Genomic DNA, 69,860 nt, shown 5'->3' on the forward strand with positions numbered 1-69,860 from the left:
ACTTTGGGGGTCACTTCTAACTTGAAAAACTGGTGTAAAAGTGCTAAATGGAATGTCCTTTCCTCTAGCACCTCCTGCTTTCTAAAATTACCACTAGGGGAGATTGTCCTCGGTGTTTTGTTACTAGCGGGGGACGTGCCAGCCTGGCCACCTGAGGGACTTGGCTCTTGGTTATCGGCCTGGTCTCTGCTCTGAGCACAGCTGGCTAACAGCAAGTCTTGCACATTTCCGCTGCTGGGGTCAGGTCAACTTGCGTAAAATTTCCACAGATCTATTGTGTTTTCCCGAAACTGGGAAAGGACACCCAGCCTCTCTGAGAGATTTCATTTTGTAACCCCCTGTTGTCCACAGGGATGCTTCTGTTCTCCTTTTGCAAGCCTGCTAAAAGACATGGCCACTTTCATGTGGCATTAAGGCCTGTTCATGTCTTTATATATTAATGCTTTGGATACCACCCAGGCACACAGGGCTGTGACCAGGAGCCACGGATTTGCAATAACCTCATCAGGGTTACGTCATGCTCTGTGCCCTCCCATGTGGATGGCTTTGGACAAGGTTTTTCAATACCTTGAGTCTCTGTTTCCTCCTCTCTAGAATGCCAGTCTTATTTGCCCCCTACAGTTGTTGTGGGGATTATACTTAGATGTGATCCCTATGGCAGTTAGCCCAGAGCCTGGCACATTACTAGTGTTATTTGTTACTCTTTGTTAATTATGTTCCATCTGATGAAAGCAAGTGGCATAGGATCAGTTCTGTGAGCCTTGAATAAGTCACTGGGACACCCAGAAACTCATTTTCCATATCTGTAAAGTGAGTATTAAAATGCTTTGCCTAGCCCTGGCCAGTGTGGCTCAGTTGGTTGGAGTATTGTCTGGTACACCAAAAGGTGGCAGGTTCGATTCCCAGTCAGGGTATATACCCAGGTTGCAGGTCCAATCCCGGATTAGGGTGTGTGTGGGAGGCTCCCCATTGATGTTTCTCTCTTACATCAAGGTTTCTCTCTCTCCCTTCCTCTGCCCTCCCTTCCACTCTCTCTAAAACCAATGGGAAAAAATATCCTCACTCCTCAGGTGAGGATTAAAAAAACAAAACTTTGTCTATTTAACAAGTTTGTTGTAAGGACTGTATGAAGTATTGGATATATAATTTTGAAAAGTAGGTACCACTTCCTGAGTACTTATGAAACCCCGAATATTGCTAAGGGTGTGAAATCCCTCACAGAGAGTGGTTACTAGTGGCTTGGTTTCCCCCCTTGTTTTGGGGGAAGGGCTTATCTTCCTAATGCTCGAATGCAGGGCCACACTGACCCTCCTCATTTCTCCACTTAGACTGGAGGCAGGGAGGCCATGGACTTGGTTGTCCTTTCAGCCTCATCTTTCCAATAGCCCTTAGGTTGACTCATCCTGTCTGTTGAATGAATGAAGAGAACAAACCAGTGACTGACCTGGAGGAGCAAACGCAGGCTGTCGCGTTTCCTGTCCCCAGGAGATGCAGAGGCCACGGTAAAACCTAAGGGGTGCGGGCCCAAAGTGCGGCCTCGGAGCCTCCTTATGACTCACCCAGGGGCTGGGGTGGACCTGACCCCAGACCCAGTGAATTCGTCCAGCAACCTGACATTTTAAACAGGTAACCCCTCCTGAGCCCGGTCTGGAGGCCTCAGAGGGGAGGAATCTCATTGGGGGGGGGGGGGGAGCAATCAAGGTGGCTTCCCGGAGGAGGCGGCCTCGGGACTGACTAACAGAGGCGGCGGGGTGTGTGGGAACTGGCAGGAGCTCGTCCACTTCCGTAGCCCCGGCGCCCAGCAACCGCAGGTCGGAGCAGGCGCTCGGCGCGGCGGTGCTCCCGGAAAATCGCCGCCGGCCGGCGGGCGCGCGAGTCCTCCCGCGGACCTCCCTGCGGCGCCCCCACCCCGCCAGGGCTCCGCGCCGCCGCCGCCGTCCCGCCTTCTCCGCCAGCGCGCAGGCGCGGGGAAGGCGCGCGCGCGTGACGCAACTTTATGCGACACGGTCCGGGAGGCGTCGCGCACTGATCGCGTCGCCATGGAGCCCCGGGCGGGTGAGGGTCCGCGGGAGAGAGCGGCGGGGGCTGCGGAGGAACCACTGGGGGCGGGGGCGCAGGGGCCACAAGGGCTAGGGCGGGGGGACCACCGGGGAGAAGGGCGCGGGGCGCGGCGGGGGCCACCCGAAAGACTGGCGGGGGGATGCGGGGGGTGTGGCGGGGGCCGGGTCGAACCCGCGGCACGGTACCAAGAGGATGGGTCAGAGAAAGGAGGGCCACCCGCTGGGCTCCGGTCCCGCCGTCACCGCTGCTCCGGTGAGAGCTGCCCTCCCATAGCATTTCCACTTTACAGCTCGGGAAACTGAGGCGCTCAGCTGCCGGTAGCGGCAGGACTGGGCCCCGATTTAACCGAAACGCTGGGGCACTTAATCACTGTCCTCTTAGCAAATGCTTTGTGAGGCCTCGGGCGTACCAGGCACTGGGGAGGCTCGGTGCAGAGCCCCTGGGCTTTGGAGATTGGTTGCAGGATTGCCTGGCAAGGATCACACTAGATGTAACTCGCGTGGTGCGTGCGCCAGGGCGTGTCACTCCTGCCCTTAGTGCACGTGCAGCGTGAAAACTGCACGGGGAACGGTTGCTGATAATAGAGTAGATGAGAAAGACCTGGGGGGATGCTGCCGAGTGCCAGGACTGAGCTCAGAGCTACAGGTAGAAGGGATAGTGAAACCCAAGGTGACCTGACCCGCAGCTACAGGACAGGGTTCAGGCATTTCACACATTAATATATGTCGCTTTCTATTATCCTAATCATTTCCCAGGTTTTCATAACTTCCCAAGGGCAAGGATGTGCCCTTTTATTCTCTCCCTCCCCTCCCAATTAGCCCATTGCTTTCTAAGTGGGAGTCACTCCAGTGTTTGTGATTGACTCCCCAGAGCAGGGGCCCCAATTTTTGCATTTTTTGTCCCACACGGTGTTGGGGATATTGTAGGACCTCTGGGTTATTAGTGAAAGTGATAATGGAATAGCCTTATGATAGTTGTGTCAATGTAATTGCTTCTGTTTGGAGAAAAAAACCCAAAAAACAGAAACAAGCAAACAGTGAGGGTGCTCTGAGGTTTATGGTTTTGTTTTTTTTATTTTATTTTAAATTTATTTTAGAGAGAGGAGGGGAGCAAGAGAAACATCGATTTGTTGTTCCACTTATTTACTCACTCATTGGTTGATTCTTGTATGTGCCCTGATAGGGGATCGAACTCACAACTTTGTCATATCAGGATGATGCTCTAAGCAACTGAGCTACCCTGCCAGAGCCCCTGGGCTCTTAAAGGAAGGACACCTGTCTAAAATTGAGCACTCAGAGAGTGCTTTCTGGGGGAGGTGGCAGCTCAGCTAGTCCGTAAGGGAGAGGAGGGGGTGGACCTGGGAGGAAGGAGGGGAGAGGAGAGGAAGTACTAAGGCCTGAAAGAGAGGTGGGCAGGTGTGTGTGGCCTGGCACCAACAGTGAGTGGTTGAGACACTTTTAATTAGAAGCGAGGGGTGACTGGTGATGAGGCTGGAGTCGCCCGCAGGGTTTTCCAGCTCATTCCACACCCTAAAACATCCACAGAACGGTGGAGCCAAATGGAGGGGAGACTTCCTGGAGGTGGCGCCAAAGCTGGGCCTTTAAGAGAGGATTTTCCGGAGGGACAGGGAGCTGAGCAGGCTTTCCAGCAGACACCAGGAGGTACAGAGCCCTCAGCAGGAAAGAACAGCTGAGTACTAGAAGCTGCCTAAGTGGCCCTGTGCAGGCTGACAGCAGTGTAATCTTGGCCTGCATCTTTAGAAATGTGTATTCCCTGAGCATATCTGAGTCTGCATTTTTTATTTCTAGGCTTAGAGGCACCAGCAATGTTTAGAGTGGGCTCCAGGAAGCTCTGGGGTCTGACTGGAAAGTGCCTTGTATGCACGCTGCTCCATAAATGAACAAACAGGCATGGGGCCGCACAAGTCTCCCTTGTGGACCTCCCTCCTGGCCCACTCCCACCAGGCCTGAGAGCATAAGCAGTGGAAACCTTTAGCTGTGGCCCTTTAGAGGGTTAGCAGATTGGTGCAAAATGGACGGAGGGATGTAAAAGCATACATCACTATCAAAAGGTTGGACATCACCTACTTATTACCCGTCAGTAGGGGTCTGCTCGAGTGAATTTTCACCTGTTGATATAGTGGAGTACTGTGCAACTGCAGAAAATATGAGGGTGCTTTTTATATGCCTTCTGGGCTAATCTGCACGATATTAAGTAAAAACAACAAAGTGTAGAGCAGTGTGTGTAGCCGTAGGGATAGTGCACTGTGAGGAAAAGACAATGAGGGTGAGAACAGAAATATCTCATGTGTGAAGCCGGAGATACCTGGGGAAGAATTCACTAGAAGAAACGGGTACACTGATTGCCTTGGGGAAAGACCTGGTACCTGGCGGACAGTGAGGAGAGAGGCTTTTCATTTTAGAACTTTTTGAATGTTTTTAAAACTCATTTACCAAAAAATGTAAGCTGTTAGAATGTAATTTATTCAAATGATTCAATTTAGAAATGTTTATGGTGAGAGCCCAGCTGCCATCCCCACCCCACTGCCCAGCCAGGTGACTCCCAGCTTTCTTTAGCTGTGGGGCTGCTCCCTTGTGTCACTTTTGAGCAGCCTCCACTCATTTAAGGGAGACTGAGGACCTGAGAGGTTAAACCTGCCTCTCCTTCCTGCCCAAGTGATGAGAGGTGCCCAGTCACACACACTGTGTGTGGGACTTCAGGTTCACAGTCTGAGTGTATTTAGTTATGGTGAGCAACATCTACGTTCTCTGCAAAGAAGAGGTCAGCTTTTTGCTGCCAGTGTCAGAGATGCACATCCCCTAAGCACGATGCTCGTATATCCCTGCGGGGACTTCTGGGTGGCATAGGGTAGATAGATAGCACTTCTCTTCGGTGGAAGTCACATTTGGGCACTGAATCTACTTCTAGGTTGGTAGTAAAAGTATACCAGTGAATTACCACATAAGAAATTTATTGCTTCATAATTCACCGTATAATAAATTGTTATGAAAACAAACCAAGTAGTAGGTATCAGTGATTTGAAACAAACTTCTGTACAAGGTTGTCTTTTTGAACAAACTAAAAAATTCAGTGAACATTTTAAAATGTGTCTATAAAAGTGCTGATTTCATTTTCTCTACTTAACTGGAAACTGCTTTTTATATTTCCTCACTCCAATAGGAGCACATAGTTAATGCACATTTTGTTAGGACTGCCCCAATCTAAGTATGTTTGTTGCCTAAAACTGCATTTCCAAAGTTGGATGTGAAAGAAAAGATTCCCACACTAACAAAGGGATTATAGTTGATAATCCCAAATAATAGCTGAGTTACAAGTCACTTAGGGTTAAGGCAAGCTTCCTAGATTTATAGCAAGAGTAACCTAATCATGGCTATTTCCAGACTAAACAGACAGTGTTAAATGGCAGTGCTTGACTAAGCAGAACTTGCATCCCTGGAAACGCTGGGTTACATGGTTTGGGTTGCATTTTGTTCTACTGCTACAGGTTAGTAGAATTGGGTTAAACCTTGGGATTATATTGAGTTTACTCTATTTTTGGACTTTAGCGATTTGTCCTGAGTGTAGAACTCACCACTAACCCTGATTTTATGATGTAGAGATCAGAAGCCGTAGGTCCTGGTCTGGCCTGTAGAGAGTGGAGGTTGCAGCTGGAGCAGGCATGTGATAGGACCTGGGATGCATGCACTGTGTAATTCCTTTCCTCTGTTTAATCAGACACCCTTGTTGCAATAGGTGTTTCTAAACAGGACATTCGTGAGCAGATCTGGGACTACATGGAATCACAAAATTTAGCTGACTTTCCCCGACCTGTTCATCACAGGATTCCCAACTTCAAGGTACTGAAGCATCCGGGGGCATTCAAAAGGGAAACAGGATAATCCTAAATGGGTAGCATTAGTAATACAGTTACCATCCTGTTTCACGGTGGATTCAAATTCGGTGAGAGTGGTGGTGTGAAATCCAAGCCACCAGGCTGGGGTGTTTGTGTATTTCAAGACATCCCTTGTTACTTAACCTTCACTCTCAGAGCCTCTTGCTTTTCTGGGCAGGGTGGGTTGGTTGGCTGTCTTGTCAATTGGTAGCACTCAGTCTACTGTTTACCATTTGGGGCAGAGTGAAATGTTTATCCTGGCCAAAAGCATGTTACTGTGGTGCCTTTTCACAAAATTGGCTCCCTGAGGACAGTAAGGGTGATGCGCTCTGAGATGGGAGCCCCACCCACTGCTAGCACCTTTGGAAAGAGGAAGGCTTCAGCAGTCCCTGATGACGCTGGGCCTCAGTTTCCCAGCTGTTCAGAATAGAAGACAGTCAACCATATCTCTCTATGATAGTATTAATAGAAAAAAGTTTGCTTGAAAGAGGCAACATACACAGCCATAATCTTTGGCATAAATGTTTTCCAAGAGAAAAAAAAGCATTTTGAAAATACACTGCTATGTCAGGCCCGAAGGACACGGTCCATTTGTTTGCCATCACCCCTTGTTTGGGCTGGACTTTCTCTCCCCAGCCTGGCTTCCAAAAAGCAAGCCCTGGCCCTTCTCTGGTCCTTAACTGAGTCCTGAAAAAACTGTTCTTTTGGATGGTTTTTGTTGCTACTTCGTTTTGGTTTAGTGCTCATTACTCCAGGGAGAGAAATAACACATGAAGTACAGGGAACAGATGGAAGGTGCGCAGGGTCAGTAATAATCTTTCAAAAGGAAATCAACTGGGAGAGGGATGGGCTAGGGTTAGTGCTCTGACCTTGATCCCTGTGCTCTGTCTTGATTTAGGTGGTGGTTGCACAGGTGTGTTCATTTTGTGACAATTCATTAAGCTTACACATGATTTGTACACTTTTGGGAGTGTATGTTTCATTTCAGTAATAAATTGGGGCTAGGCCAGCTTTCTCAGCCCCTTTCTGCCCTGACTGCTTTCTTCGATGTTTCTTTGGGTGACTCTTAATCTAGTTTCACAATTAGTGCTTCCGCCCGTCTGGGTGGAATGCTGGAGCAGATGCTCAGGCTGCAGTTGTCCTCTCAGTAACTTGCAATTGCCTTTAAAAATAGGGTGCTTCTCGTGCCGCCGAGCATTTCCCACGCTTGCAGGCGTTCAAAATGGCCAGGACCATTAAAGTCAACCCTGATGTTCCCCAGAAAAGTGCTCGCTTCTTCGTCCTGGACGTAAGTGCAGTTTTGTCTATTCACCTAACCAGGGCTCTTATCTGGCTTGCCAAAACATCAGCAACCTTGAAGTTTTTGCCAGAGCGCAGGAAGTTAAAGTGGACCCTGATAAACCGCTGGAAGGCGTTCGGCTGCTGGCACTGCAGGTAATCCCATTTCTCTGCACCAGAGCCATGGCCACTGACTGGGAGGCGATCTCCAGGTGGCTGGTAAATGCGTGCAGTCCAGTATTTAGCAGGCAGGTTCTTCTGACTCCCTCCCATGCAGAACATGCCCTGGGGTTATTTTTCCAGGAACGGTCCAGAAGTCTTTCACTGGCTCAGCAGCCATTCGGTCAGAGTCCGGAACGTTTATGAATTTAAAGATAAAGGACGAGCGAAATGATGACACTGAGGCATTCTTATTCCTGATGTGCTTCATCAGAAGGGAAAGATGACAATATGTTTATTTCCTTCTACATTTGTAATATTACAGTTCTTTGAACCATGGTAACCCATGAGTAAGGAATCTGATAAATGAGTCCCCAAAATATGTAAATTAGAACAGTGCTTGTTAGCTATATAGGCCCCCTTTCAAGAAAAAAAATTTCTCCAGGGTTGCTTTAAATTTATTATAATTCAATAAGCATAAACCTAAAATTTGGTATAAATTGTAATGCTCATAGCTCTTATGCAACGATAAAATGAAAATAAGCCTATAAATTAGGTGCAAACAAAACTATAAAATAACATTCAAATAACCACTGATTTTATGAATGGGGTGGTAGTGTTTTGCTGAAACAAATTGCTGCTGATAGTGGGAACACGGTGCTAAGTGCTGCGGTGCAGAGTCTCTGGAATTGTGCCTTATGTCGCAGGCCTCGTGTGGTGACTCAGCCCTCCCTCCGCTCCTGAGAAGCCGTGGTTGTGCAGGGCACCTTTCATCTGGTGGTGAAATGAATACCAGGAAGTAATTTTACAGGGAATGAGGAGGCTGTAGGGGTCCTGCTCTGGTTCTTTCAACTGTCTGGTGTAGGAAATCATTCTGTCTTCTCTTTGCAGTTCAGCCCCGAGAGGGGTCTCTGGTTCAGGCTCTTGGGAAGCATTCTTTCCTCCCAGCCTTATTTCCCATCAGTAAGCCATCCTGATGAACTAGAGGTGGCAGCAGCAGCAGTGAAGGACCCACAGTGGGCGCGTATGTGTGAGGCCCACTTCTGTGTACACATTTCCCTATATTCGTTTAATCCTCCTGACAACCCTATAGGAGCGATCTCTATTCCCGCATGGCACTGAAGAAACCACACATGGTCTTGGTTAAGTCACATATCAGAAATAGATATATGACTCACCAGGATTCCAACTCACCCAGTAACCAGAGCCAGCTCTTTGTGTGTGTGTGAGAGGAGTGCAACCAGGTGACAGGGTGGAACAGCCGAGTCTTCACTGTCATTTATTTAGGGGAAATAAATAGCAAAGCTGCATTTCCAGCTCCTCTGGGCACAGGACCGTAGTGGTAAAAAACATACAGTGACACCTGTGGCCCCTATACTCTACAGCCACAGGCTCATCAGTGGTTTTGGGAAACTTTAGTGGGTTAAGAATCACTTAGGAAGCAGGTAAAACTGCAGGTTCCCCAGTCCCACCTGAGTACAGGCAAGGACGGTGCTGTACACAGCCATAGACTGCACCTGGGGACGCACAGCTCCCCAGGCTCAACCCCAGGCCTCGAATTGGTTTCTGGATTCTGTTTTTAATAAACACCTGATGGTGTTTGAGGAGCATTGGCCTTGGCTTCATTTCTCCACCCTCACTGCACGTTGTACCCTCCAGGGAACTTAGGAGATGATCTGTTGCCGATGTCAGGTTCTGAGTCCAGAGGCTCTGAGTGGGTCTGGACCTCTGGAAATCTTAAAGTTCCGCAGGTAATACTAACGTACAACTAGGGTTGAGATCCACTGAACTGTAGGTGAGTAGCTTCCAGAAAAAGGAGTAACTGGAATCAGTCTGCAGTATACCAGAGTCCTCTGGAGACTGTGGGTGAGATGGACTCAACACTATTTCACACTCAAAAGGAAAACAGTATGTGGTCATTACTTGTGTTGAAATGGTTTTCTCTTGTGGTTGAAAAACCTTCACTTAAGTAAGCCAAACTGATTTTACAGGTCTTTTATTGGTCTCAGGCTGTTATCTCCTGCACAAAAACTAAAATATACAATTTTTTACACAAAAGATTTTATAAATTTTATGATTGCCTTATGACCCACCCCTTCGTGATCTACAGAAATGTCCTTGGGCAGGGGGTTCTCCCGACTGACCAGGTGGGCTTGTTAAGCACATCGCTGTTCCCGCCCCCAGAGTTTCTGATCATTTCTAACAAGTCCCCAGGGGTTTCTGCAGCTGCTGCCCAGTCCCCACTTTGAGAAGCCCTGTGTCCTCTGATACTCACAATCTGAGAACTAAATGAAAGTAAAGAGCCGTTGGCACACACCAATGTAAAATATTGATTATATCAAGTGCTGACCTCTTAGACTGTGATTTATTGAACAGCAGACTAGATAGATATAAATGCTTGATGGAATAACATCATTAATGTAGCTCTAGCGAACAGTTTCAAATTAAAACAGTAACTGTATAGTACTTATGCTGAGAACAGGGGACACAGGAAAGCTGTGGTAGGATGTTTTGTAAGAACAGGCCTGTGTTTGGATTTGTCTTGTCACTTTTTACCTGTAACAATTTTCATTAGCAATAAAGTAGAATTAGCCATTTAATGAATGCCCTGCTTTTTATCCTTAGGCGGGGTGAAGTAGTGACTCTAAGTAAAATTAACCCCTATGCATTATTTACTTGTTTGCAAACAAGTAATTTCCTTGGCATACACCAAAAAATTGCAGATAATAGTAACTTGTTTCCACTCCTGAAATGTTAAAAACGTAGACAAGAAAGTTCCTATTTCGTTTTGTAATTTATTGATTGTCTTTCTTTTAAAAGAGCAAGAAAACATTGTTGGTTCCAACACCACGATTGAGAACAGGGTTATTTAATAGGATCACACCACCCCCGGGGGCAACTAAAGACATCCTGAGAAAATGCGCCACCTCTCAGGTAAGTGGGGGAAGCAAGTCACTCACCAAGGAAAGAACTGTTCTCAGCTGCAACTTGATGAGTTAGAATAGCATAAAATACACCACAAAGTATTTTTAACAAAGTCAGATGAACAGAGATGTTTAAGTATTCAGCAATCCTGTCATTAAGGGAGCCAAGTAGAAAAACTATGAATACATGGATTCCATTTTTGTAACTTGGTTTCTATTTTGCACCAACCTGGCAAATTATAAATTCTGTTTAAAAAAAGAAAAAAACAAGTTACAGTACCTGGTACTCTGGCACCCTCTCATGTTAATCTGTGATGTTCAGCATCCTGTAGAGTTTTATCAAATGCCACCAGAGCAATTGGGGACACATGGTAGAATTTCCAAAATATGTTCAGTTGAAGCCCTGGCAGGCTGGCTCAGTTGGCTGGAGCATTGTCCCGTACTCCAAAAGGTTTTGGGTTCGATCCCCAGTCAGGGTGCTTATGGGTGGCAACCAGTCCATACTTCTCTCTCACATTGATATTGCCCTCTCTCCCTCTCCTTCTCTTTATCTCTCCCTCTCCCCCTCTCTCTAAATCAATAAACATATCTTCGGGTGAAGATTAAAAAAATATATATGTATGTTCAATTGGAAATTCCCTCACCAGTTCTAAATTAGAGATCCAGAGTCATGAACCTCAAAGAGATTGTCATTTACTTTATGGCATAGGGAAAATGGTAAAGGGAGAGAAACACTTAAGGCCATGTCCACGTGCAGATGCAGATTTTAGTGTGATCATTATTTCAGTTGCCAAAGCTTAGTGGCAGAAATGCTGCCACAGTGCCTAAATTCTCTGGGAGACTCTAATAGTGTCTCATTTCTTGGAAATAAGGCTCTGAATTTGTCCTTCACCACCTCAGCCCCCTGCCACTGCCACGCCCAACCACCCGTGTCTGTCACCATTGTCACTGTATTTACTCTGACATAGGAGTGTTCGGGTAACCACACTGTGGGCAGACAGAAAAGTATGTTAATCACATGATTTGAACATGGCTTTGGAGAATCAGGAGATTTCTGGTTGCTCATGCTCTGCCTGGCTAAACTTAGGAGGTGAGGCTGACTGAACGAGGGAAGAGGAATTGTGACAGACAGACAGAGTTACACCACAGAAAATCCCACACAGCTGTCTGCTCACCAAGGCTGCCAGACACTGAGCCCATAGAAACAGAGTTGGGGACAAGGGGTGTGGATGGCCACTGTGAGGTTAAGAAAAGACAGGCTTTCCTGCAGTGGGACCACCATGGGCTATTGACTGGTTTGACTGTCGGAAGTCCCCCAAACTAATCACATGTATCGATCCTGTAAGTGGCTCGTCATACTTGTAGACAGGGCCAGGGCCTACTACCCTACCCAGTGATTCACTTCTGCCAGCACTGCTTCTGCCAGCACTGCTCCGTACATGGTCCCAGTTTGGTTTCCTATATTTACCTGTAGCCCTTGTTATCAGAATCCTGACTGTATCAGCTTTCCTATTCGTTTAACACAGGCCCCGTTAGTTAGTACACATGGCTGTACTTTCTGTGCATTTTGGCTGAACCAGTAATATTTCAGAAGTGAGAACGCTGTATGTGAAGGTAACAGCCTCCACATTTCATATTGAATTAATGTGGCACACACGTGTGTACATGTCAAATGCTTTACCTCCGGGTGTCTTTGCACTGTAACACCAGTCTGACAAGTCCTGGGGTGGGTTCCCTGTCTTAAAGGTGAAGAAACTGAAGATCAGAGAGCCTCCTCCCTCGAGGTCACAGGGCAAAGAGGGATCTGGGCCCAGTTCCGCGGGCCTCCTGAGCCTGGGTTTTAATCACTTCTCCTCTATGTCATAGCAAAAACTGATTTGCTAAATATTATGAAATTAATATTCTATCCATGTGTGCTGTCAGTTCCTCCTGGCTTCTTTCCTAGGGAAGAAACTGTGGGAAATTATCCTAAAATAGTTTTCCTGAGATGCTGAGTGTTTGTTGTAGGCCTGCGTGTCTGTCTGCCTCTTGCAGGATGCTGATTCAGACTCCAGCTCGCCTATGAGTTAGGAGGTGGGGCAAGTACTCGCTGCCAGTGAAGCTTTCAGCTCCCTGTCTGTCTGCAGGGCGTGAGGAACTACAGCGTTCCCGTGGGCTTGGACTCCAGGGTCCTGGTGGACTTAGTCATGGTGGGCTCCGTTGCCGTTTCTGAAAAAGGTAAGATTAAAAACAGACACTCATGATGCAACCACTTACCCTGCAGCTTGCTGTTCCAACAGCTCCCTGTTCATCTTTTAGATGCTGATGGTAAGTAACGTCAGCTTTCTGGACACATGCCTGGCTTCCCAAACCAGTACATCTACCATTCATTTTGAAGAGTTAACTCTGTCCCTCCCACTCCTGGCCCCACTCACCACTTTTACAGTATTTCCCCTCTTAACAGGAAAAATAAAGTTGAGATCATCTCTCCTTGAGTGGTGAAAGATTTTCCCTCTGTTCTTAAGTTAGCTGGAACTGGAGCTGAATTTATTTGCAGTGTGTCAGTAAATAGTTGGTTTTGGAGAGCCTCCAGTAAATGGAAAAACATTAAGTACTAAACATTGTTTTTGTTATGAAGCAGCAACCTCCTGGACAAGACGGGGTGCCCTGCACCTGCCTGCGAAGCCTGTGCTTTGCCGTGCAGGCAGGTGAGCAGCTTGGGGTCTATGCTCTGCCAGATCACCCTCAGACTTGGGCCCCTGTGGTTCCCGAGGTACCTCTTCCCTCTCTGCATTGCTCTACCCCAGGCCCAGCCTGATGCTGTTTGAAAACAATCTGCTTATTCTTTGGTGGGATCAGTGGTTCCAGGTGGGATTAGCCCATATCAGACCTGCACTTACATAGTGTGATTTGGGGCCCCCACTAGGAAAGTGTTCTCTGTCCTTGCAGCCTTCTATTTGTTTATTTTTTAAAAAATTTATCTTTATTGTTTAAAGTATTACAGATGTCCCATTTTTCTTCCCCATTGATCCCCTCCACCCCACATCCACCTCCCGCCCTGCCCCAGACCTTCACCACACTATTATTGTCTGTGTCCATGGGTTATGCACATATGCATATAAGTCCTTTGATTAATCTCTTCCCACTCACTCCCCCACCCCCACTTTCCTCTGAGATTCCTCAGTCTGTTCCATGCTTCTGTGTCTCTGGACCTATTTTGTTCATCAGTTTAATTTATTCATTAGATTCTACATATGAGTGAGATCATGTAAAACGGAATCAGGAAGAATCAGAAAACCTGAATAGACCAATTACGACTGATGAAATCGAAGCAGTAATAAAAAAAACACCTCCCAGCAAACAAAAGCCCTGATCCAGACAGCTTTACAGGGGAGCTTTGTCAAGCATTCTGCTTCTTATTACAGCAGTCCCTTTAACATTTCTTGCAATGCTGGTTTGGTGGTGATAAACTCCTTTAGTCTTTTTTTGTCTGGGAAACTCTTTATTTTGAATGATAGCCTTGCTGGATATAGTAGTCTTGGTTTCAGATCCTTGCCTTTCATTACCTTGAATACTTCATGCCATTCCCTTCTGGCCTGTAGAGTTTCTGATGAGAAATCAACTGACAGTCTTATGGGAGCTCCTTTGTAGGTAACAAATTGCTTTTCTCTTGCTGCCTTTAAGATTCTCTCTTTGTCTTGAATTTTTGGCATTTTAGTTATGATGTGTCTGGACGTGGGCCTCTTTGGTTTCTTCTTGCTTGGGACTCTCTTTGGCTCTTGAACTTGTGTGATTTTTTTTCCTTCACCAGGTTAGGGAAGTTTCCTGCCATTATTTCTTCAAACAGGTTCTCTATCCCTTGGTCACTTTCTTCACTTTTACGATGCTAATGTTATGTTTCATGTCCCACAGCTCCCTTAAACTGTCCTACTGTTTTTTTAATTGTTTTTCCTTTTTGGATTTCTGATTGAGTGCTTTTTTCTACTGTCTTCTAATTTGCTGAATTATTCCTCAGCTTCCACTAATCTGCTATTTATCCTTCTAATGTATTCTTTATTTATGCTATTCCCAGCCTTCTAAAAGACAAAGAGAGATACTGTTATAAGATGCTCATCCCCAAAGCTCTCTCTTTGAAAATTAACTGGCCTAAGTCAAGTTCTTTGTTCAGGAGAGGTTCCCAGTAAATAGTTGGGGAGAGATGCTCTAAGTCAATCATTGAGCTTGGTGTTTTTAAATGCTCCTCTTTAATATCTTCACCTTAAATTTCCTGTCTTTTCCCAGTTCTCTGAGCTAGTATGTGAGATGTTGTAGTTCTTTATTCTTTGCTTTCCCTGTGCACAGCTACAGATACTTTAGCTGTGTCATCAGGGTGGGTGCATATGAGCACACCTTTCCTGCATGCCTACCATGGGTCAGGATCCAGGCCCACAGGGTGATCTCTGCCCTGGGCCTGAATAGCTGAACTGCAGTACCATGTGCTCAGTGTCAGAAGTGGAAATTAGGACAGACGTGAATGGGGTCAGAGGAGGGACCTGTGAGCCTCGAGCAGGGCATCATCTCAGAAATGACATCAGGGCTAGCTCCTACATGCCATTTGTTTATAAGGCAGGTGGGACAGGAGAGGGAGAGTATATGCCATATGGGTAGCACTAGCATGAGATGTTGTCTTGTCACATGGCCTATGTCATCCTTTGGTGATTCCTATCCATGGGAGAGGAATTACCAAACCTGAGGGAGGATTTTAAATCCTGATGGATGTTTCCAGATTACCCACCAGAAAGGTTGCCCACCTCACATCCCCAGCACCATATGCCTTGCCTCTCTCCCCACTCCTGTGTCAATAACTAGAATCATCCAACTTTCATTTTTTACCTAGCCGATGATATTTCATGTGCCTCTTGATTTGCATTTGTTACGAGTGAAGTTGAAAATTTCTCATGAGTGCTGTTTATCTGCCCATCTTTCTGTGGACTGTTCACATCCTTTGCTGTTTTTCTGCTGAACTGTCTTTCTCTTATTTCTTTGCATGCAGGGTTGAAGGCTTTTAATTGTAAAAGAAACATGATTAGATCTGAATCTGAGAAAGACACACGAACAGCTATGCTTACTCTCTCTGTGGTGATGCTGATGTTAAATAGGAGTCAGAACTTCTGCACTGTCATGGGCTGCTACCCAGAGCAACATTATCGGCTCGTTTTGGGAGCCAGAGGCATTTTAATGTTTACTGTCTTGCTGCCTTCTTTCCTCCTGCTTGGCTTCAGATACTGATCTCTTTGTGGTGCTGCCATTTGTGAATCTGCAAAAACAGCACTAGTGCTGCTTAAACCACCCTCCCTCAGGAGCTGTAGGGTTAAGCTGGGCAGCTCTTCAGTGCATTTTACAAGATAAGGCTATGCTGTCCTAAATCACATATCCCTGATTTAAGAGTTTCTGTTTTCCCTGCAGGGGAAAGAGATAGAAAAGATTTTGCCTTTAGTAGGAAGTTGTTCTTAGTCTTTAAAAAACAACTCTTTTGTTATTTTTAAATGTAGTCTTGCTAACATAAATCTCACATAAATGCAAGCTCAGGTTCCTTTTGTGGCATGTCTGAAAGGTTCAATTCTCAGTTCGTTGTGTGTTAACCACTGTAATATCCAGTGTTATTCCTCCTTGAGTCCTGTAAGTCCATTTTCAGTGGGCTGCCTATGGGGTTACTATGTTAGTTTCCATGGAAGGGCCAGGGATATTGGGTCCAAGTTTCTCCTTTCACTGTGACATAATGAAATTTGCTCCTGAATGATTTCCCAGACCCTAAAGAGATATTGATTCTCTGCATTGTCTCCTAGGCTGGAGAATTGGGAAGGGAGAAGGTTATGCTGATCTTGAATATGCCATGATGGTGTCAATGGGAGCAGTCAGCCAGGGGACGCCAGTGGTCACCATCGTCCACGACTGCCAGGTGCTTCCTATGGCCAAGCAGAGCCACTGCCGTGCTCCTCTGAGAGAGTGAGGGGGAGGGAAAGAGTGAGAGAGGGAAGGGTGGGAGAAAGAGAGATAGTCCGAGACAGACTAACTGCTGTGTCACGAGTGGTGTTGATCAGCTGGGGCTGGACCTGTTCAGTGATGCGGCAGCTGGGCTTCATCCCAGTGTGTCTGGGGGAGTTTCGTCCCTCCACTGTGCAGTACAGTGCTCACAACTGCAACTATATTCCCTATCAGCTCCTTTACCCACTTCTGTTTGACCAGGTCATTGACATACCTGAAGCGCTCCTGGAGGATCACGACCTCACAGTGGACTATATTCTCACTCCAACGAGAGTCATCGCCACGGGGTGCGAGCGCCCAAAGCCAACTGGAATCACGTGGTCTAAGGTGGGTCACCATGTGGCATCGAGGGCAGCCGCAGCATCCTGTGGCCAGCGCTGGGCCATATCTTAGAGGCATCTCCTCTTTCACTGTGTTCTCTATCTGGCATGGCAGCTGCCCCAGGCCTGGGGTGGCTGTACGTTAGAGTTACTGTGAGCTTTTGACTAATTCAGCTCCTGATCACTGTCTCTAGGCATGGGCCTAAGAATCTACTTTGCAAACCTGTGGGATTCTGATAAGCAGCCAGGTTCAAGGTCTCCCTCTACAAGACATCTGGCTATAAACCTCAGAAATGACCTGATCCACTAGGAGGGCTAATGACTTGAGTTTATTTGCCAACTGGTTTATAGCATAATACTTGAGATACTGTACTTGGAAAGCTAAATGGGCACTTCAAAGCCTGGGTGGCATCTGTGGAAGAAGACATGTTTTCTGGCTTTATACTCCTTTGAGCATGCTTACTCTAGAATTTTTTCACCTTGGGCATTTGGAGGAACCTCAAAGCCTTTTCATCAGTGAATATGCTTTAGTCTCATGCCAGAGAACTAATCATTTTGGTGAGTTGTATTTCACATTAGAAACACTTCTGGTGTTTCTGTTTATCTTTGCCAGCAGCTGCTCAGACCTGCCCTAGCCTTTTAGAATGAGAGAGATTTTAAAGAACGCCCATCCTAGTCTCCTTATCTCTGGGCAAGTAAAGCAAGAGCCAGAAAGAAAGTAACTTATCCAAAATCATAAAGCCAGTGTGTGGTTGAGGTAAGATTAGAACCAAACTCTCTTCTTTTTGGGTTGGCAGCCAATGCCTTGAGAGTCCAATTTCTGATTTTTATTGGACTTACCATATATTTATAGGGGACAGGTTTTTAATGTAATCATTAAAGAGAGTATATACTTATAAGTGACTGATATCTGTATGCTTCAGTGAAGCGTGATTATAGCATATAAAAGAAAATCAAATTTGCTTTATACTATTTTTTTAGTTACAGAAGGGTGGAAATATTTTTTTATGTTTGATTAACAAGCAACATCTTTCATTGCACATGGCAAGTTGACAAAATGTAACAAATGTTCCTAATTGCCAGCCAGGAAAAACAGTAGCACTGTCATGGACCTGTCCCGAGTGTGACGTCCAGCCTTTGGTTGGCACACAGAGGCCTTTCTGTCAGCTGCGGGGCCACAGTGGACCAGAGCATGTGCCAGTGTGGTGGAGCTATAGGCTTCCAGCCAGTGTATAGTGTGTGGTTAAAACATTAAATTATTCTTCAGCTGGTTATAGTAGGTGCGTGTGCCAGGCCCATGATGTGTGCAGAAGGATGGATTTTTGCCTCATGTGGCATGTTTCAGAGTGAATTTCTGCTGCCTAAGTGTAGAGCTTTGCCCTGTGGGTCAGGTTTCCTGAGAGAACTTAGTTCCTGAGGGGGCCCTCTGGTTCCACCAGGGAAAAACACACGGGAGTTACAGCATTTGAGGGTGGTCACCCAGCCGAGACAGCGCTGGAGTGGGACTCACCAGGTGAGGCCTGCTGGCTCCTTCCGCTGCTGCTTGGAGTGGAATAACATTTAGTTCCTCCATGTAGGTATAGTCCAGCTTTTTCTCTGATTGCAAATGCAGTCTTTAATTTGCTCATCCTTTCTAAATACCAGAGCTAGTAACTTAAGAACCTAATTATGGCCAGTGTAAATTGGTTTTAAATATTCTGAAAGAACACAAGAACCTAAACGATTTAGGAAGATAGAGCAGGGACTTGGGAAGGAGTCAGGTTGGTTGGACCTAGATAAACTTTGGGATTTTTTTCTAGAGCACTGGTCTGTGAGTTTAATCACTTTGCGATGAATCAGTTCAAAAGAATTACAGAGGGACAGTGTGAATAGTTCCTTTCAATTAGAAAAGAGTAGTCCCATCTTGTGGATATCCCATAGCATAGACATGATTTTGTTTTCTTTGTATCTGAACAGTGGGCAACATTAGAAGGAACAAGGCTGTCTGTGCGCCATCCTTCCATGGCACCTGAGAGTCTGTGTGCCATTCTAGAGGCCAGAGAGGATGAGTGCCCCCTGCAGGGGCTTTTGACATGGCCACGCCAGGGAGCAAGGGCAGTGTCTGGTCGGAGAGGGCTCTGACCCTCAGAAAGGCTTTGCCGAGGTGGAGAGTATTGTGCACTTAGAACTAGGTGCTAAATTAACTCTGCAAGAAGGCACTTGACTCTCCTGAGGCATTTGTGCCTCTGTAAATCTTACTCTAATTCACTGATTTTTTAACCTTGGGCCTGTGCACTTCTTGTGGTTTGGAAGTCCATGGACAGACATTGGGAATTGCACACAGAATTGTGGAAGAGTCCCAGGGAGGGAACCCCAACTTCTCTCAAAGGTCCCTGACACCCTGCCAAGGATAAGAACCATCGCTCTAAGGTACATATGATTCTGAATATAACTAGAACATTGATACTAGTCAAACTGTTTATTTTTGCCCTGGCCTGGTAGCTCAGTCGGTTAGAGTGCCATCCCAATACGCCAAGGTTGCAGGTTCGATTCCCAGTCAGGACACACAAAAGTTAACCAATGAATGCTTAAATAAATGGAACAACAAATCAGTGTTCCTCTCCCCACCCCCTCTCTCTCTACACTAAAATCAATAAATAAAATTGAAAAGAAAAACTTTTTTTTTTGGTAGAAAAATTGCACTTATCTCCTTGTGGGCTGATCTGTCTCTGACATGCCCACATTTGGGGGAAGCCGAGCCTGGACCATTGCTGGCCTCTTTGACTAATCACTTATATGCTTCACACCCAAAAGAAAGGCAGAAGCACCATTAAAGAATGAGGGTCATCAAAAGGACTCAAGAGTGTTTTTCTGCCCTTTTCTGCCTCATGATTCCTCTGAGAATATGGGACTAGTTCTGCCCCAGGCTCAGCCTGATCGGACCAGTAGCCCCAGTGTCACTGCCCCACCCGACGGGGCCAGCGGTCTCCACACTGCAGCCAAATAGAGGCAGTTCCAGTCTGTTCAGGTGGGCTCCACGGTTGAGCCTCACTTACTGGGACACCTACTGCTTCCTTTGTTGCAGGTTATAGGAAATATCTGTTGACTGATTAGGTCAAAAAGCCAAAGATGCCCTATGTATAGAAGTCCTATCCATCGAGACTTAATGTTTGCGTGTGTGTGTGTGTTATTTGTTATTTTAGACTCGTTGCTAGAGCTGTTTTGAAAGGTGGTGTTTTATTTCAGATTTGCCTTGTTTCCACATTTTCAGTGACACATTTCTCTGGAAATGCTCTTTCAGTGGAGGCTTAGAGAAGAGGAGGGAGAGATCCCTGTGGCCTATTAAAGACCTCATTCTGCCCAACAGCTGAGATCAGGGGGAGGGGACAGGTATGCAGGCCACAAAAACCATTATCCTGGGGAGCCGGCAGGGGAGGTGCCATTTGTGACTCTGTAACCCTCACACTAATTACCTTAGCTACTTCCCTCTGTGTAGGAGGCCTTCAGTTCTCTGCTTTCTGGGCTTCTAGAACAGAGAAAGCCTCCCGTTCTTGCCAGCTGCCATGGCATGCCTTAAGCCAGGGAATCAAAGCTACTAATTTAGACAATGGGGGACCCACATCACAGAGGGCCAGGTGGGCTCATTCGCATCTAGTCCACTGGTGCGCATGGCTTACCATGCACAGACAGAGATGTCTGTCCAGAGCATGCGTGGCAGAGGCGCCTGTGGGATTTTCATTTCTCCTCCCTCATGACCAAGTCCTGGTTCTTTTTGGACACCCTGAGAATAGCTGGAACTGCTTTACTTTTTCAGATCAGCTGTGAGATGATGGCGAGAATCCCAATACTCAGAAGCCTTCGCTCCCGAGAGAAGCAGGCTGGGAAAGATGTTACCCTTCAGGATGAGCACCAGCACCTAGAAACCTGTGGCCAGCACACAGCTCCACCAAGCACTGTAAGAAGACCCTGGGACCCACCCCAGCCGGAGTCAGGTTCCGTGCAGGGGGAGGATGTGCCTTCTAACACTGTTTACATCGGGAACCTCCCCCAGGATACCCGAGTGAGTGAGCTGAAGAGAGCCCTCAGAGAACGGGGTGCAGCCCCACTGCGGCTCACCTGGCAGGGGCCACAACACAGGGCCTTCCTCCATTACCAGGACCCAGCCTCGGCCCAGCAGGCCATCTCCTGCTTGCAGGGCTTACACCTGGGGACCAACACTTTGAGGGTGGCGCTGGCCAGGCAGCAGAGGGCCAGTGACCTGGAGAGCTGCACCCGGACCATTACGCAACCATCTGACCTGTGACAACATGGACCTTCAGAGGCCTGGATAGTAGGATGCGGATAGTAGGAGGCAGCTGAGCTGTTGCTACATGAGCTGCTTTGACAAAGTTCATCCTTTCTAGGAAGTCACAGCCTTTAGTTCCTGCCTGGTGATCTGATGAGTAGGGGAAATTAACCAGTAGCACACTTCCTGTGTTTAGGAGGCTGAAAACTCCATGGATTCACCTCTGGTTTATCATGCTCCCTTAGCGCACTGGATATTATAGCCATGCTGGTTTCTCTGGAGAGACAGCAGTTGAGAGGGTTTAGGGGACCAAATGAGCAATAAACAGGTGGGAGTAAATGGTGTCAGTGATTTAGGAGAGTCTGCATCTGGTTTTGAGGGGAGTGGGATGTTAAGAGAGGACAGACAGAGGATCCTGCCAGGAGAGGTCCTGCAGGGACCAAATGCAGGAGCACAGTGGGGCAAACCAGAAAACACGCTCACGCCCCAGGACCCTTGGCCTGGCACTACTGGGCGGGAGTGGGGCAGGGGAGGGGGGGCTGTATTCAAATCACAGAAGCCAAGTAACAGCCTCCTGGGTACAAACCACTTGTCTCACCTCAGTCCTGGTGTCAGAAATGGTGAGTTGATGTGACAGGGACCCTTGGTGGAGTGGTCTCGCCTCCGCCCTCTCCTTACCTTTCCAGCCCCTCTCACCTCTGGGCTTCACTCTCCACTCCTGGCCAGCTGCCCCTGCCCACGGCAGGAAGCGCTGTCTCTAGGAGGGGCTGGCTCTGGAAAGTGAGTCATGCAGGCCTGTGTCACGGAGCCCTGCAAATGCTCACACACTCACATTTGCCCAGTGCCTTGTTTTCCGAGTTTTTTCCTCTCGTTCCTTGTTCCTAAAAAACAAGCTGGATTTTGGCTGAACTATGCTTTCTAAACAGAGCGCTTTTTCAATTGATCCTGGGCACAACGTCAAAATAAGCATTTAAGTGGAGATTTTTTTTTTTCAAATGTACGTGCATTGGAAATTTCATTTTTTCACCTGAGGGTCTCACTGAGTGTATTTTAAGTACATCATTATGCCTCAAGAGGCCGGGCCTCTCACGCACTTTCAGGAAAATGTTCTCAAGGTACTCCGTCTCCCTGGGAAAAAGCATTTTCTTACTGGTTTTACAATGAAAATACTGTGGAGACTTTGGAAAGAAAAACCTATCCTGTTGACCTTAAACAAACAGACATTCCTCTAGCAAAATGGCTTTATTCAGGAACAACAAAGAACCGCAATTCAGGACACGCGGCCTAACGCAAACCACACACGCAGCCCGAGGAACGGCGGAGAGGACTTGGGAGGAGCCGATGTAAACGAAGAGTCCATTGGAGGGGACGCAAGGCTGAAAGTGCGGTGGCTTTTCATTGGCTGGGCCCTGGCAGCCTCCCATTGGCTGAGCTGTAACGGCGGAAGGAATCTCTTCCTCGCCTGCAGCAGTCGCTCGAACCCCGCCCGGGAGATGCGGGGTCCCGTCGGGGTCGGCGGGGCGCGTGGAGCGCGCGCGTGAGCGGCTCCTCCGGCCTAGGCCTCCGCTCAGCGAGGTTTCCGTCTACTGCCTTCCGCGCTCCTTAGATTTGCTCGTTCGGTTCAGACTCCGTTTCTAAGTTGTTAGGAATAAAATGAAGGCGGAGAGCTCTGTCCAGTGCGCCGGGGCCTTCCCGCCTTGGGGCCGCCGGGCTGCCCCTCTCCCGGCCGGGGCTGCCCACCCGCGCGGGCGCGGCCGGTTGGGTCTGGTCGCTGGGCGTTCGGTGCGGCGTCGGAGGAGCGGCCGGGCCATCTGAACTCCTCACTCGGTTTTCTTTGTTTTAGTTTTCTGTGTTTTCCAGAATACCCCCGGCGTTTGGCGTGCTCTCGGTTAGTTTTTGTCGATGCTGTTACTGTTAATTTGCCATTGGAACAGCACTCCAGGAGAGCAGGAGATGTGTCTCCCGTCTTTTTCCCTCCCCGCTGTACCCCAGCTGCGAGAACAACTCCTGGCAAATACGGAGCAACTCCATCCAGACCCAGAGAGAGAAACCAGAGCCTGATCACAGCACTGGAAGGCCCGGTCCCGTCCTGCTTGACTGCTGAGTGACACACATCAATAGTGAGCCCCCTTTTTTTTAAATTTGTTTTTATTGATTTCAGAGAGTGGAAGGGAGGGAGAGAGAGAGAAACATCAATGATGAGTCGTTGATCAGCTGCCTCCTGCATGTCCCCTACTGGGGATCGAGCCCACAACCCAGGCATGTGCCCTGACCGGGAATCGAACCTTCATTTCCTGAATCATGGGTCCATGCTCAACCGCTGAGCCATGCCAGCTGGGCAACACTGATCCCTCTTGGTTAATTCAGGTCGCTTGGGTTTTCTGTCACTCACAGCCAGAATAATCCCAGTTTATTGATATACAGATAATCTGAATGAGTTTATCATTTTTATAGTTGTGGAAAATTAGTAAGGGAAACTAAAGACCACGTGCCTGAAATATAAGCCCAAATGTAACAGCCCATACCCGCCTTTCATTCCTCCGTCCTGCCCCAGGCTGGCCTTGGATGGTCTTTCTCAGAGCTGCCAGGAAGAGCACTCACATTACAGGACAAGTGCTCAGTGACTCAGCTTTTTGTTCCCAAGACTCTTGAGTACTTGTCAAGATCATAATTGTATAATTTACATGATGGTAATGAGGTAAAATAATGGAAAATGACCCCTTGACAAGGTGCTGAGAAATATAGACATCTTTTAAGTGGAGCTGTCTTGATTTGTGGGTCCCATCCTGTATTTTTCTAAATGGTGGTGTGCTTTGCCAGTGGATTTTACTCGTGCCAAATCTGCAGCTGCACAGTTTCCAGAAACTCACAATGAGTGCTGGACTCTGGGAGCCCAGAAGCGCAGGCTCCACTGTGGTCTCTGCTCACAGTTCCTGCGCTGTGGGCAAGTCATGTGGTTTGTCCAGGTTGTAGCTTTTCATCTTTGGAGCAAACGGGTCAGAGTCATTGGTTTCTAAGGCCTGTCCAGTTCTGACATTCTGTTTCTTTTGTGCTTCACTGGTCATCATCACTTAGATTTTTTTCTGTTTAAATAAGTAAACATAGCCATTGTGGAAATTTTGGAATATCAGAAGGGTCAAGGGCTATCACCCATCACCCTACCATTTAAGCTGCCTTGATTGACATCGCCTTTTATTTATTTTCAGTCTTCTGTGCAGTTTTAGAACAGTTAGGATTAGCTTCAGACACAAACAGCTTTGATGGGAGCATTAGTTTTGCCAGTGTTAGGTATGCTGTGCCACGGCAGTTACTTATTTCCGAACTCCATTTGCTCCTCTACAAATAGTCATAGATTCATGAAGGTTAGGTGAAATAATGCTGCAAAATGTGTGGTCTGCATGTAGCAAGTGCTCATGATTGTGTACTTTCTGTGGAGGGCCATGTGGCCCAGCTGCCCAGAGACCCCGCTGATTGCCTCTCGGACAGGGAAGAGCAGCTCTGAGTGGGGCAGAACTCAGGACTGATCCAGAGGTCCTGTCTCCTGCCCTTGCATCGAGGGCAAGAGTCTGAGGCAGCATGAGCAGCAGGCCCTGGGGCCTTAGGGGTATCAGTGAATGTTGGTGGTGATGGCCATTCCCCAGGTGACAAAAGAGACCTGGTAGAAGTAGGCAGGGATGACCACAGCACTGAGCTTGCTGGAGAGCACGTTTATGAAGATAGGAAGCTGCCATTTCTACTCCAGGGGGCCCCTGGCTATGGAGATGACTCCAGACAGAAGAAGGCACACATCACCTAGGTTCCTCTGCCTGGTGAGCCATAGCCAAGCTCCTCCCAGCCCTCAGATGACTCAGCCATTGAACTGGAAACAGTCCCTTCTGTTGAGATCTGAGAGAAAGTGTGTGATAGCTCACAAGTAAAAAAACAGCGCCTAAGGAGAACCCGTGTGGCCAGTTTCTAGGAAAAACACAATCTGAGTACAGTGAGTAAAGAGCAGACGGATCAACACGGGCCCTTTCAGACTCAAGTAAAAGGATCTGACACACGAAATGTGAAGGAAGAGCATTTATGAAAAAGATTTACTCCAGGAAACAAGCAAATTTCAGACAGTGCCTGCTCTGTACTTATGAAAAATCTGAGAAAACAGTTTCCACTTTTCTATGAAAAATTCACGTCAATATTTTACCTTTTCTGCTCTGATCTCAAAGTACACAGGAAATCCTGAGCTCTAGAATTAAAAGCCCTGTGGGGTAGATTGCTCTCAAAAGAAAGCTTGCTGAAAGTAGGCAGAAATGAAAAGGAGTTGAGCAGGATAGGTAAAGATATTTTTTGAAAACATAAAAATGTGATTTTTAACATTGACATTTATATTAGATGTGGTGTGGAGGAGAGAAGAAAGTCAGCAAGAAGGTGAGAGAACAGGAGAAGAGACAGTGGCAGCTGCAGCTGACATATGGAAGGCAAGACCACCCATCATCCAAAACGGAGGGGCTCCCCTCAGCTGCGGAAGGTAGTGTCAGAGCACAGACTTCTGTAACCAATGTGTGTGTATAAATGTCCCGTAACAGGATTCCTGCCTGGAGAGAGGACTTACACCAGCACTGCGCCCTGGGCCCTCACCTACAGATAGGAGCAGACATAAGGAATCTCCGATCACTGAGGCAAACCAGCATCTTGAAACAGTATCTAGCCCTTGTGGAAATGTCAAGACAGGAATCAGAAGGTGACTAGAAGGCCATCATATCCATCAAAAAAAGAGTAAACTAGTAAGGAAAAAAAGCAAGTCTTAGAAATTAAAGACACCGTGAATTAAACTTAAGTAGTCACACTGAAGGCAGGAGAGACACAGATACAATTAGTTGGAAGATTAAGCCACATGATTCTTCCTGAAACTAGCACAAAGAGGACAGAGATGAAAAGTATGAAACACTGGGAAAAGTAAACAAAACTTATTGCAGCGGAAGATTTGACTTCATGTCAAAAAGTTCTCAAAACCCAAAACAAGGGAAGCATACACATCAGCGACCTTCCCGTATGGTATCAGTAACTCACTGAAAAATTATTTACGCAATAGCAACCAAAACCAGTAATAATTCAGAAATACACCTAATGAACAGTCCAGGGGGCACATGGCTAAAGTTATAAAGTTTTCCTGGATATGATGAAAGATCTGAATAAAGAGATGCGCTGTGTTCTAGATGAAAAGGCTCAATATTATAATTATCACTTCTCCCTGTGTTAAGGCATTCTATACATGACCATCAAAATCCCAAAGGATGTTTTCCTGGAACTTGATAAGGTGAATAGTAAATGCTCAAGAGGAGTCAACAAAGAAAAGGGATTTGCCTTCTGGATATCAAAACCCACCCTAAGTTGTCAGTGCTTAAAGCAGTGTGGTGCTGGCAAAACAGTACATCAGTGAAACAGAGTAGAAAGTTTTGAAGCCGGTGGGATTCTAGAAAATAAGAGTAACTTCATAGTGGGGGACTTGCTGCTTAAGAAATGGAATCGGAGCTACTGGCTGTTGTTTTGAAGGGTAAATAGAGCAGCTTGGATTCCATACCACACATAAAAATAAAATCCAGGCTAACAATAGACGTAAAAAATACAAAAGAATTTGGAGATAGTACAAGAGAATGTCTTATAACATTGGGATAGGGAAGGGCTGCATAAGCGAGTCCCTGGATTTAAGGAGGACTTTACTTCTTTGTCCCCTCTCAGAATGTCAGGTTTTGATTGGTGCAAACGGCCCCAAGATGAGCTATCTGAAGAATATTCTCCAAGTAGGGAAACTGACTAGTGCATTCCATGCGCTTATTTAGTATTAGACTCTTCAAAACTGCCCAATGCAACAAACCTTAGCTATATATAAAAATATGGCCAGCAGATCCGGCTGCCCCTAACGAGTTGACAAAGCCGTCAGCGTGGAAGATTCTTTGCCTCTCTGTGGAGTTTGGGAGCAGGCACCTAATTCTTGTCATGCTGTTAGCGTAGGCAGCTAGGAGTTACCAAGAGAGAAGGGAGCTATACTGCCTGCGCCTGATTAAATCTGAAAGTCACAGCTTCAGACACCCCAGGGGAAAGCCACATCCTCTGCCAAAGGGGACTTGGTCCGGGGAAGATCAGCTTTCCAGTCTCCCAGGGGGCAACCCGCCCTTAGCCAGGATTACCAGGGAGAGAGGGGACGGTCCTTTGCCTGGCACATGCGCAGGGGGAGCCGAGATGGCGACCACAGAGGGGCGGCATCTAGCCTGAAAATGGGGTAGGGTTGGATGAGGGCCTGACACCCTAGAAGATCTTGAAAAGAGCTTGGGTAGGAGGAGGGCCCAGCACAAGCACACGAGGGACTAGGGGAGAAAGTGGTCAGTTTGAAAGGAAGCGGGCTCTTTCCCAAGCCCAGGCAATGGAAGCAAAGCTTAGCCAAGGCCTGTCGCAGTAACTTGCCCTTGCTCGCTTGTTGCCCGGTGTGCGAGTGCTCTCTCCGGGTAGCAGCCGGGCGGCCCCAAGCACAGGTCGTTGCAGCCGGGCGGCCGGGCAGCTGCGTGGGCCCAAGCTTGGGCAGGCTCCAGGCCTGGGCCTGGGTGCGGTGGCCAGGGCACAGCCGGGGACAGAGACTCAGCTAGCTGGTGGGGACAGAGACTGAGCTGGGCTGAGCTTTGGCCTGGACTGGACTGGACTATGGCAGCTCCGGATGCCCTTCCGATGCCCGGTGATGGCACATCTCTGGATGCTGGTCCCTGTTCTGGGCTTGGTGAAGACAAGGCTGGACTTCTTCCACAGCCACGGAGCTGAGCCACCTGGTCTTGGATGAGACACCAGGCACCTGGAGACAGTCTTCTGTTTTTCCTTCAGTAAATCTTACCACTACACGTCCTCCCATGCCTGGGTCCCCAAAATGCTTTTATCCTGACTCTGTGGAAGAACCCAGTTTCCACTGGCAACACTTCTATTCTAAAGGGGGAAGGAAGTTTCTAATCTAATCCAGTTTTAACATCTGGAAAAGAATTTTCATTTTCAGGAGGAAAACCAAACTTTTGGTATCCATTCTCTTCCACCTTCCTTTCCTTCCACATATTTTCCCTAAATTCTATCGTACTGCCCAAGAAAATGGGTGGGACGCACGGCCGACTGGCCACACCCAGGCATCCTTTGGCTGAGGCTTCTGCTCCGCTTGGCTGAGCTGCAGGCTGTGATGCAGGCGCTGACGGGCGGGGATCTGCGCTGACATTCTGCAGGGCTTTTTCATAGATGGCTTCTGTTCTGTACGTGAGGTCATCTGAATGATGTAAGTGGTTCACAACTGTTTTCTCGGTGTGATGAAGAGGCGTGGTTGGTTAGAATAAGCACCTCTGCCTGCTGGTGTGGCTCAGTGGTTGAGCGTCGCCCATGACCCAGGAGGGCACTGGTTCGATTCCCAGTCAGGGTACATGCCTGGGTTGCTGGCTCGATCCCCAGCAGGGGGTGTGCAGGAGGCAGCCAATTGAAGTTGCTATTTCTCTCTAATCAAGGTTTCTGTGTCTATCCCTCTCCCTTCCCCTCTCTCTAAAAACCAATAACATATATATTTTTTAAAGAATAAGCACCTCTAAACCTCTTGTTCTTCCATCAAAGTATTGCATGGACAGACCCAGTTCTGCTGTTTGTTGAAAAGAATATTTGCATAGGATTCCCACCAATATAAAGGTGCAGAAGAACTCTAAAAACAAGCATTTTAGAACAGTTAGAAAAGATCAAGAAAAAGAGTAGCCCCAGCACCTTACAGAGCCATTGTGATTTCTGTGTGTGCTTCCCTAATGTTTGTCACTACACATGGGTGATTTTAGTTAGTATTACTGAAGTCTTTTTTGGAACGATAGCGAGGATGAGCATTCTTCACAATGTTTTTCGTCTACTTCTCACATCAATCTCTGGAATGCTCAGGGCTGTGCTTGTGTTGCACGGATACACACAGGGGGGAGCGTATCTGTGCCCTGGTTCTTGGAGTCTGGCTCCCAGTATGGACAAGCACAAGCATCCCATCTCCCCTGTGGGCCAGGCCCCAGCCCCTGCCACCTTGGCCCTGTGGTGTGGAAAACAGTGCCCTCCTCACTTTTACAAATGAGAAGACTGAGGCTGATCAAAATGAAGTGATTCCTCCGACCTGGTCCCACAGCCTACTAGAGATCTGTTCTGGCAGAGCTGAGCTGCGCCTACTAGAGATCTTGCTGCAAAGCCAGTGTTCTTCCCACTTCTGCACCCACTTCTCACACCTGGGCCCCCTGGGCTGAAGACGCCCTGAGGCCAGGGCTGCACGACCCAGCGGGCGAGAGCTCAGCCTTGCAGTAAGAATTCCTTACCTGCATGAACTATGACAAATGAGGCTGTCCTCAAAGGCTTGAGGGACTTGTTCAAGATTCCAAAACCTGGCAGAGGGAAAGCTGGTGCCTGGGTCCTGGTCTCTGCCCCGAAAAACCACCCTTGCTTGCTTTCCTCCATTACTTTCTCCAGAGCAAGGATAGCACTGTTTACACGGTCCTCCCCAGTCCAGCAAGCAGCACCTAAGCCACTGAGCAGCAGCTTCCCCCCCCCCCCCGCTCCAGGGGCGGGACCCTGCCCTCCACTCTGGATCTCTGCCCTTCCAGTGTCCTTTGGCCATCGACCCACACATATCTCGCCACACACACCACAGGAGAAAGAAGCTGCTGATGACACAACGTGGCAAACAGGCTGAGAACAAAACTACCCGAGAAAAGAGCCAGTGAAGCTAAAACCGCAAAAGAACTTACATTTGGCAAAGAGATTGGAGAGAAGAATCAAATGTCAGATGGGAACATTTAAAAAGAACAAAAGCCAGGTCCAGGATGGTAAGCGTGGTGTAAGCACCCCTCTCCGCCAGCCCCTTGGCAGACACCAGTGCCCATCCCCGCAATCCTGCGTGTGAATGTACTGGGGCCAGTGATCTTATTTGCAATGGGACGGTGAAGCTTTTTGCCAAAGGAGCGAAAATGAGCATTCCTTCCTGCACCTCTAATCTTTGTGGGAGCATCACCACACATCATCACCTGCCCTCCCCCACAGCCCCCCAGGAAGCACCTGGGTTGCAGATGACTCTCTAAAATTTTGATTCTGATTTTCATTCCCCCTGCCCCCAGCACAAATAACCAAACGGGTGTTGCTAAACTTACTTCCCCTTTGCCTGGATCTAATCTAACCAATGCTCCAAATAGAACAGATACTCCTAAAACTTATGGACCATGGACTCCACTCATTTTCAACATGTTTTTTCCTTTGGAGGCAGGGGTTCCTGGAACATCTTTCTTCAAAATAAGTCTTACACAGAACCCCACGCGTGCAGGCAGGAGGAGAGGTTAGTGTGTAGGTGGATGCAGAACCACTTCCCAACAGCATTCTTTAATGGGTGCTGCCTACATGACCACCCGCCCTTTTCTCCTGCAGCCGAAGGAGGGGGTCACACCCTCAGCTGGATTGGCTTCTATCGCCTGCTGAAGCTTCCTCCTTATAATAATAGCTCAGATTTATTGAGCTGTTTTAAATGCTGTGGGAGTAGTAAAAGTTGGCCCCTACGTGCTTTGACATTCCCTGCCTCTAGAGAAGGAGCCTATGCCCACCTCCTTGAATCTGGGCTCTGGGATAGCCTGGTTGATAGGCTGCAGCAGAAGCAACACTGTGCACTTGCATGAGGAGCCTAGGAAATGCTCAGCTTCTGTTTTGTCTTCAAGGGACACTTGGAACCCAGCCACCATGCTGTGAGGAAGCCCAAGCTGCCCGTGGCAAGGCCCACGTGATGCCTCCTGGAGCAGAGGCAGGCTGTTCCCCATGAGCCCTCCCCACACTGCTGCCAGGAGTGAAATGAATGATTTTGCTGCTTTAAGATTGGAAGATGATTTGTTCCTCATTAATAATCAGTTGCATAATTTCATTAATATTATAAATAATGATACTCATGTAGATTATATGATGTGATTGAAGATATACTATATGAATGGAAATTGTATCCACAGAAGCACAAGCACATAATTTCAGTCCTTACAATCACTTTTGAGGGACTCCCTATTTCATAGGCATAGAGGAGTTACCTTGCCCACAGTGCCCCCGCTGGCTGGCCATGAAGATGAGATTTAAATTGTAGCAGATCATAGTCTAAGCCAGAATTATCCCTGCCACCCTTCACTGCAGATTGTCTTCACTTTTCCTCCTAAGGTAGAAAGAGGCAGAAAAGCCAGGGCACTTTCTAGAGGAGTGCAGGAGTGGGGCGACGTCCCCAGGGCGCCCGCATGCCAGTGGCAGAGATGCCTTGGAGCCCAGGTCTGCTCAGTTCAGAAGCCTGCGGGAGAGGCTCCTGGCAGTGGGCAACGGCTCGTCCACTCTGCATTTTGTCTGTCCTGCTCCCTTCAGTTCTGATCTGCACATGCCTCAATAGCTACCCCTGTTGGAAGCCCACTGCGTGACAGGCACTGGGCCAGCCTTGCCTCCTCTGTAGATGAGGCACTGAGTTGTGGTGGCTTGTTCCCTGGTACGAGGCAGAGCCCCGCTGGTCCCCATCCCACACTCCCCCCATGAGTCCCAATCACTTTGCCAGGCCTTGCCGTAATCCCAGGTTTTCACCTGAGACCACCTGGGCGAGCTTTCAAACCAGCAAAGACTTCTAAATAGTGGAACCCACACTCCTGCTCCTCTAACAGGGCAGGATTTCTCCCTGTGAATGGACCCCTTTATTTTCAACGTCCATAAATCACAAAGGTTAAAATGGGAGCTGACATGTGACCATGTAATGTGGACATTCTGCACTTTGGATAGTTTGGAAGCAATAAACTCAGGCCCTGAAAGTGCTGAGTTGTGAGCAAACTAAACATCCCTCCCTGTCTCAGAGGGAGGGATTAACTCATTTAACCCTTAGAAGATCCCCATGAAGCAGGTACTGTTACATTTTTCAGGTAAGAAAGATGTGGCTCAGAGAGGTTCTGTGACTTGCTAAGGTCACACAGCAGAGCTGGCCTTAGCCCCAGGGTCTCTCCCAGTCAGCAAGGGAGAAGCCTGTCCTCTGGAGAAACTCCCGATGGCTCATCTCTTGACCACCAACAGGGCCTCAGGGGTAACTGGAAGCCACAGTGGCTTGTGGGGAACACCAGAGAGATGCCTGACCATTGGGGAACATGGTGTTGAAGCAGTGCGCACCAGAGCTTGCAGTAAATTCAGCTCTGACGTGTGCAAGCTGGGTGTCCTTGGGCAGAGTGCTTGCTTACCCTCTCTGTGCCTCAGTTTTACCTGTAAGCCCTTTATAGATTTTAATTCATTTAAGCTTCACAACAGTGCTTTGGGGGCAGTGCTCCCACCATTATTCCCATTTTACAGATGGAGAAGCTGAGGCACGGAGGGGAGAAGCATCTGCCCAAGCTCACAAAGTCAGGAAGAGGTGGAGTCAGGACTCGAACTCGAGCTCCTTGACTCCCACACTTTCAACCACTACATTTGTTTTCTGCTTCTCCCGGGACCCACACAGCTGTCTGGGGCGGGGGGGGGGGGCAATGTTTGCTTTCTTTTCGTTTTCCTAAGGTTTATTTATTTTATTTTAAATAAGCCCTATCATTTGTGTAATTAGGAAAAGACTAATTTCGTTTGACCCTCTCCCCAAAAAAGGCAGCTACCCCTTAACAAAGGTCAAAGGGCCTGAAACGCCAAAATCAGGTTCATCTGCGCACATGGTGTGCGGCCGAGGCTGCTGGGAAATCGATTTTCCTTGGCCCCTTTATTTTTGTCAGTCTCTGTTGCTGCCCCAACACAAACTGGGAAGCAGACAGCAGGTGGCGCTGCTGCCTCACATAGAAACAGCCAGGCTGTGACATGCCGGGGCGGTCAGGTGCCTCTCCTCTCACTGGGAGTGTCCCTGACCTTGAGCTCTCTCTCCTTGGAGAGGAGAGAAGCCCCCTGGAAAGCTCATTGGGACCCACTGCTCTCACGCCTCACTGGCCACGTCTGACACTGCCTCACCAAGCCTCTGACCATTTGGACAGAGATGCCCGGCCTCCCGTTTCACACGCTGTGACCACGCAGAAACACATGGCTGATCTATGGCTTGCTTTGGGGGAAATTTCCAAACACATCTGATTGTCCAGGGGACATCTGAGAACTCGGCCTGCTGCCCTGTGGCCCCGCACCCTGGACACGGGTGTGTGGTCCATGCCTCCTCGGTGTGATGCCACTAGTTTAATAAGATGCTCAGAGAGGTCTGTCTCCACTGTTTCCCCCAGACCACTGCCCACCGGCTACGTTTCTGCCTGCGCTGCCGTTGTGCTGACACAAAGCATTGTAGAAAATAAGCTATGGGTGTGGCCCACACCTGGCCCCAGACTTTGTCCACTCTGTACAGACTCACTCTTTCCCACATCCCCAGCCTACACTGTGAGAGTTGGAGGGGGCGCCTTGGTGACCGTGCCCACCCCGGGGTCTTTCTGCTTTGGTTCCGGTTTCCTTGGCCCTGGTGACATCGTTTTTTCAGGATGTGGACATGAACCCCTCCCTCACCCCAGTGTCTTGGTGCTGGAAAACGCTGGAAACAGTGCACTGGCCTGTCAACCCATGATACCGGGGTATGTCAGCCACTAACTCAGTCTGGTTCAATGGCAGACACATAGTAGGTGTGCAGTGTCTCTTGAGTGAACGAATCTGAGGTGGTTTTTCCTGTCTTTCTGTTCTTTCGTCCCAATAATATTTCATACTTGCAAATATCAGTTGTCCCTCTTTCCCTGCCCATCCCCAAAGCACATAATATAATTGTTAAAGGCCCATGGTGTGTCTTGGTCCTACAATAAGTCAGTGTACCAGTGTGAAGGGACACGGCCTTTCCCCCCACTGTGCAGGCGACCGGCCACACTGCTTGCCCAGCAGAGCTCCGCCCCAGGGTGTGCCCGCAGGAGATGCCCAACAAGGGCTGTTCTTTAAACAGCCCAGAACCCAGAGATGTTGATGCCCAGGACATCCCAGCAGCAGAACAAGGGAGGCACAGACAGGTGCGGCCCCGGCTGGCCTCCCTCACTGTCAGCTTTAACTTCGGAGCTTTTCTCTGCTGGACTAAGGGGGCCCCAGGAAGTCAAGGGCGCGCTCATGAGGGGCCATGGTGGAAACTCATGAAAGCTAAGTCCATTGTCCTAGAGAGGAGGTGAATGTCAGAGGTCTGAGCTGTGGCTGTGGCACTACTCTCCCCACCCCATCTGCATGACCCCCCCCCCCCCCAGCTTGCCGGCAGGAAGGAGTGTGAGAGGCGCTGTGTTTAGAGACTCCGGACCCCTTTGTGGCCCCTGATCTCACCAGTGGAAGCTGGCAGCCAGCAGAGGCTGGTCATGGACCACGCTTCAGCTTCCCTCTTTTTTCACTAGACCCCGTGGCTGGAGGAGCCAAGTAATACAATGGTTAGGGACATGGGCTTGGAAGTTAGAAAGTCCTGGGTCTGAGTTTAAATTCCACCTCTTACCAGCAGTGTCTGGAGCAAGTCCCCTAACCCGTCCAAGCTCTGTTTCTGCATCGAGAAAGGGAGGGTAGTAATAGGACCTACCTGAAGACTGGAGATGAAGTGAGCAGGCGTGTGTGTGTGTGTGTGTGTGTGTGTGTGTGTGTGTGAGAAAAGCGCCCACCAAGGGCCCGGTAAGCCTGGTAAACATTAGCCGGGAGAGAGTGGGCTTGCTGGGCTCCACCTTCTCTCAATCAGCGACTTTTTACACTCACCCGCCGCCCTGGGCTGCTGGCGGGAGGGGGCAGCAGAGGCCACGCTGAGCTGCCTCCTCTGGGGTTTTCTCGGGAGCCCAGAGAAACGACCGCGGAGGAGAAATTTTAAACTTTAGCACTCACAGGACCACTTGGGAATCTGTAGAGACTGCGGATTCCTGGGTACCCCCTCCAGATTCCAATCCCGTGGTTCGCCATGCCCTGCCCCACTCTGAAATCTGCAGTTTGCGCAGACCACCCAAGCATTTCTGATGAGGGTGGTTTCGGGGCTGCACTCTGAGAACCACCATCAGAAGTGCAGCCATGGGGCTCAGGGGCCTTCTGACCTGGAGGTTGGGGGCCGGGGGGGTGCGGTGAGGCCACGTCAGAGCCCCAGACTCAACCCCACTATCAAGATTCCGTGTCTTGAGCCTCACAGATGCCCTCCTCCTCCCTGGGGAGGGAGGGAGCGTCCAAGGGGCTCATACCAGAAGATGGGGAGCTTAATGGTTCCCAAACTGGGTGCTGATTGGAAGTCCCTGAACAGGGGCCCTTACAAAATACGGATTCTTGCAGCTAGTGCGCCACCCAACTCACCTGCTCACACCTACACACCACCAGATCTCTTGCGGAGTAGGGTGAGGCCGCCCCAAAGCTCCTCGAAGACAGTATTATTAGAGATGAGAAAACTGAGGCTCAGGGGTGACTTCAATGGTGGCGTTGAGGTGGTGGCCGAGCCCAGACCCGAGCTCGGTATTTCCACTACCTTCTGAGAGCGGCTAGTAGGGGACTCGCAGGGGGGTGGCCAGGCATTGGTGCCACAGCCCCGCCCGGCCATCCCCAGCCCTCCAGCCCCAAAGGGAAAAGAAAGCGGCGGGGACACAGGGGACCTCAGTGGGCTAGGCGGCTTCCCATCAGAAGAGCACACCCTGGGCGTCTTCCAGTCGCTGGGCGCTTCCACCCCCACCCCACCCCCCGTGGGCCCTGGGAGCGAGCTCCGGGCCCTAGCTGGCCACCGGGCTGCAGTTCCCGTCAGCCTGGGCCTGGGCAGCAGGCGGCCCCGCGAGGCGCTTCGGCTGCCAGAGGGTGCACAGGGCGAGCTGCTGAGGCCCCGGTGCGCCCCGGGCATCGCCCCGAGTGGAGAACCGCGAAATCTGCGGGACTTGTGATCCACCAACAGAAACCCTGTCGCATCCGCACACATTCTTCCGACTTCCTCGCCTCTGGGCCTTTTATTATTGGGGGGGGGGGTGTTACATACATTTAGGTTATGTCCTGGACCGCATTCTTTCAAGACCAACTCCCTAAAGGTAGCACAAAGGTTTTTAATTGATCCCGTTGGGGATGCCCCTGTGCTAGGACGATGCCCGTTTGTGCTCGCAGGGCCAGCGATTTCGCACCAGACTCACGGGGGCCTTTACATGTTAAGCTGGCCCCTTGCACGTGACGGGCACGTTTCGTCGCGGCGCAGGCCGTGGGAGCTTCGCCCTGCGCCCCCGGTGCGCGCCGGGCCGTGCGCGCCGTGGAGAAGGCGCAGCGCGAGCGAGGCGGGTCTCCGCGCGGCGGCGGCGGCGGCGGGAAATCGCGGGCGTGGGTGTGCAGGCAAATTTGCCCGCGGAATCTGGCCCTTTCGGGTTTGACTGGAGCCCAGCTCCCCTCGCTGGGAAGGCTGGACTTTTCTGTCATCCCCAAGCTCTCAGTCAAGCCCGAAACCAGGAACCGGGCCCAATGTCAGGGCCCCTCGGGCCGGTTTCCCTGCACCCTGGACGTGGAGGCGCTGGGAGATCCCGCTGAACTGCAGGCGCCACCAGGAGATGAACAGGAAACCGGGGTTCGCCGGCGCCCTGGACTTTGGCACAGCGGCGGCGCCAAAGCCACGCACAACCTGGAGGAACCTAGGCCTCTGGCGCGCCAAGGGTCCCAGCGAGCGGCCCGGGGGGCTGGAGGCGCAGCCGAGGGAGACCCCGGAGCGCGCCGGCTGGGCTGGCATTGAGTTTCTCCTAATCAGCCCCACTTCCCCGGAGCCTCCGAGCTAATTGGGGCGCAGTCTCCGACGCAGGGAGGAGGCCCCGCTCTTGCCTTGGGAGGTTGTCTGGGTGGAAGCTCGAGGTTCTCGCGCTGGAGGCCTGGGGGCTTTTCTCGGGGCGTGGATGGGAGGCCGGGGATGCGGAGAGGTGGCCTCTCCAGGGAGGACACCTTCTCCACTCCCTGGGAGCCTAACTCCCGGAGCACAAGGTCCTAGGCGCGCGGGCGACGATAGCGCGCGCTTCGCCCAGGAGACCCGGCCCCACACTTTGCCCTGCGCCGGACCCCGAGGGACACGGAGTCACCGGTCTTTTCCTGTCCCCTTTATCTCGGTTTTATAGACAGCTGTTAGGTTGGGACATTAATTGCCCGGGCGAGTTTATTGATAATTTTGATGTAACAGAGCACCGGAGAAATTACCCTCACGTCCAAAATGTCAAACTTGAGAAGAACCAGGTTCAGAGAAACTGCGGTGGGTCTCGAACGGCCGCACCGACGATGCAACTTCATTGTGTTTGTTTTCCCAAAACGCGGGAGCGGGTCTAGAAAGAGGGTCATCAGCAGGAGACGCGGGCTTTTAAACACAAATTTTTTCTTTTCTTTTTTTTTTTTTGCCCCTGAGGATTTAGGGGGAAATGGTAGGGGATTGGAGACGATCACCTTGCTCTCCCACCCGCGGCGCTTTTTGGAACAAATTTCACTCGCTTCTTGATTTGGGAAAAACAAATGCAGGGCTCACACACACGCGCGCGCACACACACGCACCCCTACCGAAAACTTTAAGAGTCCTTTCATGATTTATAACCGCTGGAATATTGGAACAGTAAAGTCTGAAGCTCAAAGTAAAATTCTCATTGGTCTTGGAGTTGGAAAAGAGTAAAAATATAATTTTTATATATTCATCTATTTTTTTAATATATATATGGTTTTCCCTGGGAGAAAGACTATCGTTTCTCTCTAAGCACGTTTGATTATTTCTTTAAAAAGAGCAATGACATTTAGAGGGGCAGAGGGCTCTTCTTAAAAAACAGAAGCCAAGAAAAATAGTTGCTCACGTCCAGATTTCACTTCGATGTGAAATGAAGAGTGAAAAGAGGAAGATTAGCCAAAAAAAAATGAAAAAGAAAAGGGAAATAGTATTGAGGATCACCCATGTTTTAAATACAAAAAACAAAAAACAAAACCCACAACAAAACACAACAACAACAACGAAAAACCGTCTAGCTCTCCCAAGCCAGTTTCTGTCCATACGTTGGGGGGTTTGGAAGATATTCTGCAATCCCAATAAAATACTCATGCGATTTTATTTCTAGTTGATACAATGTCAAAGGCCATGTACAAATGTTATACATTTTTATTTTTGTTCTTTTCTTAGGAAAAAAAAAAAAGTACACAAAAGGCAAAACATCCTCAACTTGTCATTTTATACAGTGCAGAAGATTTTAAAATACGTGTCACCAACGCTGCACCCCAGCAGCCACGATACTAGAAAAAAGGGGGTCGTCCTTCATTTTATATATATATTTATATAAAACATATGGGAATTTGTTTTTACACAAATTGGACACTTTGTTTCAAATTTACAATGGCTATCTAAAAAAAAAAAAAACAACAAACAAAAAAATTCTACGCGGCAAATATTGCCAACAAAGTTACACCATTAATACTGATAAACGGAGGAGCCTATGCGGTGTTTCGATTACTAGGGAAAGAAAGAATAAATAACAGGATGAGCCTTGCTATAGTTTTAAAAAGTGCCTTAACCTTTCCGAGTCACCGCAATCCTGAATCCGCGCGGGAGCCGGGCCTCCCCACCCCGGGGTCCCCGCGGGGCGCTGTGCTCGCGTCGCTCTCGCACCAGACAGTTTACAGTAGAGGTCGGGAGACAGCCGGGTCTCGTGAGAAAAACACCCTCCAGAGAAAAAGTCCAAGTAAAATTCGAAACAGAACCGAAGAGACTTGCAGAGGAGGGACAGGAGGAAGGCGCAGGGGCCGGGGAGGGAGGGATGGCAGAGGCCCGGAGAGCCGCCCCGCTTCGGGGCTCCACTGGTTTCCTTTTCAAGACGAACAGTGGCTTCAGAAACGCAAGTCGTCCGCAAGGACATCCACCTGCGGCTGCTGCAGGGCTTCCGAGGCCCGGGAGGGACAAGGCGACCTTGCCCGCCCCCCCCCTTCCCTGCAAAAAGACGGCTCTGAAAAGAGACTTGCGCATTCCAAGACATTCTTTCCGAGGGAACTTAAAAATAAAAAGATAAATACTCAACCAAAAAATAAAAGTATTTGATAATGAGGGTCTCCTACGTTTGCCTTTCTTCTTAAAAAAACAAAAACCAAAAAAAACACAATCTCCCCCCTCCACTTTCTCCATTAGAGGGTTAAAGGGTGAGTGGGGGGGGAGGGAGAGACCTCAGCAGAATTTTTGTTTCGATGTTGAGAGTTTCCCCCCAACACAGCACCTTCTCAGCCGGTTTCAATCGGATCGAAAATAGATGTTTATTTACCAACAGCTGCAGTCAGCTTAGGCCTCAACGCCACCATTTTTAAAAACTTTTGAGGGAGCCTAGGGGAGGAGGTGCCGACCGCTGCGCCCCGTCTTTGCCGTGGGGAATTCCTTTTCAGATAATCCGACTGGGGAGGGGTTAAACCCTTTCTTCTGCCGACGGTTATACCTCGAGAACAGAGCAGTTTCTTGCGACGGGTGCCCAGGTCCCCGTTCCCGGCAGCCCGCGCCCGGAGGGCCCCGCAGGCCGCGGGCTCACATCACACAGGGCTTGATGTCTTGGTAGGTGACCTGCTGGTGGTAGTAGGAGCCGCCGCCGGCCGAGTGCATCGAGGAAGACGCCATGGTGTTGAAAGAGAAGACAAACTCCTTTCGGTCACACATGCTGGGCGACTGCGAGTGATACCGAGGGATGCCTGCGAGGGAGGCGACAAGGGGCCAGAGTTCAAGACGGAGAAGCAGCTCTGCCCACTGCTCTCTGGGCGCAGGGCCCTCCCCTCCCCGCTCTCCACCCTGGCGCACAGACGCCCAGAGCTCCCGGCCCTTGCTGGGGCCCTGGGCTACTGTGCCCCAGGGAAAGATCCTGGAACACCCGGCTACCATCCCCGCTCCCGGGAGCACCCGCCGCTTGGGCCTCTCCCCGCCTGGACACCCAGCCCGGGGCCGGGGGGCTTCCGGAGGCCAAAAAGGAAGAGGTGGGGTAGGGCCTGAGGTGGGTCCACAGAGCCAGGAGGGTCCTGGTGGCCTCCACCTCTTGGGCAGCCCTCCGCCTGGTGCCAGGGCAGCCACTTCCCACCCCCAAAGGCTGTGGAGGCCTCGGTGCAGCGAGAGGCAGGCCCCGGGAGCAGGGAAGCGTAGAACCATCCCAGGGAAGGGCGGCTTCTCCAGAGAGAGCCCCCCTTGGAGAACAGGGCCACGGGGCAGCTAGAGCCCAGAAGTTTGAAGCTGCCCAAGCAGGTCAACCCCCCTCCACCCCAGAAGTGGCCTTTCAGCCACCAGGCCAGGCTCCTGCCTCCCACAGACTGCTGACAGCTGACCCCTGAGAGGCCCCTTGCTAAGCTCAATCCAGGCTCTGGCCAGAACTGGGCCAGAAGTCTGCTGGTGGGTGCGGAGACGGGGGAGTTCAGGAGGGAAGGTTGTTCTCATCTTTCTGAAGGCTGGGGAGAGGGTACCCGGGGACCCAAAAACCTGGATCCTGAGAAACAAGAGTCTGCGGGGCCTTCCATTCCAATGATTCTCAACTCTCGCTCTGGGCCTAGGCACAGACCCTCCGCCTCTGTCACCCCAAAATGCCCCCGGCTCAGTATCCGTGAGACCAGGCCTGGTTCTCCGAAAGGCCAAGGCGCTGAGCCTCCGCGCACCAGGCCCAGGCGGCTTTGGGCCTAACTCTTCCGTTCTGCCCAGGCAAGGAGCAGAGGCCACTCTCCCGGCAGCTTTCCGAGTGACCACCCCAGGAGGGTGAGCCAGTTGGCCCGGCCGGACCCCATCTCCATCCTGGGAACTTGCTGAGGTGTGTGTGTGTGTGGGGGGGAAGCCTAAGCGATTCAGGATATTTGGATCCGAGCCTTTTTGGTGGGACCTGGCCGCGCCGGGGAAGGCCAGCAGCCTGGAGTCAGAAATCAAAAGGAGAAACAAGGACATTTGGCCCAACTCGGGGCCGAGCTGCATTCACCCCTCACAGGGAGAGAGGTGGGGCTGAGAGACGCCAGGCAGTGGGGCTGGCACCCCGCAGAAGTGGCTGCAGGCTCTCGCCCAGGGTCCATCATCAGCCCACTGGGGCCCTGGGCGCGCGGGGCGCTCACTGAGGTCCCCCCCCCAGGACTAGGACCCGGGCAGACTCCCCACTCACCTTGCAGCTCGGCCGGGGCGTTGTGGCTGTTCTGGTGTAGGTAGGGCTGGTCCAGGGAGTGCGTGGAGAGGCTGCCGGACAGGGGGTTCGCGGCGGGGTTGCAGGGGGACAGGGGCTGCTGCTTGATGTAGGAGGCGCCGCTGTTGAGCGCGGCGGAGGCCGAGGGCGGCCAGGCGGCCGCGGAGCCCGAGTAGACGGCGTGCGGCTCCATGACCCCGCCGGCGGCCGGCAGCAGCGGGGACGCGGGCACCGAGCCGTCGTGGTGCGGGTACTCGCCCGCCGCCGCGCCCCCGCAGCCGCCCATGTACGAGTGGCCCCCGTTGGCGGGCAGGTGGGGCACCGAGTGGCCGGGCAGGGCCATGCCGTCCACGTTGCCCGGCAAGTGGCCGTTCATCATGCCCAGGCCGCCCTCGAGCGCCAGGCTGTTGGGCGGGCACGAGAGGCCGCCGGCCGAGCCCTGGAAGCCGTAGGTGTCCGGGAGGTGGTTGAAGCCCAGCCCGTTCATCATGCTGTACATGGGCTTGAGCGCCTGGCATTTCCTTCGGAAGCCGCGCGGCCGCCGCCGAAAGGAGCCCTCCTCGAACATGAACTCGCTGGCCGGGTCGATGGTCCAGTAGTGGCCCTTGCCCGGCCGGCCCAGGCCCTTGGGCAGCTTGATGAAGCACTCGTTGAGCGAGAGGTTGTGGCGCACCGAGTTCTTCCAGCCCTGGTAGGCGCCGCGGAAGAAGGGGAAGCGGCTCTGCAGGAACTGGTAGATCTCGCTGAGCGTCAGGCGCTTGGTGGGCGAGCTCTGGATGGCCATGACGATCAGCGCGATGTACGAGTAGGGCGGCTTCTCGGGGCGCCGGATGCCCGCGTTCGTCTTCTTGGCCTTGGACGGGCCCGACGCCGCGGGGTCCATGGCCGCGCCGCCGCCGCCCCCGCCCCCGCCGCCGCCGTGCGGTGGCTGCTGCTTCTCGGGCGCCGCAGACATCGGGTGGCTGCTGCCGCCGCCGCTGCCGCCGCTGCTCTGCGCGGCCGCCCGGCCGGGAGGAGGAGGAGGAGGAGGAAGAGGAGGGGGGAGGGCGCGGGCGGGGGAGGGGGCGCGCGCGGGGCCCGCGGCGCCTGTGCCGTCAGCGCGGCCGCTGCGCCCGAGGAGCCGCGGGTCGGCCGGCGGGCGGCGCAGAGCCCCCCTCGCCGCGGCGCCCTCCCCCACCCTGTCTCCTCCCCCTTTCCCTCGCCCCCACCCACCAGGAAGGAGCCGGGCGGCGGCGCAGGGCAGCCCCTTGGCAGCGGGGGCGGAGGCTGCGGGGACCAGATCCCCCCTCACACACGCGCACACACACGGACACGCACACGCGCGCACACGCACACACACAGACACGCACACAGACACACACACAGACGCGCGCGCGCACACAGACACACACACAGACACACACACAGACGCGCGCGCGCGCACAGACACACGCGCGCACACACGCGCACACAGACACACGCACACGCACACACGCACACACACGCACCAGTGGGTTTTTTCGCGGGGGGGGAAGCTATCAACTTCAGGGCTCGCGGGGAGCGGCTCTCCCCCGGCCCCACCCCCCGCAGCGCTCGGCTGCGAGACTCCGGCGGAGGCCGCGCTCACTGCACCTTCCCGGCCGCGTCTCCCGGGCCCGCGTAAGACCCTCCAGCGGTTTCCTCCCCACCCACCCACCCACCCTGCCCTCCGCCGGCCCCCGCTTCAAGGGCCCCCACCCTCGCCGCCCCGCCTCCACCCACCTGGGGAGCAAGTGTGGACGCGCTCTCCCGAGCCCGCGGTTCAGCCCCGCTGCGCGCAGGCCCCCCCAGCCTTCCCCGCCCCGGCGGCGCCACGGGGAACGCGCCCCGGGTCCCGGGCCTTCCCGGACAGGTACCGACCGGTAGCAAATCGCAACTGCAGCGGCGACAGCGACCTCCAGGCCGTGGCCATCACGGCGCAGCCGGCTCGGCTGCGGTCCCCGCGGCCGGCGGGCGTAGGGTTCCCGGGAGGGACCGCCTCCCGGCTCTCCCCGCCCCGGGAAGGACTGCGCCGCGCCCGGGACTTTTCGGACTCGCCCAGCCGCTCGCGAGCAGGCGGGCAGCCGCGGGGCCGAGCGCCGGCGGAAAACGAAAGCGCAGGGCGGGTCGCTGCCACTTTTGTCTCAGGCTCCGCGGGGCCCGGGCGGGAGCAAGTCAGGTCGGCTGGTCTTCGGGGACCGAAACTGCACAGGCTCCCAGAACAAGCGACCCCCTCATTCACTCACTCGTGCACTCCTGCGCTCATGCACACACATGCAGGCATTGATGCACACACATGCAGACATCGATGCACACACATGCAGACATCGATGCACACACATGCAGACATCGATGCACACACATGCAGACATCGATGCACAGGCAAATCCTGTCAATGACCAGACTCAGATGTGTAAGCTCCCGTCGGTGCGTTTCCATTCACGCACACGGCGCTCCAGCATGCGCGCGCCCACTAATGCGCTCACTCACGCACACATAATAGGCCCATAGGAGCTTAACTTTGCACCAACTCCCACTCACGCGTACATTAGCCACGCTCGGATCTGAACCCACACGTAGCCCAGTTGACTCCCTCATTCCCCCCCACCCCGCTCCCCCACAGACTGAAAACCCGCCTATTATTTGGCCCCGCAGCCGTGATGTCCCCACTTTCCAAGAGCAGGTTCCAATTTCTCATGGATGGTAAAGGCCCTGGCAGGAAGTTTATACGGTTCAATGTAAACATGTTCTGAGGGATTCTTTAATAATAATAATAATAGAGAATTCCGCGTGCGCGGGGGGAGTTGGCCTAATGCCCCTGTGGGCTGGCCTGCCGCCGCAACCGGGCCTCTGACACTGCGCGCCCCGCCAGGTTCCGGAAAGACGCGCGGGCGGGGAGCGCGGGCTCCGGCTGCTCCACAGCGCTGGGCTGCCCGCAGCAGGGGGCTCGCAGGCACTCCTTTCCCCCCGCCAGCCTCGGAGCACTGGGGTGTGGGCAGGACCAGGGTGGAGGGGCGGTGGCGCCGAGTGCTGGATGGCGCAGGAGCCGGGCGCAAGGCGGCACACAAGGACCCAGGTGAGTGCTATTTGCGAGCAGACTGTGGGGCACCAGGCTCGGCCTCACCCGCCCGGGCCTTGGGTCGGGTGGAGGGAGACGAGGGGTGTTTTTGCGCGTCCTCGCGAGGAGCCAAGACGCCGTCCCCTGGCTCGAGCTGGGGTGAGAGGCTTGTGCTGGGCTCGGAGAGCGGCCCGCGGCGCTTTTCAAAGCCCACCCGCCTCTCGCGGTTCCCCGGCCTCCTTGTTTCCTGCCGATGCCCCTCCTCGTTCGCTCGGCCTTAGACGCCTCGTCGCCACCGGGGCGCCTGGCACGTCCTTGCGAGGAGCTGGGGGGCTTGCTGGCGTTGTCTGGCCAGCGATCGCCGCCCGATCCCGCGAAGCCGCGCTCTTGGAGACAGGAGAGTCACTCTCCCAGCTTTGCGCTTCCTCCCGGCTCTCCGCGGCCGGGCTCCGCTCGCAGGCAGCTCAGCCGGCCTGGGGAAAGGGTGAGTGTAGGACGCGGTTGCCTGTGTGTCCCTGCATCTTCGCGCAGGTAGACGCGCAGTGGCAGACCCGCCTCCACTGCCCCGGCCCCAGCCAGCCTCCACACACCACAGGCACCCTCAGCGCCTCGCCCGCCTCCAGGACACGCCGTCTCCGCAAGCGAACACCCCGCACACAGCTCCGTGGCCCCCACTCTCTCAAGGGCGCGCAGGCCTGCCCCCCGCTGAGGACACCCGGTGGGTTAAATGCACACACTCCTGCGCTGCACGCTCTCCCACGCAGCCAGCCGCACATGCACACGCACTCGCACGCACAGCCGCTCCACGTGCGCACGCACAGGTCCACGAACACCCGCATTCTCGCATTCTCTCCGCCACTTTTTTTTTTTTTTCCGCCTCCGCCAAACGGCAGCTGCAGTCAAGGAGGCCCAGGCGGCGCCCGGAGGGAAGTTCCCTGAGAAGGGGTCGCTACCACCAGCTGCTGGGAGCACATCTGGCCTTTAGAAGAGCGGGGGAGGCTGCTGCTGGAAAGCCAGAGAGGGGTGCAGCGCTCCCCACGGCTCCCAAAAAGTGATAGGAACGCCTTCCTTTCTCTCGCTCCTCCCCCACTGACCTGGCGCCTCCAAAGTGAGGGGGCTCTATAGAGCTTGAAGTTGGGGGGCTCTTTTTCCAGTATGCTCCTTTCCTCGGAGGCCTCTCCAGTTGGGAGGGGCTGCACATTTCATTTGGCTAACCCCCATGTGACACTTTCTCCCTCCTGCACATCCTGTCTCTCAACCGCTCTGTTTTGGGGCCCCTAAGTGTTTTGGGGTGGGGGAGCTCTTGCCTTCCTGGGCAAGAAGTGTGGAGTTGGGCCCCACCTGGCCTCGACTTACCCCTCAGGTTCTGACAGCAAACCAGACTCTGTAGAGGAAGGACAGCAGTTACCATGCCCATGGAGAGGGGCCCCAGTGGCCTTGGGGCCTCAGGAATGTTGCAGAGGGAGGCTCTCCCCAACCCTTGATCTCCACCCAGTCAGGACGTAAAGGTGGGGGACATGAAAAGGAGGGAGGAGGAATGAGCTTTTAGCTCTGTAATTTGGGGAAAACCCCCCTCAATTCTGAGAAAACCCACAGCCAAAGCAAGGAGGGCTTTTTCACATGCTCAAGAACTAAGCTCTAGTGTCTTAAGATGCCCCTGAGAAATCCCAACTCACCTTGCGTTTTTATGGTGGGGAAACTGAGGCTCAGTGAGGAGCTGGGTCAGCCAGTGGTGATAAACATTTCTTCATCTTTCCTCTCCACACCCAAGAACAGACTGTCATTGCATTTTACCCTCTCAGATGCCTCGTCGCAGGCCGGACCTGGCGAGAGTGGGACTTAGAAATGCTCTACCTCCCGGTGTGCCCCTGGCTTCCGAGGGCCAAGGCCCTGAGAGACGGACCTGTTGGAAAATTGACAGTGATTAATAACAACCACAAACAATGTCAATAGGACTTATCAATTGCCAATCATGCCCAAGTACTGATCACCACCTTATTAACACCCCCTTGGATGTTCTCTGGGCTGTGAATCCCTTTGACCAACTGTTGAAACTTACATCTTACCCCCAAGCCCCCCCCCCACACACACACAGAAGAGGCATACCTGCGACATTTGTAGCATGATTTTCACGGTTTTTACCAAATACCTTGAACCCATTGTCCATAGATGGGAGCCCAACCACGAACCTGGGACCTCCTATTCATGACCCCAGGACCCTGGTTAAACGCCCCAAAGATACTTGTTTAATCTTCACAGAAGCCCCTACCAGGTCAATATTACCCCTCCTTTTATAGATGGGGCTCAGCGAGGTTACTCTGTGTCCTTGGTCACCCTGCAGAGCCAGGGTATAAATCCAGGTCCAACTGCAGGATCAGGGTCAAGCCGGGTGAGGGTCAGCGGTGGACAGGGAGACCCTCTGCCTGCAGGTTTGAGAGCATCGTGGGCATGTGAATCCAGCCTCCAGCGTGGAGGGATGCTGCATGAGCTGTTTGTGCCTTAGTTTCACTTTTTGGGGGAGGGGGGAAGAAGGGTTTGTTGCGGATTTATTTTTGCCCCAGCTTTATTGGTATAGAAACCAAGCATAACATTGTTGAAGTTTAAGGTGTGTGATGTGTTGATTTAATACATTTATATGTTGCGAAATGATTACCACAATAAAGTTAGCGGCCACCTCCGGTCCCCCACACAGCTACAGTGTGGTGAGAGCATTTGAAATCTCTGTCAGCAACATTCTCAGACGTGATACAGTATTAGTAGATAGTATCACCATGCTGTAACTTCGGTTCTTCACCTAAAAAAATGGTACGAACCATTGCACCTTTTTCGTAGGGCTGTTGGGAGCATTGGACAGGACTGTGCAGAGACAGGCTTAGGCTATCCAGACAGACAAACAAACAAAATCGGCTTGAGGGGCAGTTGGAGAAAATGCAGGCTGGGATGTGGCAGCTTTCTGCTCTCAGCTTAAAGATCCTTAAAGACACCCCCCCCCCCTCCCCATCCTAAGTCAACTGTGCGCCCAAGCGCTAGCCCCGGGAATCCCCCAAATGGGGGGCGGGGGTGTAAAAACAGACACGCCTGCCATGTCTCCCACTCCCCAAACCCAAGGTATTTTTACTGGCTAATTGCTTAAGTGAAGCCGCCCGGGCGGAGAGCGCGCAGTAACCCGAGCAGGGAACCAGATCCAGCTCGGATGGTGCCCGCGCCGGCCTCGGGGGCGGGGGGGGGCGGAGGCAGCCGCCGACCACCCACCGCGAGGGCCGCCCTGCTCCGCATTAGCGCCGGGCCAGCGCCTCCCCTGCCCCGCGCCCTCCAGCCCCTTCCAGAGGACGTCCAAAGGCGACCCAAGGTAGTGTGGGCTGGTCCCCAGGCCCCAGGCAGGCGCTGGGCAGCGAGGGCAGCCGGCTGGCCGGGGGGCCTCCGCAGGGAGGCTGGAGGGGCGCGGATGGGATGTTCACGGGTGAAAATGCAACTCGGAGGCCAGGGGCTGTGCGGAGAGAGGGCGTCGTTCCTCCCCCACCCATAAAATGACAAGTGGGCTGTTTCTCTGCAAACTCTGGCTGTGCGCACACATCAGGCGCGCCCATGTGCCGAGGGAGCTGGGGGACTAGAGGGGCACCGGCGGCGCCGGCGGGCACCGCAGGGCCAGGGGGGCGCTCAGCCGGGGCGGTGCGCAGGGGGCGCGGATGTGCCACTGTGGCGCGTGGGCTGCGCTGACCGTCCGAGGAGGCAGGCGCAGGGTGGCGCCTGCAGGTGCCATCAATACCCAACAACAGAGTGCACGCGTGCGGAATATTCGAGCGCAATATGAGGTGCTCTGGACACAGATCTTTGTAAAATATGTTGAGTATGGCAAGTTAGGCACACGCAACATTCTGAGGGCATGTTCAGCGTAATGCATTCCAGACACGGACTATCGGAGGCGCGGAGGACCATATAACACAGAACTATACAGGCAGTTGTCGGGTGTGTGTGATAGAAAGGGTTATGGCATAGACAGGGGATATTGGATTTACACGAACATTGTAAAATACGTTCAATTCGACGCGTATGCCCACAGAATGTCATGGGGCGTGCGTGGACAGTGCGTCCTGGGGAGGGCATGTGGCAAGGAGAGGGCTCCACGCGGGGAAGCTTGTCCACTGGAGCTGCAGGCAGCCCGCTTACAGGAGGGGGTGGCTCAGTGAACAGAAAGCTGTCCGGTTAGGCTTGCGTGCAACCTAACAGGCAATGAGAAAAAGGCAAAGGCCACCCAACCAGGGGGCATCGAGGCCTGACGGCGTGCTCTTCTGAGGCCTCTCAAGGTGATCCCCAGCTCCTGCAAGCCTGACCATAACCCTGTGACGCAGGTTCTGTGTTGATCTCAGGTCCCAGGGAAGCCAAGTGACTCCCCTACTGCATTTTGCACTGGAGAATTTGGTTGTGCCGGGAAGGGTGGGCGGCTCTTGAAGTGCGGTGGAGCCTTCTTGGTGGGTCTTGGAGAAGTTGCGAGCACGGGAACCTGTGATCCTCTGTCTGCAGCTGGCACGGAGCGGAGGCAGGAACAAGAGATGTGTGTGCTAAGGAGCCCCAATGCCTGGGTGTGCCGGGGCCACTGAGAAAGTTCCTGATCGGAGCCCACACCCACATATTGGGGGGCCATGCCCACTTGTGCCCATTGCCGCTCAACTCAACTCCACACTGAGGCAGTCCCATTGTCCATAGGAAGCCGGACTCTGGGTCCCTCTGAGACTCTTCACTGGGGGTACCTCAAAGTGAGAAGGAGAGAGAGGCATCACCCCCTGGCCTACAGAGCCCTGCCACACCCCCTTGGTGCACGTGGGGCTCAGAAACAAAACCCCACCTGTTTGGACCACCGGGGCCACGTTGGGGGAGCAGCAGGGGAGGGATTATCCCTGCACCAGTCCTTGGCAGTCCATCTCCCTGTCAGCTGTACATTAGGGAGAGGTTCATATTTTGGTCAAGAAAAAAAAAAAGGCCCGTGCTTGCGCTGCTGTAGCCCTGAGCTTGCCCCCTCACTGGGCCCTTTTACCCAAAAGCACACATTTTCCATGACGTTCTTCAATGAAATATTTGACAACATTGCAGCCCAGGAATTTACAGCCTTCTTCCCCTTCGAGATTTTTGGGAGTTTTCTGGCATTAGCAGTGCGAGCTGCCCTGAGAAACAGACGGCCCCGGGACGTGGAGCGTCCTGGCTCTGCCATCCCGGCTGCGGCCCTGCTTCCCACAGAGGCAGGCTCTGAAGCCCGGCGGTCACCGCTGCCTGGATGGCCGCGCTCAGAAAGACGGCCCCGGACGCTCCTTCCAGCGTGCGTGTGTGTGTGTGTGTGTGTGTGTGTGTGTGGTGCCAGGTTTTGTTTCTGAGCAAAGGATCCTCGGAAGGAGAGAGAGGAAAGCCTCTAAGCGGTGGCACAGAGGAGACTGTCACTCAAGGCTGTCGCTGGGGCGGGGGGAGCTCCCTGTGGAAATAAATCCTTCTGAGATGGGGGGCAGTGTAGATGGAGAAAATGAATTCTGTCCGAGTTTCAGAAAAAAAGGAAAATGTAAATTTCAGGGGCTAGGTATTTTCTATTTGTCCGATTTGAGGGAGAGAGAAAATAAAGACAGACGGACAGACAGACACACACACAGCCCGTGGGGAAGAGGGAGTTGGAACCGAGTGGATCTCACTTGGGAATTGAGGGCCAGGCAGAGCAGGGAGGTGAAGGGGAACGTGCTCAGATTGTTTCTTAATCAAAAGCAGCAATTTGCTCCCAGAAACCTGCTCGCGTGAGCCCTCAAAATGTCCCCGTCGGTCTCCTTTTCGAGCTGGTAATGCTCCCCGTCTATTCCCACTTAGAGGGCGTTGAAAATGATACTGCAAACGAGTGTTATTTTTATCGAGAAAACAAAACGCACTCAGCGCCTGCCCCACTCAGGGAGGGAGGGAGGAAGGGAGGGGCTTCACCTGCCCGAGGGCGCGGCCCACCGCCCAGGGTTTGCTGAGAAAATGGAAGTGACACCCTCTCCCGCGCCTCCCCCAGGTCTGGTTTGGGTGCTTTTGTCCCAGCCGGGTTGCCTCAGGAAACCCCTGGAAGAGTCTGCGCTTGGATGTACTGGACGCACGGCTTTGCTGGACCTGTGTTCTGCGCTCTTTATTGGAGAGCCGGTTCTCGTGTGTATGTGCCATGGGTGAAGGTGCCGCAGATCCTGGGAAGTCAGAGCTGGGTGGGGTGCCGGGCAGCCTGCCCATTGAGCTAGAACAGAGAGGCACTGGCGGCCTGGAGACCACGAGACCCTCCCTCTCCCCAGAGAGAGGCCCAATATTTGGTCATCAGAACCCAGAGTCACCTAGAGTCAGAGACACAAAGGGTGAGGCCTAAGAGAGACAGGCACACACAGGTGGCGAGAGTCCGACTTTGCCTAGGGGGGTGAGAGAGACACAAAGGGATGGCTAGCAAGGGGAGGGGGGAGGAGAGAGAGAAAGAGAGGTCTTAGGTGGGTGGACGGAGTTCTTTGGTCTGCTGCTTGGGGGGTGGGGGCTGCACCTAGAGAGCCATGGGCTGTGGACAGAGTCAGTCAGGGAGCCTCAGACTGGAGGAAGGAGCGTGTGCAAGGTGGAGAAAGGAGGGAGACACAGGGGGAGAGTGAGAGAGAAAAAGAGAGGACAGGAAGAGGCACACTTCTCCCAGGGCTCCAGGCACTCTGGCGGGCAGCGGCTGCTCAGACACTGAAGCTTTTCTGCATCCGATTCTCCTGGGAGTGGGCCCCAGGCTTGCTCCCATTCAGCCCGGGCGTGGGGCTTTCCCAAGAGAGCAGGGAAGGGCGGGCGAGTGAAGCGCTAGGAGGCCACGGGCAGGGTGGAGCGAGAGCCTTGGCAAGTGATTTAACCTCTAGGTGCCGGTTTCCCTGCCTTAAAATGGGGATGGTACGTTCATCACCCACCCAGAGGAGTAAAGTCGGGAGAACTCTGCGCAGAGTCTGGTGGGGGGGGTTAGGTGTGTGAGGGCCACTAATGTAGACCATGGCAGAATTGTTGAATTAACAGACCAACCAACCAGCCAGCCAGAGAGTGGTTAGGAGTGTGGGACCTGTCTGATTGAGACTTGGCTCCACTGCTGTGTGAGCCTGGGCTGGTGGCCTCACCTCTCTGGGCCCTGGCTTCTTCAGTGGCAGAACAAGAGCAGTGAGAGTACCTCCTTCTGGGTAGTCTAGAGGATTCCACAGATGAGTAATTGTTGACCTGGCTGATATAATTGGGGGTGCTTCCACACTGGAGTTTGGGGTGCTGGGGGGTGAGATTTCTCCTGCCTTTCTCCTGGCAGTCTCCAAAAGCCTGTGGGGATCTAGCCTGTGGACTTGGCTTGACAGGACCAAGGATTTGGTGGAGTGAAGAAAATTAGGGGATAAGTCTCTCCCCCTGTAGACTCTGTTTTTGCCACCAGTGAGTTCCCCCTCCTCAGTGTGGACAGGAAAGTCGCTCAAATCCGGCACCAACTTCAGGCGGTAGAGCGCAGGGTTGGAGGGGAGCCTCCTTGGGCCATGCGATGGCCCGCGGCAGCTGCCAGACACTGGGCGGGATGGTGAAGTCTCAGGGGTGCCCTGCCTTCCCCTGCCCGCCAGGCTTGGCCCCTGCATCAACAGAGCTGCTTGTGGGGTGGCCACCTAACCAGGGCCCAGCCTGTCAAAGACCTGGGCTAGAATCCCACCTCCCTGCCCCATCTGCTCTGTGACTCTCTGCAGCTTCTTAACCTCTCTGAGCCACCTTTCTCCTTTGATTGATGGTGAAATATAGGCATCTCTGCTCTAGGGCTGTGTGAAGACTAACCGAGGACAGCATTGTCCTTAGAGAACCGCTGAGCTCTATGTGCCAGCCCCATGCCAAGGAGCTGCTCTTACTGAGCCCATGTCAGAGGAGAGCAAGGCACAGCATGGCATACAGCGAGGGCTCATAAATGTGGGACCCACGCAAGACACTTGCCTCCCTCCTCCCAAGGGCAAGTGCAGGGTCCCAACTCTGGGTTCCCTTTGGCAAATCCAGGAAGAAGAGGGGAGGCCGTCACTCCCCCCAAACTCAGAGGCTCTGTTTAGTGTGCACCCAGCTTTCCACCCCGAGTAATAACAAAATAGCAGCCTCCAACCTGCAACGAGTCCCGCCCTATAACCTCACACAGGGTGGGGTGCAGAATCCGAGGCCTCCCTGCTTGCACCCCAGCTTCCTGGCACCGCTTCCCAACAGTCTATTTTCTGAGAAATGCCAGGAAGGGTGGGTGGTGGACTGGACTCTCCAGCCAGGTTTCCACTTGCGGGGGGTGGGGGGCTCATTTAGTCCCTAGACTGCCCCCACCCAGGGTGTTCAGGGAAAATCTGTATTGCTGCTCTTTTTTGTGTGTGTGGCATAAAATTCAGGCAGGAGGACTTGTACCAATGCAGGCACTGGAGCAGCTCCTGACTTAGCTCCTTGGAGGCCCAGGGGCCCCTGTCCCTGGGAGCGGGCCTCCAGGGCATTTCTCCTCGGGAGTGAAGGCCGCTGCCCCCCCAGGCACTAGGTCCCTACCTGGGGCGGTTCCAGAGCCCCCACCCGGCTGCTGCTCCTCACACCTTAGGCTTAGTGAGCTTGCAGTTTAAAACTTGGCTCGGTCCCTTTTCACTATTATTATTTTTGCCCCTTGCTCAGTGTTCAACTTGTGACCAACAAACAGCTTTCCACCCTGTAGAATTTAAATATCAAATAAAGGTGAAAACATAAAACCGACACTCAAACTTTCCAGTCGTTCTATTTCGAAAAATATTTTCTCTATGCTGGAGATATACCAAAACTTTATTTATTTATCGATTTTGGAGAGGGAAGAAGGGAGGCATGGGGGGGGGGAAACATGGATTTGTGGCCCCACTTACTTACACATCACTGGTAGGTCCTTGTATGTGCCCCTAACAGAGATCAAACCTCAACCTCCGCTCCCAGGACAGTGCTCTAACCAACTGAGCCGCCCGGCCAGGGCCCCACAGCAACCCTTTGAACACGCTGATGGCACCCAGCTCCCCGTTGGGTTCGTTTTTAAAAAGTAGTTTCCTTGGGGCACTTCGTTTTCATCTATATACTTCGTTTCTCTACCTGAGGACCAATGAATTCTTATGCTGGGTATTGTTTTGTTAATCATGATCAATGAATTACCTGCAGAATTCTATCCCCCACGTGCGAAGACGTATTAAGACCTGCTACCGGAAGGGGTAGAAACCTCAAAACAGTTCCAACATTTCGTTCTGTCCCAAGGTCAAGGTCTACCCTTTGATCTCGCTTCTCCTGCCACCTCCCGCGTCGCTGCCCAGGGCTCGGAGGGGGCGCGGGCCACGCGGCGGCGGGCAGGGCTCCCCGGGCCGCTCGCCGCCCCCAGCGAGGCGAAGGAAGGCCGGTTCACTTTCCGTGCGAACGAGCTCCATCAGGAATCAAGTTCGCTTTGTAGAGAGACCCGCAATAAGTGTCCCCGCACCCCCTCCGCCGCCGCCCGCGCGTTTGGAGCCGCGACTTTGCAAAGCAGCGTTTTTTGGAAGGACTTGGCTTCAGGGCGGCCGCCCGTCCCCCCCACCTGCCGCTCCCCCCACCTGCCGCTCCCCCCACCTGCCGCTCCCCCCACCTGCCGCTCCCCCCTACCTGCCGCTCCCCCCACCTGCCGCTCCCCCCTACCTGCCGCTCCCCCCACCTGCCGCTCCCCCCTACCTGCCGCTCCCCCCACCTGCCGCTCCCCCCTACCTGCCCCTCACTATTCGCTTCTGTCTCTCAGAAGCAGCCGGGACTCACTCCGGGCTTCTGGGGTGTGACTCGAGCCTCCTTGACGTCGCCCCCCAAAAGACGATTGGCGAGGGACTGGCTTTCGGCGCGGGCGGTGCATCCCTCAGGCTTTCGCGGGAAGCACCGCACAGGTTTCTCTCCGCGTGGCCAGGCCCCCGCGGGGTTCTGGGCGCCCCGACCGCACCCTGGCTGTGATGTGGCTCCGCGCCCACCGAGGCCCGGGCGGCGCCGGGCGCTGCAACCGGAGAGGGTCCCGGGCAAACCCCGCTGGTTGCTGCCGCTCTGGTTCTGCGACGACGGGAGCAATTATTCAACCCGCGGTTTGGGCTCGTGATGGGCTCTGCGGGCGCGAACGCGGCATTTATTTTACCCGGCGAGGGGTGCGCTCCTGGGCGCCTGGAGAAAGACGCTGGGGCTGCAAATCCAAAAACGCGCAGGCTGGGGAAGGGTCTTGGGAGGTGGGGGCGGCGAGGGCCCCTTTCTCCCTCCGTTGGCCCTGCCTCGGCCGGCGCAGATTCGGCCTTCATCCCGCGCGTGTCTGCGCAGAGAGGCGGAGGCCCTCGGGGCGCCCGGGCGCACCCCGGCCTCGCGCTCCTGGAGACGCGCCTTCTGGAAACCAGGTCCGCGCGCGCCGCGGGCCCCGACGCCCTCCTTGGCCCGCGGTGGGGATGCCCAGGCTCGGACACCGCCGCAGCTCAGGGGCTCGATCCGAGGGAGAGGGGAGGGTAGGAAGGGTCTGGACTCCGGATGCAGCCCGGGTTGCCGCTAGAGGGTGACGCCTAGACCGGAATCTAAGGCCCGTGAAACTGGGGAGCCTCGAACCGTTTTTTTCCCCTCTCTGCAAACCCGGGACATTTAAAGGTCGGGATTGCTTGGGACGTGTCCGTACGGGCAATAGGAAAGAGCGGACCCCGAAGATTGCGCGGTAACGCAAAGGGGGGAAAGGCCCCTGGACGCCTGCCGCTTCGGCTCCTCCAGCTGTGCTGCCGGGGGCCTTGAATTGCACGGGAAACTCGCGCCGTTCTCCGCCTGCCTGTGCCCCGATAAGACAAAACCTGGAGCCGGGTCCCTGGATGGGTCGGGCCGATACCCATTCAAGTCCCCAAAAGCCGATTTTTAATTCGGGCGGGCGCGGGAGGGTGAGCTGGGGGTTCAGAGACGCGCAGAAGAGAGCGAAGCTCAGACCCAGGGCTCTTGGATGACCCTGCGGACCCTGGGAACATGCACCCGTGCGGGGCGGGTGGGGCGAGAACCCGGGGCCAGAGCTGCGTGAACGCCGACTCCGGAGGCCCGCGCACCGACGAGAGCGCGGGGCAGTTACCGCGTGCGCCTTTGAGGACCTGGGAGACCCCCGCCCCCATCACGGCTCTTCTCCACCCAAAGCAAGCCTGGGCCTCCCACCCGAGGCCGGAGGTCCCGGACGGCGTGTACCCCGGCCCCCAGCTCCTTCCTTCACCCCCGACGGGCTTCGGGCTGAAAGACAGGGCGGGTTCCAACTCAATTAGCTCCCTGCCGAGGCCGCCCGGGGCTACGCGATCCTCCGAAATTAGGGCCGCGCCGGCGAGGGCGGGGGCGGGGGCGGGGGCGCGCAGGTAAAGAGGAACCAATTTGCCCCGAGGCTTTATCAACAAGTGGCTTAACGAGGAATTTACATTGACAACTCAGCACCTCTGTCGGGGCTCCGGCGGCGGCCAGCGGGGATGACAGGCTGAACTGTAGGAGGGGGGTGTCCTGAGAGCCGCGAGGACGGAAACTTCAAAGCCACCCGAATGTGGCCTCAGCGCGGGTTCCGCGCGCCGTGGGGACCGGGGCGCACCGGGGCGCGCCGCGAGGGCAGGGCGCCGGCCGGCGGCGGAGCGCGGGCTGGTGGGCGCGGGGCCGTCTTTCCCGGCGAAGTAGGTGGCCGTGTATATTTTTGTTCAAGTGCTGTTTATGTTAATGAAAAAAGGGTGGAATTACAAACAGCCCGCCGATCGCGCCGCGGCCACCGGGGACTCGCGTCCCGGGCCCAATCAAAGCGCGCGCGCGCGGGGACCTTCGGCAGAACCCCCACTTCGTCTAACGAGGTGAAATTGTCTCCTCCCTCCACCCCTCACCCCCTACGAATCGGGAACTCTCTGCAATCCTCCCTCCTCCCCACCCCGCCAACCCGCAGTAGCACAATCAGGTTTCTGGGTAAGAAAAACCCTAATTTAAGTCCTGCCAGCGCCTATTTCGTGTGTGGGTAAAAATCAGCCTAACTTTTATCTCTTCGCCGCCCGCCTTTCGGTTGCCTCTTTTCTTTTTAAAATAACACGATTCGCCTCGGCTTTGACATTTGCTTTCCGGCCGGGATGACTTTTATTCCCCACTCTCCCGGGGGGTGGGGTGGGGGGAAGCAGTTGGTTTTCCATAGGCCGCCCCAGTTGCCCCAGCCCAAGAGAAGACTTTTTCCTTTCTCGGCGCCCACCGCCCTCTTTTCCTCCGTGGGTTGGAAAGGACCGCGGCGGCGCGTGCCGGCGGTTGCCCCCCTTTTCTTTAGTGAAAGGGGAACCCCGGGACGCCAGAGCCGGAGCCCTCTGGAGAGCGCGCCCGGCCGCAGCCGGAGGGAGAGATTCTGACCCTGAGCGCGCGCAGGAGAGTGGCCGTGGCCGTGGCCGTGGCCATGGCCGTGGGCGTTGCCTGGGCCAGGGCAGCGGGGCGGACGCGGGCTCTGCGTCCCGCGGGGCCCAGGGCCGCGTGCTTCCTCTTGGAAACGCACCCGGCCTCTCTCCAGACACTGGGCGGCTGTGTCTCCACAGGCAAGGGGAGACCCGAGCGTGGCCAGCCCTGTGGAAGATTCACTTTCTCCATACGTTGCGCCACAGCTCTTCCCCACGCTCTGCAGGTGTAGACGCGACTCCTGCCCTTCGGGATCAGTTCACCTCCCGTTTTTAGGTGCGCAGGGTGCAGGGCTGCTGACCAAACACCGCAGCGGCCTAGAGAACACCCTGCCCGGGCTTCCAACCTGGCCAGCTGGATCCCGCAGCCACGTGGGGGCCCCACCTTCCCCGTGGGGAATTTTGAATCTCTGCTTCCCTCCTCCCAACGAAGCAGACTCAAGGAAGAGGGAAAATAGGGGATAATTCCCTGGCTGCATGAGAACTCTGCGCGGAGACTTGCTCTCCCAGGGAAAGAGAGCCTTTAGGGCGATGCGTTCTAAGCCCCACGTTTAGGTAGAGTTCGCCCCTGTGGGGAGAAGGCATCCATTTGAAGACCACGTGCCACCTGAGGGCTCCATGCCAAGCCCTGGAAACTGAGGCGGGACCCTTTGTTGGGCCTGGAGTTTGTATTGTAAGCTTCCTGGGTCGCAGGTAATGGAGCCGGTGGAGCTGTTGTGTGTAGGGAGCGTGTTCCTAACTCCACATCAGAGGATCTTGAGGTGGGAGCTGCAATAGCAGGCGTGTGGATACATTTGGGGGAAGAGCAGCACCGTAGCTGCTCCAAGTCCCTAGCACCTTCCCTCCCAAATAAGAACCACTAAGATCCGACAAATTGGGCCTAAATCGTGGTTTTTGCCACCCCCTTCTTTCACTGCGCCGCCATTCGTCAAACCGGTGCAATGAGCTGACACTCCCCTGACGGGTTTCGGAGCCTTGACATTGAGCAGCGGAGAGAAAAATCCAAGAAGAGAGAAGGGGTGTGGGTGCTCGCTGCACCCTGCACTGCCGCAGGCCAGGACCTGCCCCCCTCTCCTGCAGGCTGCGGGGGTCACAGGCTCCAGCTGGGACATGTTTTACACGCAGAAGAGCTGGGGCGGCAGGCCCGGGGGCCAGAGACCAGAGCCGTTGCTTCACAGAGTCCCTCCCACCCCACTTGCTGCCCCGCTCAGCTCCGGGTCACCGATTTGTCTGCCAGCGCCCGCTTTCCTCTCGCAATAGCCTTCAGCAGGTGCCTGGCCATTCCTCCTCCGGGTCCCCTTTCCTGCGCCCTCGCCAGTCAGACTGATAGGAGGCTTGTGTTGGAAACACTTCAGGCTGGTGTTTAGTCTGTCGTGATTGGTGGTGAGGCGCCTCCCGAGCGAGCTGAATGCCCAGTTAGTTATTGGGCCTTGGGGGTAGGGATGGCTTTTTTTCTGGGGGAGGGAGGTTTGGAAAGCAAGGGGCCAGGTGAAAAGAGCCCCATGAGGGCCACTCTCCAGGGTGAGCAGTCGCCCTCATCCACCCACACGGAAGGGTTTGGGGCAGCCCCTCGCCAAGGACCACACCAGCCACCCTTGTCTCTTGAGCCTTTGCAGGTCTTGGCAGCCTGGGCACGGCGGGAGCCACTTTCCTCACCAGCACCACTTTCTCTGGGTCTGGTGGATGCCAGAGCCGAGCCCCGAACCGCCTGGGAGCTGGCAGCGTCCCTCTGTGCATCCCAGCCGTTTATTTCATCCTGCAATTAAACCCGAGGTCAAATATCTCCTTAACGACGCTATCAGGCCGGCGGCTCATTATGGCATATATTTAGCCATAAACTATGGGTTGTAGCGAGGAGGAGATGAAAATTATTGTGTTCTGGGAATGAATCCTTTTAGCAGAAACCAGAGCTGTTATTTACCAGGGGGAACTAAGTACAGGCTCCAGCTTCCAGGGGACCCCAGGCAGGACACGGCTTCCAGGCCCTTTCCTGCTCTGCCTGAGCCCTCACCCCAGGCCTGGCCCCGGCGCGCTGATCCCCGGGGCCCCAAACGCCTCGGGGTGCGCTGAGCCACCAGGGAGCAACGTTGCTAAGCAGCAGGAGGGTGCTCATAGCCACTGTCTGGTCTCAGCTCCCAAATTTGGAGTTTCTCCGATACAGCCCACTTGCCCGGTCTGGAGCGAGAAAGCCTTTGGCAGAATCGTAAGAAGGTGGCACAGCAGCCATGCAGTGGAATGGCCTGGAGCTTGGTGGGGTCAATACTTCTGGCCTCTAGAGTGCTTCTGTTTCTGCTGTGCCATCTTGGGTGGGCTACCTAACCTCTCTGCACCTCAGTAGCCTCATGTATAGAATAAGGGAGAAGTCATACCTCCTCCCAGAAGAGATTAAATCAGATATTAATGTGAAGGCTGTATCCCAGCTCCTGATGGGGGGGGGGGGGGAGTTCAGTAAATGGTAGCCAAAGGAAAAACCGTGAGGATGCTGATAAAAAATAAGCTAGGGGTTGCTGAAGTGAATACATGAATGAAACTATTTGTGTGAGAGGCTGTGGGAGACTTGGAGTCCAATGTTGGGCATCTCCAAGTTTGAATGGGGCCCAGACCACCACCAGCTGTGCCCACCAGTTTGAGTAACTTATTTCCCTTGTCTAGACTCCAGGGTCTTCACCTTTGAGCACTGCTTGACCCCAAGTTGCCAGGAGTAGCTGAGACAGAGCCCCACATAAGAAGAGATGATCAGGCATGATCTCACTGGGATATCACCCCGGATATCAGGGTGGCCCTGGTTGGAACTGGAAGCTTCCAGATACACTGATGCTGCTCAGCTTGGCCCTGGTATTTCTGGGGTGATGGAAATTGTGTGGGCTTGAACCACCCCAAATTTAGCCTTGTAGGAAGTGAGTGGGTGACCCACAATCTACAAATATTTAGACAAACCAGAGAAGGGAGTCCCCAGTCTAAACGTTTGCCCAAGTCCTCTGAGGGAGCAGATTAATTACAAGGCTAATGGCCCCCTCTCAGGCAGGGCAGATGTGTCCTAGAGGAAAGAGGCCGTGCCCCCCACTCCTGCTGGCCAAGGTCCAACTTCCCTGGTTTCCAGGCTGGGCAAGACACCAAAATCTCCGTCCCTTCCTCATGGATGTCCTGCCCAGGCATTCTGGGAGCTCCTGCCAGATAGATGTGGGTTGTGTTGGGGCAAGATCCTTCAGACCCCTCTTATAGGCCCCTTCCCCCATATAACCCAGATTCCCAACACTGCGTCCTTAGGGCAGCCTCCCACTATCCTGGGGTGCTGTCCTTTCAGCTCACCCATCTCCTTTCTCCCACACTGCCCATCTGAAAACACAGCAGGGAGCCCAGGGGTCCTTTGGAACTCAAGTCCCGGCCGGGAGAGGGGTGCCAACATTCTTTCTTTGTCCCCATGCGTCGCGGCCATTTCTGGAGGTGTTTGTAGTTCTGAAAGGGAAGAGCCGGATGGCCTGATGGCACTGTGCTGTCACTCACAGCTGTGTGACATGGGCCAGGTCCCACCCGACTCTGAGCCTGTTTCTTCTTCTGGGTAGTGAGGACTGTGTTATTCTCTCAAGGCCAGGCCTTCTACATCTGACATTCATGAGACGACACCCCCTTCTTAGTTGGATTCCCCCGTCTCTTGATGGGGCACTGTCCCCGTGACCACCCCCATCACCTTCACGAAGCGCCAGGTGCATCGAGGGTATTTAATCCCGGGGTCACTCTGGGATCCAGGTTTCTCTGATGGCACAGTGGCTAGGGCGGGGGCACAGAGAGACACCCAACAGATTTAATCGTAAGTAATTTCTGTTAAATTGATGCTGCAAGACATCATTTTTGGTGGTTGGTTAATATAAGTGTGCATGTGGCGCGATGTGTCTTTGGGTGGCACTCGTATTACCCAGGGACTCCAGGGGTGGAGACGGGGAAGAGCTGTGCAGGCGGCCACGGCAGACACGTCGCTGGATGACTCTGCTCGGGCTCATTCGCCTCGGGTGGGTCCCCAAGCACCGCCTCAGAGGAGCCGTGCGTTGGATCAGAAGCAGGATTCGCCTCGCGGGGCGTCCTCGCTGCGGTTCCCGGGAGGGTCTCCCATGAAGATGACCGACACTCAGCCTGACATACCCTTGGAGGCGCACCCCGGGCCTCACAGGAGAGGACCTGCGGCCCCAAACTTCCGTTGCATTAAAAGTGTATTTACTGTCTGGGGAGCCGGCTGCTCCGACGAGGAGCCCCAGGCACAACCCTCCAGTTGTGTCCTCTGGGGCCTTGAAATTGCACTTCTTGCGCAAACTGAGTTCTTTCTGTTAAAGGGTATTTTTTCCGTGCTTTCTTCCCCCGTGAAAGCAGATTGAATGCCTCCCTTGTGTCAGGCTCGCTCCAGCGGTGGAGGAAATCGCAGAAAATCCAGCAGGATTAGGCTGACGAAGACGACTCTTTCCTTTCGGGATCGCAGTTGGGCTGCCCTCGGGGCCGAACGGGTTCCCGCCGCCGGCCTGCAGGGAGACTGACACAAGCCCACCGGGCGTCTGGCCGCGGGGAGCCCTCGTCTCAGTTTGGAAAACAGGACAAGGTTCTAGGACAGGAGTTTCTGGAGCACGTCCTCTGGCCCAGGCGCCACGCCGAGCGTTCTCTTATCTCACTTACTCCCCAGGTTACGAGGGAGACTTTGAGGTCATTATTCCCATTCTGCAGATGAGGTCATGGAGGCGCAGAGCCGCCACACATTTCCGAGTGGTGGAGACGGGCTGACAAGGCACCGGTGCCAGGGCCTCTGTCCTTAGGAGACCCGGTCGTCCACTCACTCTCGCCTCCAACATTGAACACAGCCGGGCGTGGGGAAGTCCACAGGCACAAGAGGCGGGCTCTGTAGGCGAAGGTGCAGGAGTGTGGGGCCTGGCTTGGTAGCTATTAAAATAAGTTGCCTAATTTCTATATTTGAGCTCATAGCTTTCTGAAAATGGATGGCTTCGGGCCACTCTAGAATCGCTCCTGAAGTTCTAAAAAATTGCTTTCTAATAAGTGTGCGTATGTGTGTGTGTGTGTGTGTGGGGGGGCTGTTCTTATTTGTGTTCTAGTGTTTGTGAGATGCTGGGAGCCTCTGTTCCTGAGAAGGGCACTTTTCCAAGCAGGATTTGTGAAGTGAGGACTGGAATTTGAAGACAGCTTTGGGGTGCAAAATGTTTCATTTGACCAGCAATTGCATCACCATCTAAAGATACTAAGTGAAGTAGGTACAGATGGGATTTATTTCCAAGTAACCCAGGGATAAAGGGACATGGGAAGGGGCAGAAAAGAAGTGAGATTGGACATGAGCTGGTCTATTGTTGATGCTGGCAATGGGCAGATGGGGGTTGGTTATAGTAATTTCTTGACTTTTGTATGCTTGATATTTTTTCCATGGTAAAAAAATTTTTTAAAATCCAGCTCATAGGAATCAACACGGCAAGGGGTAGGTGGGATAGAAAGTGTGCAGAATTCACTGATCATAAGGATGAGTTAACACAGAGAGAGAGAGAGAGAGAGGGAGGGAGGGAGAGAGAGAGAACAGGCATTTAAAGGAATCCAGGCATTTAAAGCTAGAAGGAAACTTGAGATGGCTTTTCCTTCTCTCATTTTACAGTGAGAAATATGAAGACCAGAAAGGCTAAGTGGCTTACCCAATTTGGCACAGCAGTGTTGGTTATAGTGCCAGGGCCAGATTACATAATGACATAGACTTCTGCCCCCCCCTTTTTTTTGTTAACCATGTCATGTAGCAGAAGAAAATAATTTCGTATTTGCTGTCCTGTCAAACCGTTGAAGCGCGCATTCAACCAGGTCTCGCACTCAGCACCTGGGCCGAAAGAGGAGCCATGCGGTGAGTCATCAGGACATTGCACGTATCTGGATGCTCCGGGGTCTCGTGGCCCGAGCTTCTGCTGTTTTCCCCGGGTGTGTTGGCATCTGCTGACGTGTCCGTGAGTGTGTGACTGGCCACTGCGCAACTCCATCCCCTTAATCTTTTCAGACCTTCCCATCATGGCAGGTGATAGGACACCCTCAATGCATTTTACATGGAGGTTAGAGACTTCCAAAATCACCAGACAGGCTGGAGGCGTGTGCTTTAGCTGGGCCTCCAGAACTGACTCTGGAACAACACAGAGTCCACCTGCCCGGAGAGCTACGTGTTTATCTCAAACGGGAAGCGAGAGATTGCCGTTAGATCTACTGAATTCAAGAACACAGCCGCTCCTGCAACCCCCGATCAGGAAGTCACCACCCACCTGTCCCTTGACTCCCCAAGGCAGGTGACTGGGTGCTGGAAGCCGCTGCAGAAAACCTGGAGTCTCCGCCTGGCCTGGGCTCACCTGCAGAGCCCAGGCCGCCTCCCTTCTGCCTCTGGGTTGTGGGCAACTGCACTTCACTGGCTGAATCTCATTTACACCCAACACTTGGGCTACAGGAAGCCTAGGAAATGTCATTTTTTACTTTCCAGATCAGGAAGACACAGGAGTACAGGGGAGAACGGATGCTGGGAGCCAATCATATACAACACCACACAACTCCCACCCCTTCTTCTGTGTCCAGAGAGGGCTGTGTTCAGAGCACCGACCGAGCACTTGTCCAGTTGCCTGTGATTAGCTGGGGGCTTCGGCCTCTTGTCTCCCTGCCCCTCACCCGTCTTCTGTCCCTAGCATCCAGTACAGTACCAAGTACATGCTCACAAAGGACGTGTTAATTTTGTTTTTAGTGTTACTAATCCTTCTACTATCTACCTATCTATTCATTCAACAAATACAGGGTGTCCCTCTCAAAAAATGTGTATGCACTTTAACAGCTGATAGCTCAATTGATGTTTCTTTCTTTTCAGATTTAACCCATTGGAATTCATAATGGCAGCCAGACTAAGCTTTGAACAGAGGAAATTCATCCTAAAATGCTACTGGAAGTTTGGAAACACAGTTGAAGCACAAGGGCAGTTTGGGAGGGAGTTTCAAACAGATCCACCTACGCGACTCACCGTCGCTAGAATTAGAGATAAGTTTGAAACCGATGGAACTATTGAGAATGTCCGCAGGAAGACCACGGACATCGACGAGCCCCACACAGCAAGACAGGGTACTGGAAGCGTCCCACCAAAGTCCAAGAAAATCTGTGCGGCAAGCGGGTCGTGACGTAGGACCTTGGAAATCGTCTGTCCATCGTATCTTGAAGGGCTGCCATTGGAAAAGTTACGTCTCAAGATTAGTCCATGCTATCAGTGAAGGTGATCCGGACCGAAGAGTGGAGTATTACGAATGGTACTTGGCAAGACATGTAGAAGATACACAATTTCCAACAAAGATTGTGTGGAGCGGTGAGGCTACATTTACATTAAACGGTTCAGTCCACCACGATGGCACCTGCTGCGGGCCTGAGCACCGCCTGCTGTGGCGGGACACCATGTTCATCCTCCAGGAGTTACAGTGTGGTGTGGCTTCTCGTCAAGGGGCCTGATTGCCCCATTCTTTTTTGATGCTCCTGTGACTGGTCCCTTTTATTTGAACTTGCTGGGACAGCCTGTCGTGCCGAGCGTTGGAGAGCGCTTTGAAGATGAGGAGTTTTATTTTCAGCGAGATGGGGCACCCCCACTACCACTGTGACGTAAGATCCTACCTGGATGAGATCTTGCCAGACACGTGCATTGGACGAAGCGTTTTGTAGAACACCCTGCTCGTTCACCAGGCCTCCCACCTCTAGACTTCTTTTTATGGGGACACTTAAAAGATAAAGTCTATGCTGCAAAACCGGCAATGGTCGCTGAATTGAGAGTAGCAGTTGAGCGAGAATGCACTCAGATGCCCATCGACACGTTTCCTGATGTTTGCTATCCCATCACTTCGCGTTTTCGGCAGCGCCTGGACCGGGACTGACATCGGTTTGAAAATAGGCATTGAAGAAACAATTGAACAACGTCTGTAGATGCTATTGCATTTTGAAAATGAACTGTATTTTAATAAACACTGCCTTTATAATTATTCAAAGTGTGTATACTTTTTTTGGTATACCCTGTATTTACTAATACCCTATATTTACTAATATCAGGCATTGCCCTGGTGGTTAACAAGGAACTTCCATTCTGGTGGGAGAGGCAGACGATTTGCAACAAAAAAACAGCAAACCAACAGGAAAGCTAATTTCCAATAGAGTCAAGGCCAGTGAAGAAAGTAAAAACAGGCAGTGAGATGGAGCGTGGTAGAAAGGAGGGCACGTCGGAAGTGGTGTTACTTGAACAGAGGCTTGGATGACAGGCAAAAGCGTTCAACCAAGAGGAAACAGCACGTGCAAAGGCCCTGAGGCGCTCTTCCAGGACCAGAGGAGGCCAGTGTGGCTGGGGTGGGGGAGTAGAGAGCAGAGGAGGCAGAGGGAGTAGAGAAGGATTGGGAAAGGTGGGCAGGGCCCAGGGTGATCCTGCGGGTCTGGTGTGCCATGAGCAGTGGATTTTATTCTAAATTGGATGGTCAGTTAGGGAAGGTTTTTGACAAGGAGAATGACAGGATTTGTTGGTTGTTTTAAAACATGTCTGCAAATCCTTTCATGCTCTTTCTCTCAGAAGGGCTGTGAGGTCTATATGCCCCTCCCTTGAACTTGGTCAGGCCTCTGAGACCTCCTGGACAAATGGAATGTGGCAGAAGTGACACTGTGGCTTCCAGGGCCAGGTGGGGAAAGGGGGTCGCTTCTGCCTTCCTCCTTCAGGACACCCACTTTTGGAACCTCAGGCGGCCTTGTAAGGAGTCAAGCTGCTCAGAAGCCCCACGCTGGAGAGACCATGTGGAGAGGCCCCGTGACGATAAGAGAGGGGTCCGGGAGCCCCTGCTGTTTAAGTTTTTCCAGCCCAGGGGCCAGACACGTGAGTGAAGAAGCCTTCAGATGACCCCAGCCCGGCCCCTCTGTGACTGCAGCCACATGAGAGACCCTGAGCCAGAGCCACCCGAGCACAGCCCCACTCAAATTCCCGACCCACAGGGACTGTGAGAAACAAGAAAGCCACGACATTCTGGCACAATTTGTTGTGCAGCCATAGACAACCAGAAAAAATCTGATTTACATTTTTAAAGTAAACCTTTTGTTGAAATATAACTTGTGTACAGAGAAGTCCGCAAATGAGCTGGATGAGTTTTCTCAAAGGCAATGCACTCTGTGAGCACCATGCAGATCAAGACACACAGTCACCCCCCCCCAAAGCCCTGCACCCCTCCTTCCAGGCACTGCCCCTGCAATGGACTGAATGCCTGTGACCTCCCAAAATTCACATGTTGACGTCCTAACCCCCAATGGGATGGTATTTGGAGGTGAGGCCTTTGGGGGGTGACTAGGTCAGGAGGGTGGAGCCCCTGTGAATGGAATTGGTGCCCTGAGGGGGGAGACCCCGGAGAGCTCCCTGCCCCTGCCACGGAGTGCAGATCCACAGAGGAGGTGCCATCTGCGAACCGAACCAGGGGGCAGGCTCTCACTTGACGCTGAATCTGCTGGCGCCTTGATCTCGGACATTCAGCCTCCACAACTGTGAGAAAGAAACGTTTGTTGTTTCGGCCCCCAGTCTATGGCAGTTTTGTGCAGTAGCCTGAGCTGACTGAGACACGACCAGAGGTGACCGCTCTCCTTACTGGTTGAGCAGAGTCCCGCCTTACTTTGAACGTTGTATAAATGGAATCATACAGAATATCGCCTTTCCCCTTGGTGCTGTGTGTGTGCAACTCACCCAGGTTGTTGCAGGGACCCCACCCGGGTTGTTGGGATCCCACCCAGGTTGCTGCAGGGAGCCATAGTTCATTCATTTCCATTGCTGTGTAGCATCCCATCTCCCATCGCACGATGTGACACAGGCTCTTTACTTGCTTTGCTCCTGAGGGACAGGTGCTTGTTTCCAGTCTGAGACTATCGTCAGTAGCGCTGTTGTGAATATTCTAGTGCATCTTTCTGTGGATACGCGTGTGCATTTTTGTTGCATATTGTTTCTCTATCTCTTAACGTGTAAGAGACCATCCCAGACATTAGTGGCTTAAAACAATAACCCGTTTCTTCTTTCTCAGGATTCTGTGCACGGCCCAGGCTCAGCTGGGCAGTGTGTCTGCTCCATGTGGTGCTCAACTTGCACCCACTGGGCTGGGCATCCGAGCTGCTCCCTCTCCGGGCTGACAGCTGGCGCTGGGAGCTCTGCTGAGACTTTTGACCAGAGTACCTCAGCTCTTCCCTTGGCCTCACCAAGAGGCTCCAGTTTCTAATAGTAGGGTGCCTGGATTCTCAGGGGAAGGACATAGAAACCCCAGCCTGCTTAAGTCCTGGTTGAGAAGTCCCAGCCATCATTCTAGTGGCCAGAGCAGGGAGAGAGCCCACCTGGACTTGAGCGTGGGAGATAAGCTTTGTTGATTTCCACTTCAGGAAGACCACCCTGGTTGCTGTGAAGAGTGGTTTGTGTGCTCAGAGCCCACCAGGACATAAGAATCACCTTGGGCCCTTCTCACCTGGACCTAAAGGCCTGCCCTCTCCGGGCTCCTGGGTGTGAGCATTGAGCAAGTGAGATTCAAGACCTCCAGTGGCCTGCATCCTGATAAGTGGGCCAAAGAAGTTTGCTTAGTTTTGATCCCCAGCTCCTGCCCCTTGGCTTGGGTACTCTCCTCCACAAACCAGAGCTTGGCTGCTCCATTGAACGGGTCCACCCTTTACCCCAAACCCAGATCCTGCAGTTCAGTGCTGATGTGAGCAGTTTAGTGCTAACTCTCACCTTTGTCCAGCATGGAACTGTGAGGACATTCATCAGCATGGGGCTTGGAGAGCCTTGAACACAGCCACCTGGGCATTTCTCTCCAGGGGAATAGATAGGAACACTGCGGCGTATGCGTATGCTGGAGTACTATGCAGCAGTGAAAACTGAACAAAGATACAGCAACGTGAACGGATTCTAGACCCAGGACGTTTAGAGCCGGGGTGGAGGCCGTGTAGCACCGACAGCGCAAGCTCAGACTCCAGAGCTGTCACGTGAGGGTTCACATCCCCTCTTCCCCCAGTAGCCATGACCTTGAGCAAGTTACTTGCCTTCTCTGGGTATTTATGTCCTCAAAAAATACGCAGGCAGGAAGGTTGCGGATGGTTGCTACTCGCCTTTTCCAAGCACAGGAGGGGGAGGGGGCGAAGGAGAGTGCTGAGCGGCGGCTCTGAGTAGGGCAAGCCGCTGGTTAGCGATAACCAGTTCGAGCCCAGTGGAGACAGCACAGCTCGGGAGCGTACGTCCTGCAGCAACAGGTTCATGCCTCGTGTCCTGGCTTCTTATGCAGCTTAGACAAACGTGAGCAAAGGAAGTGGTTTTATAAAATATAGAGGCAGACACAGAGGGACACAGAGAAAGGCCATGTGACAGCAGAGGTCAGCGCGATGACTCCATGTGCCAAGGACACCAAGGCCGCCGGCAACCCCAGCAGCTGGAGAGAAGCCCGAGGTGGATTCTCCCCTAAGTCTCCAGGAGCAGCCAGCCGGCTGACACCCTGATTCCAGGCTTCGGGCCCCCGAACTGCGAGAGAGGAAACTCCTGTTGTTCTAAGCCCCCCAGGTAGTGGTGCTTTGTTATGGCAGTCCTAGGAAACCGAAAGAGATTTGGGTAATCTAAATGTACGTGTTTGTTAAATAAAAGATACGACATTATAAGTCAGTAGGTAAGGAGTAAAATTCATTAAATTGTGTTGGTTAAAAAAAGATATAATATCTATACTTTTTATGTCCTCATGAAGATAAAAATCCAAGCCTACATAGGGTTCCTCTTGTTATAATTATTTCATTCCTTTGAACAACAAACATTGTGGCTAAAACAAACAGAATTTTTTTTTTCATGAAACAAACAGAAAGGGTTCAGTGACTAATGTGGATAAACCATCCCACCAGCGTGGAAGCAGGGCTTGGGCTCTAGACGGTTGTGTGTGTGTGGTGTGTGTGTGTGTATGTGTGTGGGGTGTGTGGGGTGTGTGTGGGGGGGCAGTGTCTGTGGAGTTTGGGGTTTTGCTCATTTGGAGGGAAGGGAGTGGAAGCCTTTTCCGAGAAATGCTCCCCAGCATGCTCAGTGGGGGCTGTGATATCAGCTGCTCCCTGACCCGCTCAGGGTCCGAGCCCGGTTCGAAGGTGGCTTTGCTTCCTGAGGTCTCTTGGACTCCAGCCTCCATCCTCGGGGACAGGGTTCTATCCTGTGGCCCCATCTGTGCCTGAGACTCCGGGCACGCCAGAACCCCTGGCAGCTGGCCCTGCAGCGTGGAGCACACAGCACCCATGTCTTTGGGGTCCCTAAATCCTACTGGGAATACCGTTCCCAGCATTTGCCCTGTACTGATTCACTGAGTCCCCTCGGCAATTCTAGGAGGCCAGACGATTATTATCTTCATTATCCCTGTCCTACAGATGGGAAACTGAGGCACACAGAGCTCTCGCCAAACCCACCATCCAACTCTCAGCTCCATGGCTTCTCGAAGTCTGGGGAAGGTGAGGAGGGCTCAGCGTTGCTTGGAGTGAGCAGCCCAATAGACGCATCCTGGCTTTGTCGCCACATCCTCAGGCCCGGCTCCTTCCAGCCAGATTCAGCCAAAAGGTTGCCCAAGCGAGAGGGCCGCCCCATCGCCAAGGCACCCGCCCAAGCCCTCACCATTTTGGTCTACAGTTTTTGTTCAGTGTCCTGAGGGTTGGGAATGTTCTGTGTTGTTCCCTTGGGGGTCGCTTTGGGGCACCCTGTTCCTTGTGGAAGGGACACCCCCAGCCACAGGCATTGATGGAGGCGCAGGGGCACATCAGCTCCTGACCTCAGGAACTTGGAGGGAATGTGTGCAGAAGTAGCTCCAACAATGGCTGACACTGTATGGCACCCACTAAGTGCTGGGCACTTTTCATATTTCATTGAACCCTCAATGAGATTGGGGGTGGGGAGAGGCCAATTCACCTGGCTTGCACCCTCCCCTTTGACTCTGGGCTGGCTGGGATCTCCTCTACTAGAAAGGGATGACAGAAGTGACGGGATGTGATTTCTGAGGCTTTGGGACACTCATTCTCAGAACCCAACCACCATGCTGCAAGGAAGCCCAAGCAGCCTGCGGAGAGGCCCACGTGGAGAGGACCCAAAGCCCCGGCCAGGGCCCCGGCTGGGCTCCCAGCCAGCTTGCCAGCCACGCGGTTGTGCCGTCTTGGAAGTGCGTCCCCCAGCCCCACGTCACCTTCCCAGCAGAGGTGGCAGAGACGAGTTCTCCTACTGAGCCCTGCCCAAATTGCCCATTTGTGAATGAAATACATGACTGCTGTTTTTTTGCTTTTTAAAAAATATATCTTTATTGATTTCAGAGAGAGGAAGAGAGAGGGAGAGAGACAGAGAGAAACATCAGTGATGAGAGAGTCATTGGTCAG

The 69,860-nt window shown here is 53.0% G+C and overlaps 2 protein-coding genes and 1 pseudogene across 3 annotated transcripts; 2 read left to right on the forward strand and 1 right to left on the reverse strand.

Annotated features, from left to right (window-relative positions):
* Window positions 1-2,024: 2,024 nt before the first annotated feature.
* MTHFSD (methenyltetrahydrofolate synthetase domain containing) lies at window positions 2,025-21,240 on the forward strand. Of its 2 annotated transcripts, none has more exons than XM_087827535.1 (8): window positions 2,025-2,055; window positions 5,815-5,918; window positions 7,274-7,387; window positions 10,211-10,324; window positions 12,441-12,531; window positions 16,119-16,231; window positions 16,519-16,644; window positions 20,431-21,240. In XM_087827535.1, exons 1-8 carry the CDS (start codon window positions 2,040-2,042, stop codon window positions 20,917-20,919), a joined length of 1,167 nt encoding a protein of 388 aa, XP_087683661.1. In that variant the 5' UTR covers window positions 2,025-2,039; the 3' UTR covers window positions 20,920-21,240. The 2 variants fall into 2 exon arrangements, with proteins under 2 accessions (XP_087683661.1, XP_016052723.2); XM_016197237.2 differs by lacking the exon at window positions 2,025-2,055 and adding an exon at window positions 2,285-2,313.
* Window positions 21,241-39,376: 18,136 nt separating this feature from the next.
* FOXF1 (forkhead box F1) lies at window positions 39,377-41,943 on the reverse strand. Its single transcript, XM_087827184.1, has 2 exons — window positions 40,971-41,943; window positions 39,377-39,537 (listed from the first exon to the last, which is right to left on the reverse strand). Exons 1-2 carry the CDS (start codon window positions 41,941-41,943, stop codon window positions 39,377-39,379), a joined length of 1,134 nt encoding a protein of 377 aa, XP_087683310.1.
* Window positions 41,944-43,645: 1,702 nt separating this feature from the next.
* LOC148091013 (uncharacterized) lies at window positions 43,646-45,168 on the forward strand (annotated as a pseudogene).
* Window positions 45,169-69,860: the final 24,692 nt, after the last annotated feature.

The sequence above is a fragment of the Miniopterus natalensis genome, chromosome 18 (genome assembly GCF_054644295.1).
Source record: "Miniopterus natalensis isolate mMinNat1 chromosome 18, mMinNat1.hap1, whole genome shotgun sequence".
In the NCBI taxonomy this organism is placed as follows: domain Eukaryota; kingdom Metazoa; phylum Chordata; class Mammalia; order Chiroptera; family Miniopteridae; genus Miniopterus; species Miniopterus natalensis.

Coding starts and splice junctions, on each gene's coding strand:
- MTHFSD (XM_087827535.1), top strand. Junction 12,532..16,118: donor CGTTGCCGTTTCTGAAAAAG/GTAAGATTAAAA, acceptor ATTGTCTCCTAG/GCTGGAGAATTGGGAAGGGA. Junction 16,232..16,518: donor CCATCGTCCACGACTGCCAG/GTGCTTCCTATG, acceptor CTGTTTGACCAG/GTCATTGACATACCTGAAGC.
- FOXF1 (XM_087827184.1), bottom strand. CDS start 41,943: ATGTCTGCGGCGCCCGAGAAGCAGCAGCCACCGCACGGCGGCGGCGGG. Junction 39,538..40,970: donor CGCCCCGGCCGAGCTGCAAG/GTGAGTGGGGAG, acceptor CCTCCCTCGCAG/GCATCCCTCGGTATCACTCG.